The sequence below is a fragment of the Mercurialis annua genome, linkage group LG5 (genome assembly GCF_937616625.2).
Source record: "Mercurialis annua linkage group LG5, ddMerAnnu1.2, whole genome shotgun sequence".
In the NCBI taxonomy this organism is placed as follows: domain Eukaryota; kingdom Viridiplantae; phylum Streptophyta; class Magnoliopsida; order Malpighiales; family Euphorbiaceae; genus Mercurialis; species Mercurialis annua.
Window position 1 is genome coordinate 14,344,670 of NC_065574.1, and position 54,581 is coordinate 14,399,250.

Below are 54,581 nucleotides of genomic sequence, written 5' to 3' on the forward strand. Positions count from 1 at the left end.
GGATGCATGTGTATTGGTTTATTCTGTTTTGTCTTTCAGAATCTGAGTAATTAAAGTTGATCTGTATGTATTGCTTTGACTCACAAAAACCCTTTTGCTATTGTCTCCTTCATAAATTGAACTGTTTTTTTTTTTACACTTTTTCCTAATTTGTTTATTCTGTTCTGTCCTTTTCCTTTTTTTAAAGAAAATTACATAGATTTTACAATTCTCTTTTTTTTTTGTTCTTAAATGCAGAACAAATATATAATAATAACTGTTATAGACTAGGTTGATGGACACGGACACGGACACGGCGAAATAATGTTATTTTAAAGTTTCCAATGTAAAAAATGAAGTTGTCCGAATCGTTCTCGAAATGGGACACGTTGATTGAATGAAGTGTCCGTGCTACCCAGATATAGAAGCGCATTACAAAATGATAATGGTATTAAATTGTTTGAACCAGTAGTTCGAATGATACAAGCACTGTGCAGGTCGTGGGTTCAATTCTTCCAGCAAGCGCTTCCCCCTCCCCATTTATCAAAAAAAAAAAAGTTGTTTGAACTTTCTTATGTCTTATAATTTGCTTTAAATCTGCAGGTTGTTAATTTGGGAAGAATGTCACTATGAAGCCAAGCCAGCTAATCCTGAGTTGTCTTTTGGAGACTGGGAGGGATTCTGGGCTTCTGATGCTCACTCCTCACACCTCAAGCTTCAAACTGGAGATCAGCTCCATTTGCTTGTTACCAAAATGATGTTGGATAATCAGGTTAATTTAGTAGGCCAAGGGTAATGCTTCTTATTCTTTCCTTTTATCTCTTCTCCCTCGAACGAAGAGTATTGTTTCTTCGTTTTCCATTTCAGCATTTTTTCGTTTAAGCGTTTCTGTTTTCGTGCATCATAGCCCTCAAACTTAACTTCTATGTTTTCTAATATGCTTTCACATGTTCGACTTGTAAAGTATAAATTCCTGTATTATTAATTTTTCAGACTAGTTGGACGAGCAGCATTTACCGGTAACCATAACTGGATCCTTGCACACAACTACAATGGAGATGCCCATCCACCAGAGGTAGTCTTCGTTTCTTTTAATACAGATACTCGACTGTTCTACTGCAATTAAGATGGTATAAACATCTTTTAGGGCCTAACACATTTTGACACAGTTAATTGTTCAAATAATGCAGATAACTACAGCTTTATTAGAATGACACAGATACTTTAGTGAAACGCTCATGATCCTTTTTCCCTGCACTTTGTAGCTGAACATGATTTGACTTTAACCTATTTTGGATGCTTTTAGGTATTCAGTGAGATACATCACCAAATTTCAGCTGGCATGCAGGTTTGATAGCTATCCTTTATATCATACATTCTGCTATGATCTTTAACATTCTGTTTTACAAAAGTATTTACTGGTTTTGCAGACAATTGCTGTTATTCCTGTTGTGCCTCATGGTGTAGTTCAACTTGGTTCTTCCTTGACTGTAAGAGTTTTTTGCTTCGGTCCCTTTTTTAGTCATTCCACAATGTTAATACATGAATTGAAGTTATAAAATGTTCCTTATACATATTATATCACAATATTAGGTTCAAACACGAAACAAAAATTATGTAGAGAGAACTGCAATATAGTTCCTCATCTAAATTTCATAAATATACTTTCTTCTATATGAGTTTTTTTATCACTGAAAGTGCCTACCAGAACACAAGTTCTTATTTTGTTGACTAAATGATCCATTTGGTTGCTTTATAGGGAAAACTCCATATTTATTGAGATGTTGTGGAATGGCTTGTTATCTTATTTATGACTGCCATAATTATCTTACTGTTAGGGTCTCGTCTAAGGTCTTGCTGGTTCAAGGACATGTTTAAGTAAGGCATTTTCATCATCTGTACATTACAATTTAGATAATGTTGATAAGGAGTCTCACTAGTGTTCACAGAAGATAGGTCCGGAAACCTTTATGCCATAGCGATCAGTTTTGGTTGTCTTGGAAGTCCTACATTTATTGATATTTTATCTGAGAAAATATTTAAGGCATAAAGACAGATGCAATGCCCATACTAATTTACATCGATCTGTTCATCAGATAAATTTGTGCAGATTGGAATGGTTTTTCAGTTTCGTTTGAATTCCAAATGTTGATTTATTATTTTTGCTTGATACAGATAATGGAGAATATGGGATTTGTGAATAGCGTAAAGAGTTTAATTGTACAATTAGGATGTGTTCCTGGAGTTCTTCTGTCTGACAACATTGTGGAAAAAGAATCTGCAGAAAGAATTGGGTTGCCAGTTTCTTTTGACACGCCTGATTCTATTCCTTTCCATATGGGCGGTGATAAGGTGCTGAACTCCAGTCGTTTATCAGCTGACAGCTACAACCAACAAAGCATCTCATTCCTATCTTCTAAAATTGCTCACCCCCCTGATTCACAAATTAGACAGATTCAAGATACTCTGCAGTCTACTGCTTCAACATTTCATGCCTCAAACCTAACCAACCCTGTACCGAATTCTAATAATTGTCAGAGTGAAATTAAACTGACTGCAGCTATGAAGTCACATGATCCATTAAGAGGCTGGCTAGCGAATGAAGTTGTTGGACCTAAAGTTACCCCTTCAAATCCTGATACTTGGATGAGCCAGCATATGTCATTGAATTCAAGGCCTAATTTCAGTCACCGATCTGGTATTGCTCAATCTGATGCCGGTAGTAGCATTGTGACATTATTGGAACACCGGGTCCTCTCAGAAATAAGCCCACAAAATCTTGTAATTAACAGTAGAAATGAGTGTGATAGATTTAGCCCCCCTCAAATGAAGACAAATGGAGGTCTTATAGTTAATTCTCATGTCGGTTCGTCCATATCCGGGAGAGAGTTGCATAATGGAGTGAGTAGTAATACTGGATCCACTTCAAGTACCTGCGCTAATTTGAATCCATGCAGTTCAGAAGATATTAGCCACAATTCCATACAGCTGGCTAGAGCTGGGCTTCAAAAACTCGATTCATCAAGGGTTGAGGAGGTACCTCTGTCCAGTTTGGCAGCACAAGTATGCAGTAGAGTCATGCTTTTAGGGGGTTCGCAGCTCAATTTAAATGAAGTGAAGCATTCCAAAAATGAACCTTCTGCAAAAAAGGAAAAGATCAGCAGTAACTTGTTTCAGGCGGCTAGCATTCTATCATCTCATCAAAATGAATATCATTCTTTGGATGAGGACATCTCTAATTCGGTTGCTGATTTCCCTAAGCATGAAAGTGGAACTCAGAGTGAAAATATTGCAGATGTCGGGTATGCAGATTCATATGCTCAAGCTCCATCTACTGAAGACTTATACGATGTTCTTGGTGTGGATTTTAAAAATAGATTGCTCAGTAGCAATTTGGATAGTTTACTTACAGATGGTTATGCCAATTCACATATGAGCGTAGATAGTTCAACTTTAATGAATATGCAGGAAGCAAGTTCTAATTTTTTCTCAGCTAGTGAAGGGATATTGGACAGTGGTATTTTTCCTGCCACAGGTACTGATCATCTTTTAGATGCTGTAGTTTCTAGGGCTCACTCTACTGCTAAACAGAGCTCAGATGATGCTGTCTCTTGCAAGACGTCATTGACAAAGATAAGTAGCTCCCTTACTCCTAGTAATTCTCCCATGTATGGCCTGGTTGATAAGTCTAATCACGTTCAAAAGGAGTTTAATGTCCTACCTAAGTCCTTGGAAAAGTCAGCAACCATAGCATCTAGCTCTTTCAGGTCTGGATGTAGCAAGGATGACGTTGCAAGCTGTTCTCAAGCTACGTCTATTTATGGTTCACAACTGAGTTCATGGGTTGACCATAGTATGAGGTGTGATAATAGTGCTTCAACTGCATATTCCAAAAAAAATGATGAAATAAATAAACCAAATCGCAAAAGGCTTAAACCTGGAGAGAACCCCAGACCCAGGCCAAAAGATCGTCAAATGATCCAAGATCGGGTCAAAGAGTTGCGAGAAATTGTACCAAATGGTGCAAAGGTAGGATTGCTCTTTTAGTAGTTAGTTGTTTATGTATGTGTCTGTATTTTCTCCGCAAGATGAGTTTATGATGTTCGATAGTTGACATTTTTCTTTCTTTCATTTATCGGTGTTAATAGTGTAGCATAGACTCTCTGCTTGAACGGACCATCAAACATATGCTTTTCTTGCAAAGTGTGACAAAGCATGCAGACAAGCTGAAACAAACTGGGGAGTGTAAGGTACGAACGAGAGATTATTTTTATTATTACAATATTAATACGGAAAATGCTATTTAACCCACCATTTTGTACCACCTTCATTGTCCCTCCTTATGTGGCAGCATTTAATTCGTCAAATCCACCTCCAAAAGTGTATATCTAATTCCAACTTTTAGTTCATCTACTCTTTTAATGCCACATAAGGTGGGTTAAAGAAGGTGGGTTAAAAAGGAGGGTTATATAGCATTACTCTATTAATACATATGCTGTTTGTCTTTATTTAACTGGTGTACGTTGCAAGTGATGTTGCCAACCCTGGTTTATTTCTCTTAAAAAAATACTGGATCATGGGATATACATGTCAAGTATTGCTTTTTAAATCAATTGCTCTCAATTTCAGTATTTCTCTGCTCTTGCTTAATGTTTTTGCCCATTTGTAGTATTACTTAATAGTTTCAAAGTTGTTTAATGATATTATTCTCTTAATTTGCAGATTATGAACAAGGAAGGTGGGCTTCTTTTAAAGGACAATTTTGATGGAGGGGCAACATGGGCATTTGAAGTTGAATCTCAATCTATGGTTTGTCCTATCATAGTTGAGGATTTGAATCTGCCACGTCAGATGCTTGTGGAGGTAGTGAGACCATTTTTACATAGACATGAGAATGTTTTGGTTTCACTGAATTTCTTTCATCATTTTTATACAATAAAATTCTGCTTGTAACAGATGCTCTGTGAAGAACGGGGTTTCTTTCTAGAAATAGCTGATTTAATTAGAGGATTGGGATTGACAATCTTGAAGGGGGTGATAGAAGCTCGTAATGATAAGATTTGGGCACGATTTGCAGTAGAGGTAACTCTCTTATTTGCACAATTTTATATAATAATAAACAATTACTTTTAGCCTTGGGTATTATGTGTTGCTGCTTATATTAGAATATTATTCCCTGCAGCTGCTATTGTTGCATAGAAAGCAAACATTCAAACTACTGCATGTTAATTAAGTTTCAAATTTCATATTTAAGTAATTAAAGTTTTTGTACGCTAAGTACATAAAAGAATTCTCTTTAGTGTATTCAAAGTACATTCCACTATTCGTCCGGATGTAAATCAAAAATTCTAAATTATAACTTATAAGATTTACCTGTTCTCAAGACTGCTGAATGTTTGATCGGACTCGTACATTGCTAGACTATTGGAAATTACCATGAACTATTGAAAGGTCATGCATGCTTTAGGTTTCTTAAACTTGGTCAATTTATTAGTCTCTTATTCATGAATCATGATGCAAGAATGAAAACTCTCAGATACCGACTCATTTGCTTGATGGGTCTATATCCTTGATTATTTAGTGGATGGAATACTTAAAGCTTTCTTCTTTCATGACTTATACTTGGATAAGTAGGTAACAAATGTTTTCATAATTAGGATAGTAATTTCTATGCTATGCTTTAAAGTTTATTTGATACGAGGAAGAATAACTGGTGAAGAAAATATTGAGTTTTCACAATCTTTTGTGGTGTTTGATTAAGAAATATCTTTATGGAAGGAAAAACTAATTTCCACAAAGTTTGCTAGAATCTTTTTCCTATGAATGCCATTTTTTGTATATGGTAAAATTGCTGGCAGTACGGCAGTAGCAATTAATGATTGAAATAGAAAACTCATGGACCAAAGCATGGGAGCTTAGAACAATAGTCAAACAAACTAGTCTGCACTTATCAATAATATTTGCATTGTGAATGTGATAGCAATGATGAATTGTGAAGTTTGTGAGAATCATTTTTCTTTCTTTTGTTGTATCTAATGTGACTTTTCTTTAAGCTCTTGCCTATTTTTGTTTATATAAGTTGCAAATATAATATTTTCTAGGGAGCTTTCTTGCAGCAGAATGCAGATGCTATGCATCAAACTTTTTCCTGTTGGCTCGACTTTTCAATCATCTAATTAGGGATGTGCAAAAACCTAATTGAACTGTCAAATTCAGTTTGGTTCAGTTTGACATTATAAATAATTTTGGTACAAATTGAACCAAAATACCAATCAAACCGACTGGTTCGGTTCAGTTTGAAATATTTAAAATCTTTTTAAATTAGGTTCATTTGATTTTAAAGAAAAACTAAAATAAATCATGGTATTCTTGCCTATTGTCTGTTCCCCTCATGCTGCAAAAAGGTTAATAGAGAAGTTAAAACGCATTTCCCTTGCTATCTTGTAGTCTAAACTAATTTGTTTATCTTAATTGTTGTAACAGGCGAACAAGGATGTAACAAGGATGGAAGTTTTTATGTCGCTTGTCCGTCTTTTAGAACAAACTGAGAAAGGTGGTACATCGGAAATCAACAATATGATAGCCCGTCACACTTTCCCACAAGCCACCTCCATTGCTGCAACTGGTAGTTTGCAATGAGCTCTTCTCTGGTCTGGGTGTGTTAAGAGCAAGCCTGTTTTGGCTTGCCATGACTAACATGTATTCCAGTCTTAATAAGCTCTTAGCTAGGTGGTTCTTACTCTCGCTAACTTCATCAAGTAGATCATGCCTAACCTCATTTCTTATCAAGATTTAGATAGTCAAAAAGCTTCAATGGAAGTCTCAGCCTGCCGTCGTGGAAGGAAGCCCCGAATGGGTAGATATTAAGGTTTTAGTTTAATTTAAGGGATACGGTCTAATATAGGATGGAGAAGGGTGCATACTAGTAAATGTATAGGGGAGGTGGGATATGAAATGAAGGGGTTCTCTTTATGTATGTTCTTTTTCTTTTTGTGGATTTTCCTATTCTCAACCTATCATGATTCATTGTTTAAGTACAATATGTTTATCTTAAGATGTGTGGTTTGCTTTTAGGATTTGGTTGTGATGGATAATGTTATTATGTTATTTTTATTCAGATACTGTTGGAAACCTATTTGATACACTGATATCTGTGACTGATGCTTTCTCAAACGGGATTACTATACTTTTGGTATTTCAACTTTTTATAAAATGACGATATGGTGTTTGAACCTTTTTTTGTATCAAACTGGTGTTGCAACTTGTTGAATAATTACGAAGTAATGTATTTGTCAGTTTCTGATTTTAACTAGTTTTCAAATTTTTTAGTTATTTCAGTTTTAGTCCTTAAAATTTTATTTTTTCAAAACAGTCCAGAATATCTTATATCATATTCTTTTCTGTTTGGAAAAATACAAATAAATTTTTTATTTTTAAAAACATTCAAATAAACTTTAAATACAAAATTAATTTAATAAAAAATAATTAATTATTTTTTAAATTAATAAATCTTTTTTAAATAGAAAAATTAAAATACGAAGTTACAGATTTCGGACCCACGAAGACCTTCTCATTTCTCAAAACAGGAAGGAGCGAGCAGCTCCTTCTCAGCTCCTTCTCAAAATGAGAAGGAGCTGCTCCTTCTCACCACTGGAGAAGGAGCTCTGTTCAGAGCTCCTTCTCCGGTGGATCTAGTGGGTCCAAATTTTGGACCCATCCGTAATTCGTCTTTTAATATTTTTATTATAAATTTAAAAAATTAATTTTTTATTTATTTTTCGCGGTGTATCCGTAAATCGGATAATGGTGGATCCGTGAAACGGTAGACGATGTTGAGTCATATTGAATATTTTTAATTTTAGTAATTAATATAAATTAAATAAAAAAATATTTATTTGTTTAATTTTGTGATGAAGATGGTTTTTTGTACAACTAATAATATAAATATCTAATTTGTATATAGGATAAAAATAAAGGATTATTTTGAACTTTTTTCCAAATAAAAAAATGTCAATTTAATACATTAGGGTAGAGGTGAAACATGAAAACCCAAACAAGGGTAGTTTTGAGAATTTTTCAACGTCCTGGTGCTAACAAAAATAAAGTTAAAAGTGGGGTTTTTTAAGTAATTAAGTAATTAATTATTTTTCAAACAGTTTACTTCTTATTTGAAAGATGGACTAAATTGAAAATATTTTTTTTTGTACATGTCAGTACTGCTGTCTGAAAATTGTAGGAACCAAACTTGTCTTTTTTTTTTTATAATTAAAATTTTGTTTGGTAATCTGTAATTTGTTGGTGACCTGCTAAAAATACCAATTTGTAATTTTCTAACAAGTTTAAACATTGATTCGTGATAAATTTTTGTTCAAACATGTTATTTTTTAAAAAGTTCATTGTATTAAACCCTTTTCAAACTGATTATTTGAATTGAAGAAGTGAGACTAATTAAGAAATTTTAATTAGTGTTATTGATTGATCATAATAATCACTCCTGTTTGGAAACAGTTGAAAGAGAGAGCCAATGGTAACCCCCTATTTTGCAACTTTTTGACTTCATTTTTTTCCTTCTAAATATTTAATATGTCGTATTTAAAAGGTTTTACTATTCGCCACTTTTAATTACTTGACACCGTCTCTAAAAATACCTTTTTACCCTTCTCCAGAAAAAGAAAAAAAACTCTCAATCACATGCGAATACGTCGATTAAAATGACGGGTAATGATTACAATTCGTCAGGTAACAAATATCGACTTTCCGAAACAAATTTTTCCGTCTTTTCCAAAATAAAATCTTACTTTTGTCGTTTTTTTTTAATTTAACAGTGGACAGACGCCAACTGGGGGTGTCGGCCCACAAGGGAGACGTCCTAGAAGGACGTCTCCCCCAGAACATAGACGTCCCTCTGGGACGTCTCTCCTCTGGGAAAACGTCCTTCTGGGACGTTTTCCTAGTTCGACATCCCGTTTCCGACGGGACATTTTCTGTTGGCTTCAGCCCGGAGGACAAACTCCGTGTGGAGGCGTCCGTCCTCCGGGCTGACGCCAACATGGGACATCCGTCCGTAAAACTTTTTTTAAAAAAATTAAAACGACAAAAATGACTAAACAAATTTAAAATCGGATACTTACGGCGGTTCCTGACCTATGTCTCGCCCGAAATCCGACATTTTAATCGTAAAATATAGTTTTTGTTTGATAGGTTTGAGAGGATTTGTTTTTTTTTTTTAAATAGAGAAAGGGTAAGATAGTAAAATTAGGGGCCGTATCTAGTAAAAAGGGGCGGTATTTAGTAATTCAGTATTTAAATAGTGTTTTCTAAATTACATATGAAACATTAAACAACTTAGTAATTTTCATATAGAAATTATTTAATTCATAGTATAATGACAATGTTTTCATTTGACATTTATAAGTTTTGTTCTTTTATACACATTATTTCAAATATATTTTAAAATTAGTTGGGAGTTTGATAGGATGAATTGCATTATAATTACCATATTTAAATTTTTAATAGACATTAAATTTATTTGCGCCTTTTTAATTATAGGGTTGTGAAAAATAATTTCCATCTTTTGTGTTTTTTTGATTTAAATTATCAATCGTCTCATCTCGCATCTCAACCTTTTCATCCTATAACTTAATGCAATTTTTCGTGTTATTTTTCGTAAAAATAATTTTAGCCGTTTTGAATGTCCAAAACGACATGATGTAAAACATTTGGAATTTTTTTATAAATGACCATCATTTTCAAAGTTTTTACAAAATAACGGTTCCCACTTTTCACTTTTCAAGATACGGCATATTAAAAAAATTATAATTTTATACGGGTTCTATAAATACCCCTCATAATAAACAAATCCTCATAATTTCAGTTATTTTCTCTCTTCGTATATCTCTCTCTTCTCTATCTCAACTTGCCTTTCATGCGACTTCTCATTCTTCTCCATAATTTCAGTTGATTTTAGCATTGGTGAATAAGACAGTGATAATATAGAATTATTATAATATTACAGTTAGACCTGTTTATAGGTTCGGGTACCCGCTCAGCCCCGCCTAAACCCGGTTTGAGCCCGTAAAAACATAATTTTAGGGTCGGGTTTGGGTAGGAAATGTAAAGTCCGAGCCGAGCTGGGACCAGACTTGGACTTGTATAGAAAATTAAAAAGCCTGTCGGGCCCGTCTCGAACTCGGCCCATGAACAAGTCTAATTATAGTGTTGATCTTGTGTTAATATTATGTTAATATTTGGTTAATTTTAGCATTAACGAAGAAGACTATATTGTACGTGAAATAGGATAAAAAAATTAAATTAAATAGAAACAATATTGAAAAAATAAAAATTAATATTAAAACACGTTTAAAAATTTAAATTAATTAGTTAGTTTATTAAATGTTGATGATATTATGTTGATATTGTGTTGATCTTAAAACTGATGAAAAACGTCAACAGTCAGAAAAAATTAAAATCCAAAAAAAGCCAAAAAAATAAAAAATAAAAAATAATTTTTTTTAATTTTAATATATAATAAATATTAAGTGCAGAAATATATTGGTGAAATTTTTTTAAAAAAAATGTCTATAATATGTTTTTAAAAAAAAATATAAAATGAAAAAAAAATGATATGAAGTGTAAATTTTTTTAAAAAAAGTAGTAAAAAAAATGATAAAAGTAGTCAAAGTTTGTGGTTATATAAGAACGAAAGGGAGATCCTTCAATACCGAATAAAGAAGGGTTAATTGCATATAAAATCACCACTTTTATACGAAATTGCAAAAATAACACGACTTTTAAAAAGTGGCAATTCAGGGCACCACTTTTTATTTTTTTTCAAAAACATGAGCACATTTTTAGTGGTGTTTTTGCTGACGTGACATGACATATGGCACTCCCATCAGGTGTTGAAGTCAGCAAAATTTTATCTAAAAATGTGTCCATGTTAATTTTGAAAAAAAATAAAAGATGATGCTTTAAATTGACACGTTTTAAAGGTCGTATTATTTTTGAAATTTCGTATAAAGGTGGTGATTTTATATGGAATTAACTCAATAAAAAATTGTATTTGACGTCTTTTTTTTGATGAATTGTATTTGACGTCCTAATTCCATTAACTTAAAAAATGACATAATTTTGATGTGGACCGCATCAAAGAGATTTTAAATATTTGATCTTTAATTAATTAATGGAAGTCCCTTTATAAGAGATGTTATGATGTTGCGTTCATAAAAGGGAAGGAAAAACAAAATGAAACTCTTCTATTTATGATTAAATATTCATGATAAGCATAATAAGTCAAAGCCTATAAATAATGGATATATTTAGGTGATAAGTAAAATCGAATATTGTAGAGATAAAAGTGATATACAGTCTTACAATTCATACAAAAGTTGTTGGCGAATTCCATCACTTATGACATATAAATTAGAGAACAAACTAGAATTTATTTTTTTTTTTGTAAAGAAAGAAAAAAATTATTATAATCACATAATAAAAACTTTAATGGAAAACAACTCAAATCCCCACTTTTTATGTCTACCATACCACTCTCTTCTATGTTATTTTGTATAGAGGTTGTTTGGATAACATTTATTAGTGTATTATGATTGTGCTACATGATTTAATTCTCTTCGATAAGTTCTATCTATGGTAAAAATAAGTACATTATCATGGTATTAATCATTCAAAAATGTAGGAGACATTTTTTGAATAGTAAAGTTCCTTTAAAATAAGACTTCAGCCGTTTTTAGGTTTTTTAAAAAGTGTAGAACTGATTTAAGTTGAGTTAGGTGCCTTTAAATAGAAAACAACAAACTGAAAAGTGCACGCATTGCGCCCGCTAAACACATATCGCGCCAGCGATACATGTCGCGCCCGCGACACTTCCCTTGTCGCGCCCAGGAAAACCTACTGGAACCTAAAAATAAATAATTTTTGAAAATGAGCTCGGAACCACTCCAAACTCTGAGATCGCACCCAAGACATCTCCAAACATCAAATAAAAGGTTTAGAACCTTCGAACCACGATTCTAAATGGTCGAACCACTCAAACGAACCCCAAGAGATCGATAAATTTAACATAACTAGTCGGAAAAAATACAGGGTGTTACATTACGGCTGCACAAACAAGTTGTGATTGATGCTCTGAAACTGAAAAATCACGACCACATCTTATTACAATGTTCTTTTGCGAGGTCAGTTTGGTATTTGATTTTTTTGAAGTTTGGTTTGATATGTGTATTGTCTCGGTCTATTGAAGATTTTTTTGTTAATGGAAAGCTCTCTTATCCAATTGTTCTTATCGTCGTCTTTGGTACTCCAATTGGGACTTAGTGGTGTGGAATTTATGGAAATGTAGAAATAAAAGGACTTTTCAACATAAGAGGACTACTCTAAAGGACATTGTATTCGAGTATTTTGTAAAGGCGGTTTTCTTTTGCAAGCGTTTTTTTTTTTCATTTTCTTACTCGAATTTAGATTTTTACCAGAATCCGAATTGTATTGTTATAGTGTGACATTATATCTTCCTTCTCAGAGTTGTAGCATGTGTACATGAGTTCTAAGTTTGGGTTTTCGTCACTTTTGTGGTGTTTTGTACAATCTTCTTTTATAAAAAGAAATTGAACTGTTTCAACATCACTCAGTGGCCTGATCTGATCTCAATGAACAGACCCGGCAACCGACAGTGGAGGGTTTTCGGAGAAGATGATTTAAAAAAAGAAATTTAAATTATTAAAAAGGTAACAAACAGTTTGTTTAGGTTCCTAATTTAAAATTTTAAAGGGTTTAATTTGAAAATTATTAAAAATTATGAGGATATTTTTGAACTTTTTTCTTAATAGATCTAACTCTGTTAACTTTCATATCTAACGAAGGATTTATTTGTCCGATTTTAGAACAATAAGAGTGTAATTGTTCAAGTTAAAAACTATGACGGTTTATTTATGCCAAAAATAAGTTAAAGGGCTATCTTATACTTATGGGTAAATTTGGAGGATTTTTTGTACCTTTTGCCTTTTTGAATTTAATTAAAAAGTTGATAATGTTCAGAAAACAACTTCAAACACATGAGAAAGAATAAAATAAAGTTGTATTCCGAAAACATATATAAGAGATAAAGCTGTAACATCAGTCATTTATAGAAGTTTATTTTGAGCCATATATATATCAAGTAATAAGCAAAGAACAAATAAATTGATTACACTGTTCAGGAATTTCCTGTCAATTAGGTCTCTTATCGTACATAAATCAGTACGGACATCATATAATTAAAGTTTAAATCAGCAACAGAAATATGTTTGTATATTGCTACACTAACCTAAATATACTTAAAGATCACCCAAAAAAATTAATCTTCTGCACCGAAGATTAATAATTTATTTTCTCTTTAAATCTTAAAAATTTATTTATTTCTCCTGATATTTTAGTTTAATTAATTGAAACTGCCTTTACAAAAGTTGCAAGGAATTTCAGTTATAAAATACTAAAAGTCACGGAAAAAATTCCAAATTTCTAAAATTAATAGAAAAATTATTTTAATCCAATTTCGAAAAAATGATAATTTTTTTATTTGTAATCACTAATCTTTGGTGCAGAAGAATTATCGTCAACTGAGATAACAAGATGGTGCTTATGATCATCGGCGTGGCGTGGGGACTTAACATTCCGCAATGTTTCCGGTGATACACCGAGACAATCGACCTTCTTAAAGCGCGCTTTAGAAGCAAGTTCACAAACGGATTCAGCAATTTCCTCAGTGCAATTGACCACATCAATTAAAAGTGAAGCTACCGTAACCAGTGGGATTACTTGTAAAAGCTCAATTTTCTCCCATGGGCTAGACTTGAGTAAAGACTTGATATTATTTGCAGCCATTTTTGCATTGTGTATGTGTTTATGAGCTGAGATGGGATAGGTCATGCTTTTTATTGCCATTGAAAGTTCCTTCAGTGCTCTGCCAGATTCGATGCTTACTTTTGTGCATGCTTCCTCAATTTTACTCCTCACATCTACGGATGCCTGCATCAATTAATAATAGCCGATAATTTAGTATTAGCATAATAATAATATTTTTATTTAAGACGACAAGACGTGATAATAGCCATGATAAGTAGTAAGTAGATCGATGATAAGACAACGGGATATAGATTTTTGATGTTCAATTATATGCCAAATTTTATTTTTGTAAACACATTCGGTTAATAACCAACTTGATATTTATGCATTTAGTGATCAAAAACTACTTTTTATTCAATCAATTGAAGTTTAGCCATCAATTAAATTACTATGATCAAATGAAATAACTGAAATTTGAGTTAATCATATGATCAATTACCCGTAAGACAGCGCTGCCGACAAAAGGAGAGAACGGTAAAATTAAAAAATCTAACAAGAACTTAAAATAAATATAAATATATAGATCTAATTATTTTAGAATTTTGAAATAATTTTACCATGATGCATAGGATGATATTATGAGAAGAAATAATTTTCAAAATGTAAAAAAGGGGAAGAGAATGCTACATATAAGCTATACATTGTACTGGGACATATATAAAAGACGTTTAATTAATTAATTAATACCTTAATGTCATCATTTAGGAAGCTATAAAAGAGGTTAAATCAATAATAATAATAATACCTTGATGTCATCATTTAGGTAGCCATATAGTGCCTCAATTCGATAGGCACATTGGCGAGTTAAATTTCCAACTTTTAAATATTGTTTCCAAGGGTGCCCAAATTGGAACCGTCCATGCCCTGGCTCCCATCTTGCAAAATTAGCCTGCCAAGTATAATATAGCATTACAAAATATTTTCAATAATTTTCACAAAAAAATAAACATATTTTTATAAAGACACCCACCAGTGATTCTTCATTACTCTTAGAATTTAGAACACTTTTATAAGCTTGCATAAATGATCCCTGATCTTCGGATTCTTCTTCATCTTCTGGTACTTTAAAATACTCATCTCCAAATCCTATAAAATGTCATAAGGATTAATCTTTAATATATAATTGGGTTTAAATAATAAAATAGTAATAATACTTAAACGGATTAATTATTGATTCTTCTTTTCAATTTTTTATGATCTAAATTTTTAAAATCGTTAATTTTAACCTATTTTTCAAAAAAAAAATCAATTGTAATGATTTGTTTAAATTGGAGTGGAAAAAGGTTCAAATATATCTTCTTAGAATTATTGATGATAAAAAGATAAATTAGGACAATATAAAATAATGTAAAAAGCATATTTGAACATTTTTCATTCTAATTTGAAGATATTGCTACAATTAAAAATTAAAATTAAAAATTAACAATTTTAAAATTTTGAACAATAATAAAAAAAGTTAAAAGAAGTGAAATATTATTGGATGATAACCCTCCTTTAAAAATTTAAAAGAACTCTCATCTGAATATAAGAAATTTAAAATTGTGATTCACTAATACTTATGAATAAAGTTTGAACAAGAAACTTTACTAACCTTCTAAGAAGTTGCCGAGTTTTTCCAAGTTGAAAGCAATGAGATTATGAAGATCTTGGCCAGCCCAAACAGGGTAAACAAAAATGGCAATGATGACACAGGCAGAGCCCCCGATTAAAATGGTTGAGAGTCTCTTGTGTGCAAATTCTATGATTTCATCAACCCGAAAACCCGAGACCGATACCAAGGTGAATGTCAAGATGAAAACTAGAATTCCATAGTCATATCTTGCTTTCACTTTTGGAAAGAACCTTATAAATGTTGCTGTTACCGCTGCACCAATAAAAATTACCCCAAATGTATATGAATTAGTCATCATAAATTTGAGTTATACATAAAGATAGAGAGTGAAACTTTTTTGTATAGCCAAGTCGACTCACCACGCGAACTATTATGAATTGTCTCAATAAAATACTCGAAATTCAGCAAGTTCGAGTTTGAACTACTCGAGTCAATTATCAAATTTGAGTTTAGTGTTATGGTAATGCATTATTAATTACCTTGCAGGAAGACAAAAGTCCCAAGTAATATGGGCTCGCCTATATGACCGGTTAGGTCTGCCAGGTGATGAGCTCCAACTCCTAGAGCACCAGCCAGTAGAGTTGCCATTACCCTATTTAGTCCTTTTCCAAGAGTGGCCCCTAAAAATATGTGTCAACATGAACAAACATGTCATAAAAGAGTAACCAAAACAAAAAACTTTAAACTCATTATATATTTAAAAATCTCATAGTCCAAAAAGAAGTGAGACATACCAACAGAAAATTCGAAGACAACAACGACAGTCATAACAGCCCACATTGCAGACACACCAAAGCTTTGATAAAGTGGTTGATAGTAGTAAAATATGGACACCAACGTTAGTGCAAACCCTACTTTCAGTGAATGTATAACTCTTCTCGGATCATCTTCCCCAACTTTCTTTATACTTCTTCCAAAATCCTCCATTTTAGCTTTCAACGTTACGGGCCACGGTTTCGCAGAACCAACTTCCATGGCTAAATAAGAATAATTTGCATGAACCGATATCTGATAAAAGAATGGTGCGTAGAAGAGATGCTTAAGAATGTGTTCTCTAGGCCTCTAATTTATAGAATGAAAAAGTTGGTTATAAGGAATATAAAATATTAATTTTAAGTTCCAAGTTGTACGAGAGAAGTACAAAAAGTTTTACATAGGAAGAAGATTGGAAACGCAAGTATTGACCGTAGTGGAATTTAGCTGTATGTATGGGTGTTGATGACCATTTATAGGCTTCTCCATTTCATATCAAGTGCTCTATTCATTTCATTTACTCGCAAACTTACCTTTACTTGTAAAATTTATTTGTTTGATATATCTTTTTGAGGTGGTAAGTTGTAACTAGCTAGCTAGCCCAAGTAGAGATGTAAAGCGTGCGCCATGACTTGTATTCTTTTTGCTACAACCTCCGGATTGAGCTTTATTTTTATCGGGCTAAATCCATCTAGAAGTCCCTCTACTCTTCACTTTCTTTCCGGAGATGCCTCTACTTTAATTTGTCATTTACATGTTCCTGTACTATCATTTTCCTCGTTATTATACCCCTAGACGGATGGAATTCGTAGAGTGTGTCACACTCTCCGTTTAATAATAAAATTCCGTAGACGTGTTAAAATTTTAAAAAAATGTGGTTAAAATTCAAGAATCAATTAACGCTTTTTTCCTTTAATCTTCTTCTACATCTCCGGAGTCAAAGTTGTGAGCCAGAAAGCTATATATGGAGACAGGCGACGGGTCTGCCGCTTCTATAGTTCCGTCCAAGGAAGAAAAAAATGGATGTAAAGGGTCATTGTTTTTATTATTTGTTTAAATGGATAAAGAATGTTTCAGGTAAAAAAAACTTCTTAACTGATAAATCACCGAAATGGGATCCGATCTGCTGGACCTGCACAGACCCAAAACAGAGGTCAGAAGGAACTTCCGGTGGGGAGTCACCGGACGTTCACTCCGACGCTCTAGTAAATTTCAGTGAGAGAAAGAACAAGAAGAGAAGGAAGAAAGGAAATAGTGAGAGAAAAATAAAACTACCTAGGGTTTGCACCTTAAAGCCCTTTTATAGTTAGGGTTTTGGTGCAAACCTTGCCTATTACTGGCAGTCTTTCCTTCTTGTGGTCCCAGGTTCAGTTGCGCCTACGTGGCCGAGTCCCCCGCATTGGGCGCAGTTTATTAGGTGCGTCAGGCGTAGGGAATATTCCTTACGCACCTGTCAGGAGATCTCATGTGGTCCCATAATCATCCACACATGAGTGTGGATCATAATGGGACCTCGAATCTCGTCTTACAAATCTCGCTTTGAATCTCGAATGACACTTCATGACCGACGTTTGTTTAGTATTTATTCGAGGTGCAACTTCTTCGTATCTGTTCCGGTGACCCCCAGGTCACGAGATCTACAAAACCGGTTGAGCCAGATCCGACCTATGACGCTGAGCATCATGGGCGGAGGTCATATGTACATGTACTCTCGGATCCGAGTTTTGGGCCATATGCCCCTTGTTCGTCAAAGCCCGGCGTTCCTTATTAGGATCAGGTCGGTGAAAATGCTTGACTTAGTGATATCTGTTTTTGGCGAGGTTGCTTTGCCCCTACTATTTATACTACTATGTTATCACTAGTCTCCCCCAGTACATCGGATATTTAAGTCCGAGTTGGTGGTATTTTCCGAGCTACGAAGTCACATGGGTGTTGGTGCTTTGGATAGGGTTGCCCTCTTGGGATATCTCTGACATCGAGTCGCTTGTCAGGTGAGGGGGTGAGATATTCTAAAGATGGGGTGTTCGAGCTTGAAAGGACGTGACCTTCTGGTTGACCTGACTGACAGCTGTTTGCAGTGATGTTCCTTGTTGCGGTTGCTTCTTGCTAAAGTTTAGCCCACGTGTCATACGGTAACTTCTAGTGCATTTCTCTAGGAGATGTTTTAAGTGGGAGGAGAGAGAAAATTGAAAGCGTGTGTCTTTCCAATTTTTCTCTCTTTTTCAGTTATAAGCCTTCATTTTCAAAACTTACAATTACTTTTCATTTTCTCTCTGTATTTCTTCTTCTAATTCTTCAAACTTCTCCCACATTTCCTGCTCTTAAAAGGTTTTCTGATTGTGCTTACTTGCGGATTCAGTGGATTTCTTCCATTTTCGTCTCAACGTTAAGACAATTTCATCATTTCTCTCAAGGATTTTCTACATTTACCAACAAGTGTTTTAGTATTCTTTGAGTTTTCCTATTTCTTCGTGTTTCGTGGTTCGTTGTTTTGATTTCTATTGATTTGGCATGTTTCGGATGTGATGATGTGAATTCATTAGTGGAATAATGTCTTTGAATGATTCATGTTTACTGCTAGTCTAGAAATCTGAGAATATGATTTGCTCTTGGTAGTTTTATTTATACTGTCATTGTATGGATTTTATTTAGGAATATTATTCGTTTGTGACATGTTCTTGTGTTGATGGGTGAATTTATCCTTGTTTTATGCTTTAAAGTGAACTTTTATCTCTGCTTGTTGTCTGTGTTCTTCGTTTAGAAAGTGAATTTCCAGAAATCTGGAAATTTACTATCATTTTCTTCGTGTTCTGATGGTTCACCCCCTTTAGATTTTCCTTTTTGATCCGTCATTTCAATTTTTGCAAGTTTCTTCCTATTTTTTCAACGGAACCTGTCTCATCCAAGCTCGTTTCAATTTTCCCTTAGGCATGTCAGGTGAACACTCAGAACACGAGGCAGGGAGGGGTTACGATAATGACGACCTTGACATGGGCGAGACGTCGGCCGAGTTATATATCGTGCGTCAACGCCGGGTTACTGCGCTGGAGACAGAGGAAGTCGGAACTTCCATGCCCCAACCCTCTCGGAAAGGGAAAGAGAAGATCACCACCGTGGATGCTGGCGAGAAAACCGATGACTGCGATATAAAGGCCTCTCGGTGTACTCAAGGATTTCTTAACGCGATGAGGGTTGAGTTTAACATTCCGAACGTTTACGAGCTGTCCCTGGTTCCCGAGGGGAAGAGAATAAATGATGCTCCCCCCCCCCCCAGAATACAATAATGCTGACAGCGGAGCACTTGCAGTCGGGGATAAGGTTCCCTATCGCCGAGGAGTTGTCACGACCCAAAACTATTGAGCCGCAACCGGCGCTAGGGAACGGGATTGGTAGCTCCGGAACCCGTAGCAAGCCTAAAATCACAATTAATTTTTCGCAAATAATAAATGAATACATTTAACATTAACCAACGGAAGCAACACATTTGTATATATCACATAATTAAACATATACACTAACTGTTTCAAAACCTCGCGGGCTCTAGTTACCGTACCATGTACGAACTGGCCTCGCGGTACTATATACATCAGTTAGTGTCTCCAAACATCACACAGGCATCTGGGGCCGTGGATCATATACTAAACGCGTAGCCTATCAAAAAGCATTTAAACAATGACAGCAGTTAATATATACAATCAAAAATGAACTGCTATCTAGGCTACTATTCTATTGACGCAGGACCACTACTGCAGCACTTACAGAAGTCATAAACTAACATATACAGATGACTTCTGCACTTCCAAACTGGCTTCTAGCTAGGTCCACAAACTAAGCACCTGTAAGACATCAAAGGTGAGGGGTCAGTATTTGGGAAAATACTGAGTGAGTTGTCATTTACTAACAGTATTAGTATAAAATCATAGCATCGCATTTCAAGAAAGCAATAATATAAAACATATAAACATGTATGTGATCCGTGTGAAACTAATATCCTAGCATGCGACACATTTCTCGAATAATTATTATCATTCTACCCAATCGTAAATATCAATCGCGAGTCCAACTCGCTGGTGGCCCAGCCACTAGATACGGGGACTCCAGACTACACCGTAGCCGAGTGCTCACTCGTATCGAAATCATAAACCCAATTGTAAATTTCATAATCATCATCAGCTCCCAGCTGAGTCACATCATTTCTCAAATGCAAACATACTAGACTGACTCGATAATGGTGATCACACAGCCTATTGACACCCAATAGGTAGCTAGTTTCTTCGGATCGTATACTAGTTCTCATATATATAGAAATTAATAAAGCATATAACATTTCAATCAATTATATAACATGCGATGCGTGAAAACAATATATATATATATATATATATATATATATATATATATATATATATATATATATATATATCAAATAGTTTTAATACATGAAAGTAAAAGTACAACTCACAGTGACCGCAATCCAAGAAATGATATGATCGATCTGATAGTACGCTCTCGCTAGTCCGCCTCTACTGACTCCACTACTCGCTGACACGTCTGATAAATCGTTAATAGTTAGATGTGATTCTCGTATTCTTATACGTATAATACTTTTAGGTTTTAGGAATTTAGTTTTGTTTTACACTTATTTACGTATTCGATATTTCTAGTCGTATAGACGACTTAGCGAATACTATTTCTCATAATTAAGAATCGCTTAACGTCCTTGCCGTTTCTATTATTATTATTCATTTAAAATGTCGAGATAATCTCGAGATTTATGACTTTCCAAGTCCGAGATCTGTCCTTTAGCGTCCAATTACTCTAAACATCGAATACCTAAGTCAAATACCGTTCGCATACACGTGGGGGCAAGTCGGGGTGCACGGGCGTGCCCTTCGGTGGGTACACGATCGTGCAACCAAGTGCACGTTCGTGCACCTCACTGGTGCACGTTCGTGTACCTTTAGTACACGTTCGTGCACCATGAAAAGTGCACGTTCGTGTACTTCAGTACACGATCGTGTACCTTGCTAGGTGCACGCTCGTGTACTTTTGTACACGTTCGTGCACCGTGGTGCACAGTCGCGCACCACGTGCACAGTCCCGGAAATGCGATTTCCGTGGTTTTTCCTCCATTCCGACATGCTTCACACACCCACGCTCAATATCCATAACTCCGTTTTCACCAAAACGCTAATAACGATCCATAAACATCAATTTCAATACTAAAACTCATTTCTTTTAAAACAGCCAGCAAACCCACCATTTTCATGCCAAAAACTGACCTCTTACCTTAATTTAATGGCCGGGAAGGATGGAGCTTTCAATTCCGAAGATATCGCCGCGAGAATCGTCTGAAACGGACGCCGAACGGAGAAACGGCGGCGAAACAAAATCGATTGGAAATTTTCTCTCTTTCTGGAGCCTTCTTCTCCTTTCTTTCTGATTTCTTCATTCAAATGGTTTCCTATTATATTGAATGGCTAAGAGCTCACTTTAATCCTTGTTTTCTTTATTTGTTACAAGTTAACCTTTGAACTTTTTTATCGTACGATTTAGTCCATAGCTAAATCGTTAACTTCTTTTATTATGACTTATACGTATTATTTATCTCTGGTAAATAATACAAAACTCAATATTAATATTTCCCGTCCAAATCCAATATTTCTATTTTCGACACCAAGTGGCTAAATTACCACTTTGGTCCCTATACCTTATTTTGGACTTTTCTCCCCATTTTTCCTTTTAACTCCAATTCTAACTTTAGAATTGAAATAAAACATAAATTTTTTCCGTAACAATCTTTTCTAAAACCGTCCTACTAAAACTTATTTATCGGAAAACTTTCCGATATCGTCACTTCTGCGACTCAAAACTGGACACGTGGCCCAATTAATCAATTAAATATTTTGGGTATTACAGGAGTACAACCAACTGAGCAGTTACTTCGAGGTTCCCTTGTCCCAGATTCACCCCAATGGAGTCTGTCACTACCCCTGCTTCTTAAAGTTGTGCCAGCAGAATGGGGTGGAGGCAAGTATGAGGCTCTTTTGTTGTCTGTATCTGCTGTCTTTGAAAGACCGAAACCATTTTGCTGAAATAGAGTAAAGACTTGATGTTATTTGCAGCCATTTTTGCATTGTGTATGTGTTTATGAGCTGAGATGGGATAGGTCATGCTTTTTATTGCCACTGAAAGTTCCTTTAGTGCTCTACCAGATTCGACACCATCACGTGACATCATCACCATGATCTCCTCTAATCATTAATCATATTAACTTAAATAAAATAAAATTAGATTCCTAGTAATTTATAGTTCTTACAAATAAATATCTAATTTGTACTCGTTTTCCATCTTAGATCAAATTTCGAGATATGCTAGTATTTATTACAAATTGGATCTCTCATAAAACAATTAGTTGTAAACTCTATTGTGTGTGATTAACTAGATTATCATATATATAACAACGAAAGACATAAGAAACACCCTTCTTATATTTAATAATTAAATGTAATACCCCGTAAAAAAATTAAATTTATTTTATGAGTTTTCGATATTAAATTTGGATCGTTTGTGATTTCGTGAGTCGATTTAATGGTTTGAATAAATTTTGGGTTGCTTTGGTTTGGTTCGGGCTGTGGTTCAACAAATTTTTGGTTGAATCAAGCCGTGGTTCAACCTGTGGGTTGAACCAGGTGTCGTTTGAACCAAGTTTCAAACGAGATCCAAAAATCTCGTTCAGTCTCGAACGAGAGCTGATGGTCTCGTTCGAGACCTGCTTTTAATTGCAGGTCTCGTTCGAGACCAACAGGTCTCGAACGGGACTACAATCTGTTTTGCGAACTCATTTCAGTATATCTGACCCCGTTGTTTTCCCAAATTTTCAGGTTTATGATTTGAAAGTTGGTCCACTCCGATCCTTTTAATTCCTTGGAGGTTTTATGTTATTTAAACTAGTTACTGTTTTCAAACTCTTAAACCGCAGTAGAATTCGATAATATATTACATTGATTATTACATTTTGAGATTGTCGGTTTGTCCGATTGATTATTTAAGGCATTTTTACTCTGGATTATTTTATTATTATATTTAAGGCATGATGTTGAACATTTCAGATATTTAAGTTACTTATATTAGAACTGTAATATAAATTGCTAGACTTAGGTTGGAGTCTCGGTTGCCCCCGAGCAGTGTTTCTGCAGGTTTATATGTTTGATTGTTTTCCGCGAGACTTGCTACGGATTTTGGTACGACCATACCCATTACCCATATCCTAGCGCCGGTCACGATTCATGAAATTGGGTCGTGACATTAAATCCCATTAATTATTAATCCTCGTAGATCGTGAGTAACATCTAGCTACATATCACGACCCTCAAATAGAGATGAATGTTTCGATGCATTCTTTATGAACCAATGTTCATGATTATAAATCACTCAAAATTTCTTTCATTTAAGATTTTGATTCGACAAGTGTCACAGTTAAGTCAAGCATTGTTTGTCTTGATCATATGACTCATCTCTCATTCTTGATAAATATGACTTCCACTAGAAAAACTATCTAGTGTTGGAACTCTTTCTAATTAAGTCATATACACATGTGCATGTTTTATCATCCATCAAGAACAATTTGAGATAGCATATGTCTCTTTTCATGTAGAGAGATAAATTCTCTCTAGGTTAAACTTCTATCTCCATATACAATTAACTAAAGCCAACACATCTAGCGACCCTAACTCATGTAAAATCTACGGACAAGGAGTATCAAACTCTACTCACCTATATTTAAGATAGTGTCGCCGCAAGTTAAGGACATATGTACAATCATAAACTATATGACATTAAATTAACTTTATTGAAATATCATGCATAAGTCATTTAGTGCACTTGTTCGACTCACTCAACCCCTTGAGTGTCCTTACTCTGAGACGCACTACTTATTATAATTAGTAACTCTTTACTAATCAGGAGAATAAACAGAGGTGAATATCTTTCTCGGATAATATTATGCCCTTATTCATAAGACCTCATCGATCGTGAACAGTTTTTTAGATCACTCGTATAATAGAATTTGTCTCTCATGTTCTTAACACCTTAAGAATAAATTCTATCGCAACGTGATAAGGAGAATATGTAATAAATGAACACTTAGTTGATGAGACACTTAATTCAAATAAAATATATATATATCATTATCATTGGAATTTGTTTATACAAGTATACAGAAAAAATGTCTTTATGGCAGATACAACTAAAATTCACGTCCTTGTATGTATACAATGATTTATGAGCATGTTCACACTGTTTCTACTTTGAATATATATGTTCATATCCAAATTTAAACAAGTTAATTAGATAATCATATTCATTTAGATCAAAACTAATCAAACATATTGAAACTCTAGGAATGCCATGAAAATTATAACGAGTGTCATCTACTTTAGATTATGTGCATTTAAATAAAATAAAATCAACATTTGTCTGTTATTTGTTAGAAACCCTAAGATTAGATGCTTGTTTAGGAATACATGTTTCTTACTTGTCATGCTAGTCCACATTGAACGCAAGTGTAATGGATATTTACATTATTTTTAGTTATTTCCGGCTCTTTACTTTTCAGTCATTTATTTTCAGTATATTCTAGTTATTCTGATTGAGATAAGCAATCAACTGATCAATCGACTACATTTCTTTGAGATTACTATTGGAATCTTCATCTTTTTGGCATTTGTGTCCAAGAAAATGCGTGTCTACATATATTATTAAGTGTGATGGTAACACTATTAATTTCCAATCCTGATAAAATAATTAAAGAACGAAGGATCATTTTGCCCCCTGAAGTTGGCACAAAGTATCAAAAACGTTCAAATTAGCGAAACAGGATCACTTTTACCCTGAACTTGTCAATTTTGGTACAAAACCCCCCCTCCCCAATCTCAGTTTTGCGCGTGTAACTCAAACAATGGTTTTGACAAAACCACCAATCAAAAAGCTGATTTTCCTAATTAATTGAGGGGGTAATATGATCCATGATCCATGATTCCTAATTAAAATTCCCAAATTAAAAGAAAACCTAATTTCCCTAATTTCCCCAATCTTCAAATTGAATTCGTCAAACTCAGGAACCCTAATTTCCCTTCTTCTTCAAGATGTCGAGTGGATCGAATTCCCAGGGTTCTTCAGCTAGATCTGGGAGACAATATCGCCCTCGACAGAGGCGTGCTAGCAGACCTGATTACAACTATCAGGGAAGAGCTCGTTACTGTAGATGTGGGTTTTCTGTTAAAGCTCCGGTTTGGGTTTCATGGACAAGAGAAAATCCTGGAAGAAGATTTTATGGCTGTAAAAAGGGTGCGTTTGGATGTGGTTTATTTGAGTGGTTTGATGAAGAACCGTTTACCAGTCAATCCAAGGATGTAATTAACGAATTGTTAGATGAGCTTGATGAAATGGGGATGGGTGAAGGGAATATCAGCTACATTGAAGATCGTGAAGGTCAGAGGTATGCTGCTGAATTGGTTAAATTGGTTAGAGAAGAAGGGATGAAATACAAGAAAAGATTCTGGTGTGTTGCTGCTGGATTTGGTTTAGTGATCTGTGTGTTGATGCTTGTAATTTTTTTTATAATTGCAGCTGTTATATGAATATGATGAAAATTGGCTTGTAACTTGTATCGATCTGAACGAAATTTTGCTTCTGGTCTGAATTTTCCTTTGTTCTGAAAATATGAGTGTCTGTGTGTATATGAACTTGAACATGAACATGAACATGAACATGAACATGAATTTGGAAGGATCAAAAACCCCCCTGAACTTTGTTAATTAGGATCAAAACCCCCCCTGAACTTACTTAATTAGGATCAAATACACCCTTCATAAAATTTTGTGATTTTGAACCATAAAAACAGAAGATAATAACTTAAAATAACCTATTTGTAATGGATCTAAACACCATATTGTCACAAACACTTGATTTTAGCAAACAGTTGAATTTGACAAAATGGCACAAAACACTTGTATTTAACAAAATAACCAACTGAGGTTACAAAATATGTCCTTCATTCACACCACATTGTCATATAATGGCAGAATCTGCATACAAACTTTACAAAAACACATAAAAACAGTTCTGAGACACTAAATTATAATATAAAATAAAGAATAATAGTTCATGGCTTCCAATTTGGTTTAGGAGCTGGCTGCTTGAAAGGGGTATTCACTCTCTTCTTTGGTTTTTGCTTCTGTGCTTGTTGTTGAGGTCCCATGTTGGGCATCCTTTGTATTGGAGGCACTTGTGAGCTACTTTGTACCCCTGAGTGGCCATCTTGTGACAGTTGAGATCCCATAGAAGTAGACTGCTGCAAATTGGAGAAAGGATTTGGTGCATTGACTGAGTTTGAATCAGTTTGGGAAAGTGACTGGCCAGATACTGTCCTTGAAAAAGCCTGGGGACCCACACTGCAAAATGTAGGAGGAGTAGGCCTTGAGAAGGCTGGGGTAGGGGCTGACTCAGCAGCTTGCCTTTTCTGCTGCATCTGTCCAATCCTCTTTTGAACCTCAGCTTCCAACTGGTTAGTTGAGACGCTTTCATTTCCATTCCACTGAGGTCCAGTTGCTCTAAATTTCCCATAGAATGGTCTCCCCTCATTCTGGACTGTGGTTGGTTTATGGTGTATTTTCCTTTGTGCCTCACTTGGTACTGGATTCTGTGAGTTTGCCATCCTCTTCCCAAGCTCACCAGGCTGCATGCAAAGAACACCATATTTTTAAAAATGGAGCAACATAATGAAATACAACAACTATTTGCAGTTTTAAAAAACCTTACATTAACTGAGACTTGTCCAGTACTTGTATCGCGACATAGTCCTGCTCCGACAGAATTAGTCGGGTGTTTTTTTGCTTTTCCTTTCTTATTTGCCACAAGTGGTGCTTGCTGCTCAGGGTTTGGTGTAGGAGTTCCAATCTTAATGCCAGCAGCAGACTGCACTTGTTCCTGATAAAAAAACATATTTGGATCAAAAACACCCCTGAACTTACTTAATTAGGATCAACCCCCCCCCCCCCCTTGAAGTAGTTATTTAAGTATCAAAAAACCCCTTGAACTTAGTTTTATAAGAAAAACAATTAGCAATAACATAAGAAGTAGAACTAACCATGTTAACTGATTCTTGTTCATCTTCATCCTCATCTTCAACAGACTTTACCCTTTCCCTTATCCATTGCAGGAACTGGAATGCCATTTTTCTTCTTACTACACCCTCTAGCATTGTGCCCTTTGCTATGGCAGTAGCTGCAAGACATAGCATACCCTGCCTTTGACATTTTGCCTGAGGGTTTGGGTTCCTCTCTGTCCTTTCTTCTAGCTCTTTTGGGTCTGCCAGCTGACTTGTATGCCACAGGTGGAATGAGAGGCTCTTTTCCAGTTCTGGGCCACATTGCCTTACCTTTCACTGGCTGCATCACATATGCATAACTAGCCAAGTATTTTTCCTTAGAGTACCAGGGGTCTATCCCAACCAACAAATCACCATATGGATCACTATGGTATAAGGCACATATGGCATGTGGACATGGGATTCCAGTCAAATTCCATGCCCTACAAGTACAACTCCTAGTTCTCATGTGGACAGTATGCCTATTCTCATTTTCTGACACTTCATAAGCATCATCCCCATTAAACTCTACATGACAGCCACATGCCCTATTCATGTTCTTTTCTAGCAACATCACACTACTAGGACTGACTCCAGTGAACCATTTCACACACTCCATTCTTTTCCTGTGAATCCTACTCATTGCATCTTTTCTAATCCACTCCAAAAGAGACAATACATGCATTTTCCTATCATCTAGCAAATCCCCATTGAATGACTCACACATATTGTTATCCACAGCATCACACTTAGAATGGAATGCAAAATATGCTTTGCACCATGTGTGTGGTGGATATGTAAGGAGGTGTTCTACAGAGCCATTACCTAAAGCATCCATTTTCTCTAGCTGATCATGGAAGTATTCTTCAAAGCTACTCCTGGCACACATCCAAAACTGTTTTCTGAAGTCACCTCCTCTCCATCTTTTCTGCCACCTCATGAATATGTGTTGTGCACACCATCTGTGTTCTGCCTCAGGTAAAGTATCCTTGATAGCTGGAAGCAGGCCCTGTAACAAAAGAAAATAAAATGCAAATAAGGATCAAAAGCCCCCTCAAACTTTTCAAAGAAGGATCAAAACACCCCCCAAACTTTGCAAAAAAGGATCAAAACTCCCCTTAAACTTTACCAATACATATCAAAAGACCCCTTAAGTACAAGACAGAAATAAAAAGCATAACAACAGGACACTAACCTTTTGCATATCAGTTATCAGTGTTAGATTGCTTCCATCTCCAAGATCAAGATCACTGATTTCACTACTGCCCAAGCAATAGGGAATCTTTGATTGTTGCCATCCCTTCCAACTGCAGTAAGCAACTTCCCTTTGTAAACTGTCTTCAAAAAACAGCCATCAAGTCCAATCACAGGCCTGCATCCAGCCTTCCACCCTTTCTTCAAAGCATCAAAGCAAATATAGATAGCTCCAAACTGGTTTGTGTTACCATCAGTCAAGAGGTCAACTATTGTTCCAGGGTTGGTTGCCAGTAGTTCTTCTCTGTAATCCCACAGCAAACTATACTCCTCCAGATAATCACCTTCTAACTCTTCTAGCAGAATTCTCTTCACCCTCTTGCATTTGATGTCAGTCACATCAATCTTCAACTCCCTCATTGCCCTTGCTTTTAACTCCTTGGACTTCAAGTGGCTGAAACTTTTAATCCTGTCTCTGAAATAGTCCACTAAGAAATGTTGAGTTGCTTATCTAATCTTGAACTCTCTGAAGCATTTGTGCTGAGGAACATAAGTCTTCACCACAAAGTCTCCAGTGGCACCAATCTTACTAGCCAGAATGTGCCATTCACACCCCTCCTTCTTGCAGTGGCCCCTAACCCTGGTTGGTTCATTCTTCACCATCTTAACCTCCACACCCTTATTGACAGCATACTTCCTAATAGCTTCCCTAAACTCAGGTGCATTTTTGAACACCATGCCCACAACAAATGCAGGGTTAGGGTTGCTAGGATCATACACCACTGGCTCTGAACTCTGGCTATCAACTTTTTCCTGCACATCCTCACCCACAGGGACTGGTTCACCTCCCATATCACCCAGCACTGCAGCTCTTTGGGCTCTTTCCATCCTTTCTTTTTTGGCTTTGTAGTTTTCCCTAAGCTTGTTTCTTGCTTGGATCAGTTCTTCATCCCCCACATCTGAGAAATAATCCATCTCATTTGTATAGTCAAAATCCTCCTCACCACTGCTCAGCCGTTCCTCATCATCCACATTATGAGTGATTTCTCTTCTTTCACATAGATGTGCCCACTTTGAAACCTTCCTCTTCCCCTTGTCAGTAATTACAGTCTTGCTCCTAGCTGCAGTCTTCTGCTTTTTCTTCCTCTTATTATTTTTTGGGGCTTCTGCAGGTTTCTGCATACCCTCATTTGGTGCTCCACTGCCTGTTGCAGCTCTCTGCAATCCTTCTTCACTCACCACCTCATTTGTAAAGTTCTCAAGCCACTCCATATCAAACATGTGGGCAGCTTCCCCAGCCATGTTATCTTCCCACGCAGCCCAATCTTCTACTAAACCTTCAACTTGCTCCTCAGGTACTGGGTCATTTAACCCTTCCTCAGCTACTGGGTCATTTAACACCCCCTCATCTACTGGATCATCTAACCCCCCCTCAGCTGCAGGTTCATTTAACCCCTCCTCCTCAAATTGATCATCTACTGGATCATTTAACCCCCCCCCCCCCCTCAGCTGCAGGTTCATTTAACCCCTCCTCAAATTGATCATTTAACCCCTCATTTTCCCCCTCTACAACAGGATCATTTAACCCCTCCTTAACTGGATCATTTCCCCCCTCCAAAACAGGATCAGTTCCACCCTCCAAAACAGGATCAGTTGCCCCCTCTATATCCAATCCCTAATCCCCTCTATCTGAACTGCCCTCATCCTTTCTCCATTCTAACAGCAACACCTTAGATTCAGTCTCAGATAGAAACTTTGGTTGATCTATACTATGATCTAAAAACACAGCCAATGTTGCAGACCCCATCTCCTCACCCTGTCCTATCAAAGTCTTCACACATCTATCAAAATTTTCATCCAAAAGTGCTCTAACATCCTCATGCATTACACCTCCAGCTGGTAGCCAAAACATTTTAGGGATATGCCCATACCCTAAACTCCTAACTATGCCACACAACACACCATAAGTTATTTCTTGAGCATCTTTAAAAGTCTGCCTATAATACTTTCCCCCACTATATCTTAATTCAGGATCACATATAAATATCCCTCCATGCTTAATTTTCAGAAAAACCTCTATATTGCAATCAAACATTTCCATCATTCTGCCATCAAAGAAATCATACCAAAACATTAAACCAAACAAAACTAACATACACACAGACAGCAACAACCCAACATTCAACCTTTTCTTAAAGTGGAAAACACACAGCATTTCAAAACCAGACAAAAAATCAAAAAAAAAAAACCTAAACATACAACAACATACAAACAGCAAACATGTCAAAATCCAATAATCACATATCAGATAACATATTAAACACCAAAAACAGACAACTGATCAAACAACCCCCATTACAACAAAAAATCATGGAAAAAAACCACCCATTAATAACAATGCAAGAGGGTATTCAAGTTCAGAAACTACATACCTACGAAATTCATCCGACACCATTTTTGCCGGTTCCACCAGAATGACGTGTGCTCAAAAAAATCCAATGCCTCCACGCTACTGACGATATCAAGACAGGATCAAGCAAATTACACTTCAAAATGGTCGAAGTTAGAAGAGTAAGGCTTTAATCTGAAGGAATTGAAAACCCTAAATTTTTCTCACAACAGTTGAACGTTGGAGAAGACGAAGACGAAGGAAAATCAGAAGAAAAGAAAGAAAAGAAAATAACGGGAAAATAATTAATTGTGTCTTAATTTTGGCGGTTGGAAGATTAATTAGATTTAATCTTGCATGTTTTCAGCCACGTGGCATCACCAGGGGCCCCAGAAATAATTCACTCTCTTTTATCAGCGAGTGCATCACAAACGAGCGAGGGGGGGTGTTTTGAACCGGTTTGGACAAGTTCAGGGTAAAAGTGATCATGTTTCGCTAATTTGGACGTTTTTGATACTTTGTGCCAACTTCAGGGGGCAAAATGATCCTTCGTTCAATAATTAAAAATAGAATAGATATGTTGTTTTTGCTAATTAAGTATTATTATTCCTTATAGAAAACCAAACTATATAAGCTAGAAAAGCTCAATGTACATATGTAATTTATAAGCATCCCATTGAAATTTATTTAATATAACCGCTCCAATATGCTACTATTGTAAAGTTCTTTAAAATTACAAACCTTCTATACTTTATAAGAGAAGAAGTCCCATAATTATATAAAATAAAAACATAGCTCTCATGATAATATATAGTTTATTACACTTTATTCCCCAGTAGAAATAACGTGAGATTTACCATCAACACTGTTTGACATAGGCTGCACTGCTCCTCGATGAAGCAAACATGGTTGCTCTGGCGATACAGTAGGATCCATGATCTTGAAACGAGCCATAGCTGCCAACTCAGTAATTGACTCAATAATGTCTTCAATATTTCCCACAATATCCAACAAAAGCATTGAAACTGCAACTATTGATGCAATTTCCATCAGATTTGCCCCATTAAATTGACTTGTTTTGAGAAGTGATTTGATATTATCCGTAGCCGCCTTTGAATTTAACATATGGTGAGCTGCTGCGTTTGATCTTCTCATTTTCTTTGTCACACATGCTATTTCCTTCAATGCTTTCCCACATTCCATGCAAACTTTTGTGCATGACTCCGCAAATATGTCTCGAATCTCTGCGTCGGACTTTAAACATATCGCAGAAATAGTTAACTTAAAATGAGAGTAGTAGCATGTAGGAGGATGTGCATTCAGTTTCCGTAGAATCGAATGGAGTCGAAATTTGATATTTTAAACAAAATTGAACTCGTTAGTTCGGTTGGGTTATTATGTTAGGTTCAGTTTTTTTCGCTTTGCTTCGTATTAAAAGTGAGCCGAATTTATCACTTTTAAAATTCAAAATATTGTTCCGTTGTTCGATTTGGTTTGATTCTTGATCACCCTAACATATTTATACTTAACTTTACTAACTATAGTCCAGGGGCAGAACTAGGAATTCTACTATGGGGTGGTTAATTTATAAAAAATAAAATTTGAGAGAGTTAATTGTATAAAATTTAAAATTAAATAACCATATTTAAAAAAAAATTAAAATTTGAAGGAGTAATTTTACAAAAAAGACAATTTGCGGGGGCAGTCGCTACCTCAGCCATAAGGCTGGTTCCGCCCCTGTTGTGAACTACTAATATTTTTTTATTTAAATATATATTCTTTATTTTTGTAAAAAGTCTAATGATGTAAAAGATCTAAAATTTCTTGACTTTTTGAAAATTTAATCAAATTTTTTAAAAATTATAATATGTCTATATTTGACAAATTCGCAAATAATTTGTTTAATTCTCCAAAATCAATTCCGCCCATAGCACTATTAATCGTAGATCTACTCTTTTTATTTCAATAAGTCTTTCTCTAAGGTGTTTGTTTGAAGTTTATTTTGATTGAATAAACTTTTGAAGTCTTTTATCTTATCTTTGATTTGTTCGAGTTTTAGATCTATATTTTTGTAGATTTAAAAATTGGGAGATCACTTATGGACCTATATTGAAAATGAGATTTGAAAAGTTTGAAACTTCAAGGTTTCAAGATCGTATTTTCAATTTGAACCATTATGTTTTGGGTAACCTTTTAATGGTTGAAAAAGCCCTAATCGATGACTGTATTAACAACTCTCATCATTAATTTAGAATAGTTCTTTTAATTTGTTGAAAAACCATTCATCTATGTAATTTTCATTCTCATAAATGAAAGTTTTAGCCTTTGTTAAAAAAAAAGGCATAAATAGATTTTTAAAAAGTTAAAAAATTGGCTTTAATACAAAATATATGCATTTTAATAAAGAAAACAAAATGCAAACAGAATAGATACTATACTTGGATATGAGAGTGAAGTATGTTGTTAAGAGCTTCAATTTTGTAGGCGCATTCTCTGGTTAAACTCCCAATTTTCAAATATTGTTTCCAAGGATGAAAAAATTTAAAATGACCATGAGCCGGTTCCCACATGGCTAGATTGGCCTGCAAATATTTCATTATTTTTCGCATCAGATTAAATTTTTTAAAGAAATTTTAAAAAAATAAACAGAAGATTATTAACTTACCATAGTTTCTTCATTGCTCTTCGAGAAAAGAACACTTTTATAGCTTTGAAGGACTGAGCTTTCATTTTTAGCATGTCCATCATCTTTAACTGCTTTAAAGTACTCTCTCCCAAATTCTATAAATAAACTATGTGAATATTTATGAAATATATAAACAAACTAAAAAGAAGTATAGAAACTACACTACAAATTAAATCTAAGTTGAGATTTTCCACATTAATAATTTGGTTAATAGCAGTTACGGAGACAGGATTTCAACATAGGGAGGGCCAAATTGCAATATGTAATATATGAAGTAGGCAATCTTAAAAATTAGGGGGGTTAAATTGTATAAAATAAAAAAAATTAGTGCTAATTTTAATAATTTTAAAATTTTAGAGGGGGTCATGACACTCCCGTGCCTCCCCCTATCTCCGTCACTGGTTAATAGTAAATCGGGTAAATAAAGGTTCTACTTCTTTTTTCTTTTTATTCGTTAAAGGGTATTGTTGTTTCTTGATTCATGTACTTTCGAAAACAGTTTTATAAAATTCTTCTTTTTTACTTAGTTCATATACTTTCGAAAACAAGTTTGTTTAGTCCATGTACTAATGGAGAATGTCTCACACTTCCGCACTTATATATAGAACTTCATAAAACTATTTTCGATAGTATAGTTATAATAAAAACATAAAAACGCATAGAAACCAAATAAAGAAAAAATAAAAAGTACATAAGTTTTAGGATAGCTTTTGCATCGTAATAATAAGTTGTAAGTATTAATTTTATTATGGGTTAATTCCTAAAAAAATCACGAACTTTACATGAAGTTTCATTTTAATCATGACCTTTAAAAGTTGTCATTTAAAGGCACGAACTTTCATTTTGTTTCAAATCTATCATTTCAGTGTATTTTTGTTGACTAAATTCTTCAATAAACCATTAATGAAAGACCCAAATTATAAATCGACATTAAATCTTATTATCTTTTAGTTAGAGTATATAGGATTAGGAATTTTTGGTTCGATAAAATACACCGGATTTTACTTTGACGATAGATTTGAAACAAAATGAAAGTTCGTGCCTTTAAATGACAACTTTTAAAGTTCATGATTAAAATGAAACTTCGTGTAAAGTTCGTGATTTTTTTAGGAATTAACCCTTTTATTATTGAGTGTCAATTTGTTTCTCCAACTTACACACCATGAATTATAAATTAGACTTTTTTTTATCAATTAAATAACATATATCAACTTTTAGAAATAGATGTATAGGGCTAATCGATCCTAAATTTAATATAAATAATTGAAAAGTTAAAATAATTGATCAAAATTAAATCGATTAAAATTAATAAAATCGATAAACTATATAATAAAAAGGGTTAATGTCATAAAAACTCACCAATTTTACACATTTTTTCAATTGAATCACGCATCTTAAAATTTGTCAAAAAAATACACAAGCTTTTTTTTTCCAAATCCATACACGGTATTGACGTGACATTCATTCATTGGTTAAAATTGACCTCCACCTCAGCAAATTACACCAATGAATAAATGACACCTCAACACCGTGTATGAATTTGAAAAAAAAAATGAAAGTTATGATATTCTTATAACAAGTTTTAAAAGACATGCTTAAATTAAAAAAATATGTAAAGTTGGTGAATTTTTATGACATTACCTCAAAAAAAATTATTTTAATATTAATTTTCCATCTTAATATGAGTCGAATCGAGTCAAAGCACTATTAAGGTCAAACTCAACTACAGTCGACCCTCTAATAGTTAATATTCTATAAATTAATAATTCTAATAATTAATAGAAAATTGAGAGAACCAACTTCGTTCCACGTCGGATAATTAATAATTCTATTATTTAATAATTAATAAAATATTAAATATATTTTACATGAATATTAATTATTAGAGAGATTCTTTTTAAGAAAATATATAATAATTGATGATTTATTTGAGGCAATACTAACCTTAATTCATAAAGTGGAAGTTAAAATACCATCAGATTATGACTTTTTTATTCTTTTAAGAAATTTTAAAAGAAGTTATTAGATAAACAAATTAAAGTAAGTAAAGTATCTCTATTATAAAAAATATTAAAAATTATTTTACTTTATTCATATAACTTTTTAATAATTATTTTTTATTTTGATATCAATTGATATTTTTTAAATTAAATATAAAATTATTTCTTTTAAATTGAGTGATTGTAAAGTGTGTTTAGTTAGTTTTTTTTTATAATATAATATTACTATTAGGTCTATTAATATAGATGCTTTAAAATATCTTTTATAATTTTTTTTATACAAATTCTATAAATTAATAATTCTAATAATTAATAAATTTTTGATCCACCATGTGTATTAATTATCAGAGGGTCGACTGTATACTCTAAAATTCAAAACTCAAAACTTGATTGAGTTTCATCATTATAGTTTGAGTAACAACTCGGTAGAATAATTGAGATTTGGACCGACCCAATTGTATATATTTAAAAGCTAAATTTTAATATAACATCTAAATTAAATTTGATAGAAAATATATAACTATAAAGGATAAAATATAAATTAACAAAAGCTCGATTAGACTCGTGAGTTTATCGAGTATAGTATTTTAATGTACAAATTCGACTTAATAATTAACTCGATTAGCTTGGATCCGAACTCAAATTGACTTAATGAATCGATTTTGAATATTTTTCGAGTCAAACTCGAGTAGCTAGCTCGTGAGTCGGCTTAATTTGGTTATCAAGAATAACTTGATAATAAGTTTTGAAGTTGAAAGAAAGAAATTGAAAACATACCTTCCAAAAACAATCCAAGCTTTTCAATATTGGCAAAAATGAGATTGTGAAGATCCCCTCCAATCCAAACAGGGTAAATAAGAATGGAAATAATAATAGAAGTACAACTACCAATAATGATTGTTGAAACCCTCATGTGAGCCATTTTTAGAACTTGATTGTCTCTATAACCCGAAACCGATACCAAACAAAATGTTAATATGAATATTGTTAGCCCATAGTCGTACCGAGCCTTTAATGTTGGTATAAACCTTGTATACGTCATTATGGCAGCTGCACATATAATATACTATGTCAAATGTTAATCAACAAATGTTAATAATAATAATAATTTTAATTGTAATTGTAATTGTAATTACTAGTATAATTTTAGTATGTAATAAGAACAACTATACCTGCTATAAAGACAAATGTAGCAATCAAAATGGGTTCTCCTGTACGACCAGAAAAGGTTGCGATGCGATGAGCTCCAATTCCAAGAGTGCTGCCTATAAATGTTGCTACCATTCTATTTATACATTTTCCCAGAGTTGCACCTATTCTCAAATCCACATTTATTATTCAAAATATTTAAATTGACATATTAAAATAAAATATATATTATCAAATTTAAAAAATATCATAACTTTTTCTGTGAAAAATAGCATGAAATACATAATATAAAAAGAGCATAAAATATATTTAAAAAAAAATTTTAAGGTTATTTGAAAAGAACGTGTGAGTATTTTAAATTTTTTCTTGAACCATTTGGACCCTTAATATTTTAAAATAGTATGAATGAACACCACGTACGCCTGAAAAAAACCATAAAAATATTTAGAAATGTAAGGGTTTGAGTGTCGAAAAAAAACTAAAAGACTACAAATGATTTTTCCAAAAAGTTCAAATGATTTTTTTGCAACATTTTAAAATATTGATGGTTCAAATGGCCCAAAAAAAACTAAAATATATAATTTTTTTAAAATAATCTTTTAAAAAAAGCTAAGCTTACCAACGGAAAATTCAAAGACGACGACGACAGTAAGAACAGCCCACATTGCATTAACACCGAAACCATCATAAAGTGGATTAAAATAGTAGAACATTGAGACTAATGTGAGAGCTAATCCTACTTTTAGAGAGTGAGCAATTTTTCTAGGATCATCTTCTCCAATTCTCTTTACTTCTTTTCCAATTTCTATTATCTTATTCCTCCCCTTCTTCACATAACTTCTCCATTTCCCATCACTCCTTTCTTCACTATTTGGAGATGCCATTTCTATTTTCTTTTTTAACTTCAATTTTAATATTTATATCAAATTATATCACTAAATTTAGTCCTATATTTATAAGTGACATATATTTGTTTAATGTTTTTTTGTAGTACAAGGTTTATGAGGTTTGCTGAACAGATTTCAATTATGAGACGACACTTTTAAACTTTTCACATTCAGACTAATTCTCACGCGAGCTGTGTAGGTCTCTTGCGAGAAGTAAACTCTGGCCCCAAATTTTAAACGGCTGTATTTATGAATACCGTTTGAACTTACAACCTCACTTAAATTTTTAACAAAGTTAAAGTATTGAGCGATTTTTGGTTCTTTAATTTTTAGTTCGGAGTTAAATAGCTAACTCACATCCATTTTAATCAAGGCTTAATTACTTAAAAACCACCCACCTTGAGCTTTTTTTTCGTTTATACCCTGACCTAGAAAAAAATTCATTTATACCCTGACATATGTGTTTATGTTTCACCTCTACCCCAAATTTCAAAAAAAAAGATGATTTATTGAAAACAACTAAATATAAGGATTATTTTATATTTTTTCTATTAAAAAAAATACAAAGAAATATTTCATCTTTAAAAATGTTCAAAAATAAAGATTATTTAAAAAAAATTCTAAATGAAAAGAGGTTAATTTAGTGCCTTGGGGTAGAGGTGAAACATAAACACATACGTCAGGGTATAAATAAATTTTTTCCTAGGTCAGGGTATAAACGAAAAAAAAGTTCAAGGTGGGTGGTTTTTAAATAATTAAGCTTTTAATCAATTAAAAATAATACTTTTTTTGCTCAATTACGGAAATGTTTTTTCTATTTTTAGATCAATTAATGATAATTTTTTTATTTTTAATTCAATTAAGGACAAAATTGGTCATTCAAATTAATCATATTGTATTATTTTATTTTAAATTTATATAAAATTAAATAGTATTATAATTAATCAAAATAACGTATAATAAATTATTTGAATTTGAATTATAAAATTAGGACCGGATTATCCTTGCTCTTTTAACAAGTGTCCTTCCATTTGTAAAATAATGTGACAAGCCAAAGTCAACTAGGGTGACTTGTTGACACCTTACTGCAATAGCTATCAAGAGTTTGGATTTCAGAATCTGAAATTGGATTTCATAGTAATTAATTCATATCTACAATATTAAATTCACTTTTTCCTAATTTGTTTGGTTTCCCAAATGAAATTAGCCTTTAGATCAATAAAAAAAATATATGAAATAAGCTAATAATTAAATAATACTATGAATTACTCATACATGGATTAATATTGATCTAATAGCCTAACGCAAAATTGGGAAATTGTAGAAACACATCCATTTTTCTAAACACTAAATTATGCGTCCTATATTTAATTTCCTTCCTATTTACTTATGTACGATGATATATGATCATCATTATTAAATTACTTAAATAAATATTAAAATAACAATAAAACAATATGCAATTCAGCAATTATAGATCAACTAAATTTATTTCCCAATGCGTAATGAGAAAATTACCATTTTATGATAAGATATATCATTTTTTTTGTTCATTTTTAAAATATTAAATTAATTTATATATTTTCCCTAGCTCATCCTTATTAACGTTGGATTTTCTTTATGCCGACTATGGAAACTACTCTAATTTATTTCTAAGCTATCACTGTTTTAAAATTTAATAGGTGTATTATTGTACTAAAAATTCTGATTTTTTTTCATCTAGCAAACTCCATACTTTATGAAATTTTGACAAGAAAAAATAAACTCTACGGATGAGTATATATAATTCAATTATAGGGTTGAGTTAGAATTGTATGGATCAGCGTAGATAATTAAAATTATGTAAGTTAGAGTACTCACAAATAAAAAATACCTAATTGGTAGAGAATTTGAAAGGAAGAAATAATAAAAAAATCGATCCTTCATCTGAGTTAATTCAAAAGATCTCGTCGAACCTGCTTGAATGTTAGTTCACTTGGACGCTAAAACGAGATGAAAATATATTCTTACTTAAACAGAATGATTTTCAATAGAAACGTAAGAAAAGATCGAACCTTCAAATGAATTTTAAAAGATTTTGCGGTTTCTACTTGTATGCTGGTTCATTTTGACGCTTAAAACATATGGAAAGAAAATTCCAATTTAAATAGAATGAGTTTCAACAGAAACAAAGCTGAGATATCCTAATTGGTGACGTCACGACTTCTAAAATTGGTAGCTGTCGGAAAACATTGGAAAAATTAAAAGTTTAATTAGATTGCATTTGGATGTATGTATTTTGAATTTTGAATTTCAAATTTAAAATTTAAAATTATGAATTTTAAATCACTTTTCCGGATATAAAATAAAATCTCAAAATTTTAAATATAGTATTGGTGCAATAATTAATTACAAATTAAAATAAAATATTTGTATTACCTCATACATTAGTGACGTATGATTTTGACATATGACATATGTTCCGTCGAGTTTCTGACGTGTTTGTTGTATTTGATATTTGTCGGATTGTGAATGATGCTTTGATATATTTAGGTATGTTATATATAGATGTTTAATATGTGTTTCTTGATTTTTTGGAGTTTGAGTTTAGTTTGGGATTGAATCTCATGTATTCGGGAATGAATCTCATGTGTTCTCGTCAAGAAAAGGACCAGTTTTCAAGATTTTGGAAAGTAAATGATTGTTCACTTCAATTGAATGATCGCTCAAAATAAGTCGTCGTTTGGAAAATTGTTCATGGAAGTGAACGATCATTCACAGGGGAGTTATTGATTATTCATAGCATAAATGATCGTTTACGCTATATTTTCTATAAATACGTGCTCGACGAGATAAAAATGTAAACGTTGATAATTTCGCGAATTTTCTCACTCAAAATCCTCTCCTCTCTCTCTCTCGAATTTTTCTTTCCAAAAGTAGGGGGAGGTAATCAGCCTTTTTTTTAATCTTCACACTCAGAGGAAGAGGAGGCACCGGCCCAGAAGGTTTAGAACCTGTAATCATATGGGCATCAAAATCTTTGCATGCAAGAGACAGATCATCCAAATAATCATCGCCCACCCACTCGAACCCAGAGCTAGCTGATTCTCCCCGAAATGCGTTGAGGCGCAGCAGTTGACTGGACATTTAGGGGTAAAGCACTGTTTCGGTGCGGGCCGCGAGAGCGGTACCAAATCGAGGCAAACTCTGAATACTAGATATGACCTCCAAATAACAGGGGTCAAGGTCGGCCTCGGGGCAAGCAGATCATTTATAATGAAGAGGATGAGATTCAAGAGAATGATTCGGAGTTCTTGCAGAGTGGAGCCATGCAGTACCAGATACGAGATAGATCTTCCAAAAAATAAGGGTTTTTTCGAATAATTCTAATAAAAAAAAGAATCGTTGAAGGAATGACACATGTAAAATGCCCAGCCCACACAAAAACCAAAATGGTGTTAGTCAACGATGAACTGAGAGCCAATCAAACGGTGCTGAGGTACCAGAATTAACTGTAATAGCAGAATTTTGTAAAAGAAAAAACAGAGGTCCAACCACAAAATCAGACGTCGAACAAAAGTAAATGCTTGAAGATGCTAGTTTGGTGGGAAGGGATTGATGATGGATATGTGTTAGTAATATCAGAAATAACCAAAAGCCAGACCAGATCTATAAAAATATAGGATGTCGAACTGTATCAGAAGTACTTAAAGTCAAGAAGAATCCTACTTAAATATGGATGGTCACGCCAAACCAGATGTAACAGATCATACCAAATCTCATAAACATAGAGATAAAGATACAATTACAATCATCTCTACTAAAAAAAATAAAATCTAATTGATTGAATTCGAGTACAACACTAAGAAAAAATACCTATTAAAAAACATTAGTTAAATAAACCTAATTCATTCCTTTGATACTAAAATCACTGCTATTCATATACCAAAAAATTGACTTTAGCATCGGATTGTGTTCGGACCAAATAAAATCTGAATCATTCTAACCTATTTTGTTTTACAGGTTGAACAAAAAGAGTTACCATGGATCCATGGCCACGGCAAGACCATCAATAACTAATCAATGTTTTTTTTCAAACCTAACCAAATTAGTTTTTTTAATATATATATATAATTGGGATAGGGGGGAGAGAGTAATTGAACCCACGATCTTGACAGTTTGTTGTCCAACGTTTATATCATTTGAGCTAATATTCGTTGGTTAACCGTATTAGAGTATTTTGTGGATTTGTTTGATTCAATTTAAAACAAAATTCAACTAAATTTTTTCAAAATCAAATAAAACTAAATTAAAAATTTGATTTTATTTACAATATCAAATCATCATTGAACCGATTTTTCCAGTCCGGTTTGGTTGACTAATCTGTTTAGTTCGGTTTGGTTGATTATTTTGTTTGGTTCGGTTTTTTCATAGTCATCCATCTAAAGAACGTTATTGTGCGTCGAACCAAACATATCTTTGCCCATAAACCCTCCCAACTGAACAACTTCTTTTCTCTATATTCTGGAACTAGGGTTTTCATTTTTGATTCCTCTAAACCCAATTATCTCTACTTCACTTCAGTAATTAGGGTTAGGGTTTTGTCCTTCCACTCTCAATGGCGGCACCGGCAGTCTCTCTCCCCAGATCCTCCAAGACGGAATCCTACGTCGACAACAAGCGGAAAGAAGACATCCGTCACGCCAACATTGTAGCCGCTAGAGCGGTGGCCGACGCAGTCCGCACCAGCCTCGGTCCCAAAGGAATGGACAAGATGATCTCTACTTCGAGCGGCGAAGTTATTATTACAAACGACGGCGCCACCATTCTCAATAAAATGGAGGTCCTTCAACCCGCTGCGAAGATGCTTGTTGAGCTCTCCAAATCTCAGGATTCCGCCGCAGGTGACGGTACTACTACGGTTGTTGTCATCGCCGGAGCCCTTTTGAAACAGTGTTTGTCACTTCTATCAAGTGGCATCCACCCCACGGTAATCTCTGATTCTCTTCATAAAGCTTCTATTAAAGCTGTTGATGTTTTGACTGCTATGGCTGTTCCTGTTGAGTTGTCGGATCGCGATTCGTTGATTAAGTCTGCTAGTACTTCGTTGAATAGTAAGGTGGTGAGTCAGTATTCTACGCTGCTTGCTCCGATGGCGGTTGATGCTGTTCTTTCTGTAGTTGATCCTGCTAAGCCTGATTTGGTTGACCTTAGGGATATTAAGATTGTGAAGAAGCTAGGTGGAACTGTGGATGACACTGAGATGGTTAAAGGTCTGGTTTTTGATAAGAAAGTTAGTCATGCTGCAGGTGGGCCTACTCGAGTTGAGAACGCTAAGATTGCTGTGATTCAGTTTCAGATTTCACCTCCTAAGACTGATATAGAGCAGAGCATTGTTGTTTCTGATTATACCCAGATGGATAGGATTTTGAAGGAAGAGAGGAATTATATTTTGGGTATGATTAAGAAGATTAAGGCGACTGGCTGCAATGTGTTGTTGATTCAAAAGAGTATTCTGAGAGATGCTGTCACTGATTTGTCCCTTCATTATTTGGCTAAAGCTAAGATTTTGGTTGTTAAGGATGTTGAGAGAGACGAGATTGAGTTCATTACTAAGACTATGGATTGCTTGCCTATTGCTAATATTGAGCATTTCAAAGAAGAAAAGTTGGGACATGCTGATCTTGTTGAAGAGCTTTCACTTGGAGATGGCAAGATTGTTAAGATCACCGGCATTAAGAAAATGGGAAGAACCACTACGGTGCTCGTGCGTGGGTCAAATCAGTTAGTTCTTGATGAGGCAGAGAGAAGCTTGCATGACGCGTTGTGTGTGGTTAGGTGCTTGGTCAACAAGCGATTTTTAATCGCTGGAGGTGGGGCTCCAGAGATTGAGCTTTCAAGACAGCTTGGGGCATGGGCAAAGGTGCTACATGGGATGGAAGGGTACTGTGTTAGGTCTTTTGCTGAGGCACTGGAAGTGATTCCGTATACTTTGGCTGAGAATGCAGGGTTGAATCCAATTGCTATTGTCACTGAGCTGAGGAACAGGCATGCGCAGGGGGAGATCAATGCTGGCATCAATGTCAGGAAGGGACAAATTACCAACATCTTGGAGGAGAATGTGGTACAGCCATTGCTTGTGAGCACAAGTGCAATAACATTGGCTACTGAGTGTGTGCGCATGATTCTCAAGATTGATGACATTGTTACTGTCAGGTAATTTTGGTTTGGTTGGAATTTAGAGTTCTTGCTTCTTTATTGTTGGATTATGGCTTAAGAATTTTAGAAACGTGATATCTTTTTGCTAAATGTTCGGTTGTATTTGGATTTTCATGCTATCTCTCTTCTCTTTGAGGTATTTTAGGTTTCTCTTTTGTATTTGGCTCAACTGAATATTTTTTCCTTCCCGTTTCCTTGTGTGTCTAATAGAATATTGGAACTATTTAGTATTTTTTAATCCAGTAAAGATAGTACTTTGAGTGGTTATGTGGATTTATACCAGTAAAAGTCATGTTTGAAATGAGGGATTGTCAAGGTGTTCTATTTTATGATTTTAAACAGAGAGTGAGCATTTTAGACAGATTTATGTTTAAGCATGTAGGCAAAGCTCTTAGAATTTCTAGGCTGTGGTGATTGATATTTCCATTGGACAACAATCTTTTTCTTTCTATTGATTTATATATGCTGGAACTTCAATCTCTGTGATAAAAAGTTAGTTGCAGTGCACGTGTTTGAATTAAGCCAACTCCAATTGTTTATCTGTTGGAAATTTAATTGAAACTATCCTCTTTTGATGTATTAAGTTTTGCAAAGCCTCATGATGGCTTTGACATTCAAGGGTTTAAGTTTGCCTCAACTCTGAAACCCATTATTGTTGAGCTTTATAATGTTTATGCCTATTGAGGCATTCAATTCTTGATCTTCTCTGTGCATAAGTATTTAGGTCTGATATGTTCTGAGAGTTATTTTTAATCAATCTAACTTTGTACCAGCATCTCTAAGTATGGGCCAAATATTATTGAGAGGTCTGTGCTACTTAACTTTTAGTAAAATTTGGCGAGAGAAAAACTATAGTAATCAGATTTTTAGGTGTCAAAATTAAGAGGAAATCAAGAGAATCCAAAGAAAGATTAGATACTCATACTTGTTATCACATCTAAGAAAAAGAATATAGAAAATTGAATCAACACAATTCTAGTTGTAGGAATTTTTTATTAAACTTAATTGTAAAGGTGGCAATTGGAGCGGGTTGGGTCATTTTGGGTTCGGGACATAAGGTCATAATGGAGCAACTAAACTTTTTTTTAGCTCTGCTCACTCATTAGATCTTGGATCTGGTCGAGTCGAAGCCATTTTATGAAATTTAAAAAATGCTAATACATGTATTATAAATGTTTAAAAATTAAATTTTAGTAGAAATGTAACTAGATTTATAACAATTTTTTATTTCAAGTTATTCAGATTAGAGCTATTATTCACTTGTTTTTTTCATTAAAAAACATTACAAGAAGTTATTTATAAGGCTATAACTATTACAGATCTTAATCAATTCATACTGAAATTTACAATTCGTGAAAAATTATATGGCCATTGGGTCACACATAACTCGACCCAACTCGCAACAATAATTTTCAGGCTATTTTGGTCGGATGTTTGTTTGGGTCAAGTTAGTTTATGGGAAGGTTTGGGTGGTGTTTTTTTCTGTTCGGATCAAACTTTGCCATTTCTGCTTTCTGTTCGGATCAAACTTTGCCATTTCTGCTCAAAGGGTCAAATCTGACAATAAATGTGATACAAATCTAAGTATATATAGAGAAATAATCCTGCAAACCTAATAGCAATTTTTCAATAATAGATTATTCCAAGAATTGTATGAGCTGATTATTATCAGTTATCTTCATATCTGCTCATCTGCTAAATCTATGGGGTTTGAGTGATCTTCTTTTTCAGTGTCCTTCTCATCTATATGCTATGCATAAAGACTAAAGTATATTTTTTTGAAGAAATTGATGTGGGAGCGTTCTTATACAAGATATTTGTTTGGTGGTGGAGATTAGCATTTTCACTAGATGGTAGTTGTTTCAAGGGTATATCCAATCTATTAGTTGTTTGCAGTATACTCCATTTTGTGACAGATAATTTGGAAGTTCCTAGTGCTTGGTTAGAATGGTAATGGTATGGCTTGAATATATCACCCTTTGAGTATCATGAATATGTAGGTTTTCATTTAGTCTAAATTTTGTTTGTCATTTGATCATTTTGTGTAGTTGAATGAATCCTGAAGAATTTGGTTTGAAGTTTAGCATCTTGTTGATTTCCATTATATCTTAGATGTGGTTCAGTTTTTGAATTTCCTACACCAATCCTACTTGAACTGATTCAAAACTAAAGCCTCTTCTTTGTGGTGCTTTTGTAGCAAGTCATTTTTCTTGTACTTGTCCAACTTATTATTAGTGGAGTTTTACTCATAACTGCACACAGATTAGGACCTGTTAAATGATGACAAGTTCAGCTGCTTTGTTTTTGCTTATTTCCTTACTGTAACGAATATGTTGCGCCCGGTAAGGAGTTGATTTGCTGATCACAAGTGAATAGATATGTTAGCCGTTTTTAATGCAGTTTATACTTTGCCACTGATAGCCTATAGGTTGAGGTTGTAAAAGCAGCAAGTGTTAATTTGGTGATTTTCTCTATTGGCAAACAACCAAATGTTGCATGGAAACGTTACTGATATATTGAAACCTCAAATATCGATATGATATATTTTTACAAGAATAGGCTATAAATAAAGTTTTGGAATTTCAGAAGCATTTCCAGGAATGGAATTAAAACGCTGAAACCTAGGACTCATGTAAGTTTTTATGCAACATAGTGATTCATTAATGAGGTGTAATATATATTTATAGTTTTGATTGAAAAGGGGAGTTGTGTACAATATCTGAAGCCTCACTTCTATCAGTTTTTCATTGGAATGGGCTTCTCCTTCCTATTTAGCTTAGCTTGTGATTTAAGAAAGTGGACAACCGTAACGAGTAGCATATGTGATACTCAGACGGTTTGTTCAGCTTTATTTGGAGCTTCAAGAAGTGTTGTTGTCAAAGTTTCTGGCTTCTCCCCTGTTGCTATTTTTTTCTCTTCACTTTTACCCCACAATACAACATAGAGTCCCAGCATAATCAAAACTGCACCGATTATCCTGCAGTTTTAGGTTAGAATTTCTATCAGTTCAATTTCCATTTGATTCTGCCTATCCAAATGTTCCTTCATTTTATGTTTAGTTAACTTTTATCATACCTTCCGGAGTATAGCTGATCACCTAGAATGACAAATGCCATAATAGCAACTAAAAGAGTTTGCAGAGGCTGAAAGACGGCAACAAACACAGGCCCCCCTTTTTGGATGCACCATGTTTGAAGAGAAATGACAATACCCGAGGCCACGATTCCCTTAAATAAGAAAACAAAAATAGGATAAGCGCGCTTGAAAGCTTAATCTTCAATTCTATGCCTGGGAGATGCAACAAAAAGTTAAACTTACAGCATAGAGGATGGTGAAAAGCTCTTCTCCTGATTGGATTTTCCAATTATTAAGGTCAGTTTCTACAAATGCTGCTATGACCAAAAACTGGATCAATCCGAAGAAGCATGTGAAAGAAGTGACTGTGAGTTTAGCTGGATACTTTTTCAGAACTGGAGCCTGCACATGTTTAACATTTTTACTGTAAGCAATGGGATAATGCTCTACATAACATGACTACTCCACCAGTCTTATTTTAGTTCAAAACAACCAATAAACCATAACAAGTGATTATTAATATAAACCATAACTAGTGATTATTGAATTTCAAGCGCATGCATTGAAGTAAATACAGTTTTGAACCTTTTCTTTAAAAGTGTTCCACCCAAATCTGTTCATAGTCCGGGATTAGGCAGACCATTTTTAAAATGCAAGTCCGAACCTGTATGAAGCCTTGTTCGGATTTTAAGTATACTATCCAAGTCCGGTCTAAATATATTATTTTTAACAGATTTGGTTGGGCCTATATAAGACTTTTACAATTTTAAAAGTCCAAGCCCACCCATAAAATACTAGAATTTTCTCGGACTTGTTTTGAGATATAAAATCATAATCCAATCCCTATTTAAGGTGAATTGGCTTCGACGGGTCAAACGAATACCCAGATTCATGAATATGTCTTGCATTAAATGAAATTCAACACAGATGGGTGTGGTGTGTATACCTGAAGGACCATCCAAGCAGCCCATGAGAAGCAGTGGCCAAGAAGGTAAATACAACCCCATGTCCAATTCATTGGAGAAATTTCTTCCTGGATTTGATTGGTTAGTAGAAGAGGAGGGCCTTTGTAGAGTGTAATTACAGTTGCACCTCCTATACTTCCTATAGTCCCAACTATTTTGGCCAACCCATCTCTCCTTCCAATATTAACTTCTTCTAGCCTGACATAAAATTTGGAGACATCATAAATAATTAAAGTGTGTCGTTCACGTTACATAAAATATTCAGCCAGAGCTGCTCGAGTCACATCGATTCGTAAAAAGTCTCGTTGTCTCAAGAAAATCGAACATTTTGTAAAGATAAAATACCCTAGAAGAGACGCCATGACAAATGTAATTGCAGGAACCGAGTTTTGCATTGCTGAAGCAAATGTTGGAGATGCATAATATAATCCCAGCAGATAAAATCCTTGATTTGCTGTGATTCTGATTTCATATCACAATATATAATTAGGTGCATTACACATGAAGCTTATGTTTTGTATGATTCAAATAAATTGTTACTTACCCTAGTAATGCTAGCACAAAGAATTGCACCAGAAAACCAATAGTAAGAGGTGGCCTTTCCTTCCTGAAATGTACACAACACTAGAAATGTCATTAAATCTTTTTGTTGCACAAAAATACAAATGCCGAAATGAAATAACGGTGTAAAATGATACGAGAATGAAGCAGAGATTCAAATATCATGTTTTGAAAAACATATTCCATTCTTTTACTCTAATTTGAAGAAATGACGACGATTCAAATTGGAAATTGGAAAATGAATTAAAATTAACGATTTTGAAAGTTTGAGCCATTAACGAAAGGGAGTTACTTTTCAAAGAAATAAGCAAGAGGAGCCAAGAATAGAAGTGCAATGATGTTCCTGTAAACTGGGTACACAACTTTGCTGACACCAATGTTGAGTGCAACTCTTGAAACTATGTGAAACCCTGCAAAACATAACTGCAACCCAAACAATGCTACAATAAGTTTCATTCTCTCAGACAATAATACTCTTCTGTTAATACTCATTTTGCTTAATTAATTAGTGCTTTTTTGCTTTACTATTCCACACTACCACTGCCCTCTTTAAATCCTGCTTTCTACTCACTTATATTAATCTAGAAAATTCATGCCCCATTGATCAAGTCAACCCATCTCTCATTCATTTCATTTGTTTATATTAAATATCAATACTCTCTCCGAATACAATCAATGAGTTATACCTCAAATGATATAAGCGCTGAATAGTATTCTGTTAAGTCGTGAGTTCAATTCCTTCTACAAGCACCCCCCCTTTTCCAAAAAAAAAAAAAAGATACTCTCCCTAAGTGCAATTTGGTCTCGACCGGCTATTAATGAATAATTTTTTGATTCTTAATTTATTTTCTGAGATTTACATCCAATTTTAGATGATCATCCGTCATTCATCAATTTCGACGAGTGATGAGTCAAGCGGTAAATAATAACATTAAAATTCATAATTCACGAAATCAATTTACTTGTATTAAATATTTCACTTCGAATGATTTTTTTGAATAATTGAATGTCAATTCATTGACATCTCCAATAATTAATGTGTTTATAATTTTATAAAGAGTGCATTAAAAATATTACTACTTGAGAATCATATATAAATGTGTTTGGTGAGGCAAGAAGGTGGCAATTTTTGGTGATAGACAATTGGGATCTATTGAATAATTGGGTATGTACATGTACCATGTCCTGCATGTCTTTGTTAATTGAATTCATTTTGTTTTTATAATTTTAATCAATAATTAGGAGACAATACTCAAGTAGAGATCATGTTGTCCAGGTAGTTTCATAGTGGACAAGCCAGACTTTTCAAATCAATGGCTCATCACTACCTTTTCATTTGGGTAGACCAAACCATTTCAGTATATTTTTGAAGGAAAGTGTGTCTTCCGTAAGCATAGGAAATAATCATATTGACTTTGATAATATTTGAGATATTCATAATTCAATTATTTAGATATATTGAGATAATTGAGTCCGATCGAGTAAAAATATTGATGAATTCAAAATTCAATCGAATTATATTTGAAAATTAGACTTGGTTAGGTTTGATGCGATTCAATTATTTAGATCGAATTTAATAATTATTTTTAATATAAAATTAATTATGAATATTAGTTTAAATATGTATTATTATAAAAAAAGTAAAATAAATAAAATTTAATTAGAAGAATTGAGTATTTTGATATTCGAATTCTATTTGATTGTTTGATCTAGCAGCTCCGGATAATAGCACCGGGGATACAAAATTATCGATTTATTTCATTCTGATAACCGAAATTTGATTTTTTTTTTTTTTTTATTTTAGTTATTAAAATTTAAAAGTATTCAACATAGATTTTTAGGTAAAAAAATGACGACGTGACAGTCGAATTTTATAACCAAATTGAAAAAAAAATTGGTAGTCAAATTAAAAAAAAATTGAGTTTGTTAACTAAATTATAACGAAATTAAAATTTAATAATTAAAATAAAAAAGTTGAAATTCAGTCACTAAAATAAAATATAGTGATAGTTTAAATACTCCTAGACTAGTATCTATTACCCACAGCTCCATTTCGAGTTTGACTCAATTGATATTGAAATGAATTTTATATATATTCGTATTAATTAATCTTGAGTAAATGGTGAATTGACTCAAATCCATGCACTCCTAATGATACTGATGATGAATGATTATTGGTTAGCACATGTATAAGAATTTGAAGAACTTGAGCTTATTGAAGCTTATTGCAGAAATTAAGAACAAGAACAGAGATTGATTTGAGAAGAAGAAGAATTGCTTTGTATATTGATTAAGAGAAATAAATTCTTTTATTAAAATACAAAAGAATGATTACATGCCTTTTTATATTAATTGACAACTGTCAATATTATAGGCAATTGTGCTTAACGGCTATATTCCTACAAAGCTAATTCTGTTACTAACAGAATTTACAACAGAATTAAAACTAACTAACTCTAACTAATCTATTCTAAAACTGAACCTTTATTACCCCCCCTCAAGATGGAGCATATATGTCATGTATACCCATCTTGTGAAGAAGAGTTTGAAACTGGGATGGAGGTAAGGGCTTAGTAAATATGTCTGCTAGCTGCTGATCAGTAGAGATAGGAAAAAGATGAACTAAGCCTTCTTGAATTTTCTGTCTCACAATATGACAGTCAATTTCAATATGCTTAGTACGTTCATGAAATACTGGGTTATGAGCAATGTGACATGCAGACTGATTATCACAATAAACCTTTGCTGGATCAGCTTGTTGAACTTTTAGATCCTTGAGTAGATAGCTAATCCATTGAAGTTCACATGTAGTATTTGCCAAAGACCTATATTCTGCTTCTGCACTAGACTTTGAAACAGTCACCTGCTTCTTTGTTTTCCAAGAAATGAGGGCATCTCCAAGAAATATACAAAAACCAGACACTGATCTTCTTGAGTCAGAGCATGTAGCCCAATCTGAATCTGTGAATGCTTTTAAAACTAGTGTATTTTTGGTTGGAAAGAAAATACCTTGGCCTGGACATTTCTTTAAGTATCTCAGAACTCTAGAGATTGCAGCATAATGTGTTATTGTTGGACAGTCTAAAAACTGTGATAGCTGCTGAATAGGAAATGATATGTCTGGCCTAGTGCTACATAAATAGATTAACTTTCCCACCAACTTTCTGTAATTTGTAATATCTGTATAAGAAGCAGATCCATCTTCCTTAACTAGTCTGGTCATAGTTGTCATAGGAGTTGAAGCTGGCTTTGAGCCTGTAAAGCCAGTTTCCTCTAGAAGATCCATTGTATACTTCCTCTGTGATAAGTTTATGCCTGAGTGAGATCTTGCAACTTCAAGGCCTAGAAAAAACTTCAAAGGACCTAAATCTTTGATTTTGAAGACTTTATCAAGATAAGCCTTAATACTGATGATCTGATCTTTGTCATTTCCTGCTAGTATAACATCATCCACATATACTAGCAAGGCTGTGAATGAGCTGTCATGTTGTTTTGTGAATAAAGAAGAATCTGAATGTGCTTGTATAAAACCTTGTGAAGTCAATGCATCAGTTAACTTCTTATTCCACTGCCTACTAGCCTGTTTCAGTCCATATAAAGATTTTGTTAGTCTACATACTTGATTAGGTTTAGAACAGTGCAAACCTTGTGGAATATCCATGTAGACCTCCTCATGTAAATCCCCATGTAAGAAAGCATTGTTGATGTCCAACTGCTCTAAGAACCATCCATGTGCTGCTGCTGTTGCTAAAAGAATTCTGATTGTAGTCATCTTTGCAACTGGTGAAAAAGTATCAGTGTAGTCTATTCCATTTTGCTGAGTGTAACCCTTAGCTACTAACCTAGCCTTATGTCTTTCTATAGAACCATCACTGTTATATTTCACTTTAAAAACCCACTTACATCCAATAGGAGTTTTATTTTTAGGTAGATCGGTTAAAAACCAAGTCTTATTTAGCTCTAAGGCATCAAGCTCCTTCTGCATTGCTTCTTGCCAACAAACATGTTTGATGGCCTGATTATAAGTTTTTGGTTCTTTAGTTATGTCAGTATTAACAGCAAAAACTTTGTGAGCATTACCTAAATTCTCATAACTCAATACCTTAGATATTGTGTGAGGTGTAGTCCTAACAGAATTACAAACATAGTCTTTTAAATGAGCTGGACCTACTATTCTCCTAGATGATCTTCTAACAGGATTAACTATAGACTGATCATCAGTCATTATCTCAGAATTTCTCACTATCTGATTTTCTACTGGATTTTGAACCTGTGAACACTCAGTATTAGGAACATTATGATTATGCAGATTAATAGGTATAACAGAATCAAGATAAGAAGTATCAATTTGAGCAGGCAAGACAATAGAAGATTCAGATTATGTCAACACAGATACATTCTGAAAAGGAAACAGATATTCATAGAATCTAACATCCCTAGATATAAATATCTGTTTAGTTTGAAGATTGTATAGCCTGAAACCTTTAGTATTCTCAGGATATCCTAGAAAAACACATTCAACAGCCCTTGGTGTGAATTTGTGTCTAGTATGAACTAAAGTAGAAGCATAAGCTAAACATCCAAAGACTTTGAGATTATCAAACACAGGAAAAAGACCAAATAATATTTCATATGGTGTTTTATCATTAATTACAGGAGATGGAACTCTATTAATAATATAAACAGCATGAGAAACACAATCTGACCAAAAAGACAATGAAATAGAAGACTGAAATTTTAATGCCCTTGCAACATTAAGAATATGTTGGTGTTTCCTTTCAACAATTGAATTTTGTTCAGGAGTATAAACACATGTTGTTTGATGTTTAATACCTCTTGAACTATAAAATTCATGCATATTAAATTCTTGACCATTATCAGACCTTATGCACTTTATTTTTGAAGAAAACTGAGTATCAACATAAACACAGAAATTTTGAATCAAAGTTCTAGCTTCTGATTTGGTTTTTAGCAAATATAACCAAGTGTATCTACTTTTGTCATCAACAATAGTTAGAAAATATCTATGTGTCACGACCCGATTCTCGGCATCGAGACCGGCGCTAGGGAATGGGAGTGGTTGCTCCGAAACCCGTAGCAAGCCTTAAAAATACATTAAAATCACTTAAAAATTTTCGCGGAATTCAAATCATTTTCGAACATTTTAAAATCGCAGTTTAAAACGTTCTATTAAAAATTACCATTTAAAACATGCACATAATTTTTCTCTTTAATTATTGCATTTTAGTTTCAAAACCATTTCTCTATGGTTTATAATGCATCTCATTATGCATACCATCTTACTATGGTAATTACTGCATTTCACTATGCATGCCATTTCTCTAATGGACTTAACTGCATTTCACTATGCAGATGCGTTCGCCGCATTTTATTCAAGTGCAGTCGCCCGGACTTTCGCACAGCATTCACATATTACACATTATCAGAGTTTAGCGTTATAAAATATAAAGCATAAATAAGTCCAACGACTACTAAGGTATCACCGTTCATTATTCTAGCTACTGCAACTCTAGACACATAAAGGAAAGTCATTCTCACTTATTCAATCCAGGGATTTCCGGAACAAGAAATTGGAAATCCACACGTCAAACTACTCGCCTGTAAAAATATTAAATTCAACGGGGTCAGTTATAAAAACTGGTGAATGCGTACAACATGTACTAATAAACATTAATATGAAAGCAATGCATTCCAGATTACCGATTCATATGAAACCCTAAACCATGATTCATGTTCCTATATGCTTTCAAAACAGGAAACATAAATATTCCACATCATTTCATCATATTCGGGTTAACCTTTTCATGGCCGTATTTATTCATTTCTTTTTGTACTCTAGCCTGTCAAATCTGATCATTCATCTTTTACGTATGTGAAGGTCTTTAGACTCTTTCACCATACAACAGATTTCGGCAGTACATATATACCGTCGCCATTTCACTTTTTTAAAGGTTCAACCTCTCAGATCTCGGCAGTTTCTCTTTACTGCCTTTGGTCGTCTATATTCCGTTGCCTCTGAAGATCTGTTCACACAGAGTCTAGGCCGTCGCCTGACTTTCCAGGCCGTCGC

The 54,581-nt window shown here is 34.0% G+C and overlaps 5 protein-coding genes and 1 long non-coding RNA gene across 6 annotated transcripts in view; 2 read left to right on the forward strand and 4 right to left on the reverse strand.

The window, feature by feature from the left end:
- LOC126680915 (transcription factor LHW) overlaps window positions 1-7,052 on the forward strand; it is a 7,719-nt gene extending 667 nt beyond the window's left edge. The window contains exons 2-10 of the mRNA XM_050376208.2: window positions 583-771; window positions 973-1,054; window positions 1,286-1,327; window positions 1,410-1,469; window positions 2,155-4,008; window positions 4,128-4,229; window positions 4,702-4,842; window positions 4,936-5,061; window positions 6,463-7,052. Of these exons, the coding sequence (XP_050232165.1) occupies window positions 583-771; window positions 973-1,054; window positions 1,286-1,327; window positions 1,410-1,469; window positions 2,155-4,008; window positions 4,128-4,229; window positions 4,702-4,842; window positions 4,936-5,061; window positions 6,463-6,618 (2,752 nt within the window). The 3' untranslated portion in view covers window positions 6,619-7,052. The remainder of the gene's footprint in view (window positions 1-582; window positions 772-972; window positions 1,055-1,285; window positions 1,328-1,409; window positions 1,470-2,154; window positions 4,009-4,127; window positions 4,230-4,701; window positions 4,843-4,935; window positions 5,062-6,462) is intronic.
- Window positions 7,053-13,091: 6,039 nt separating this feature from the next.
- On the reverse strand, window positions 13,092-16,506 carry LOC126680389 (aluminum-activated malate transporter 2-like). The gene is made up of 6 exons (XM_050375515.2): window positions 16,219-16,506; window positions 15,964-16,104; window positions 15,464-15,736; window positions 14,843-14,958; window positions 14,618-14,761; window positions 13,092-13,995 (listed from the first exon to the last, which is right to left on the reverse strand). Exons 1-6 carry the CDS (start codon window positions 16,457-16,459, stop codon window positions 13,543-13,545), a joined length of 1,368 nt encoding a protein of 455 aa, XP_050231472.1. The 5' UTR covers window positions 16,460-16,506; the 3' UTR covers window positions 13,092-13,542.
- A 15,288-nt stretch (window positions 16,507-31,794) lies between these two features.
- Window positions 31,795-37,688, reverse strand: LOC126681510 (aluminum-activated malate transporter 2-like). The gene is made up of 6 exons (XM_050377052.1): window positions 37,424-37,688; window positions 36,828-36,968; window positions 36,433-36,705; window positions 33,635-33,750; window positions 33,408-33,551; window positions 31,795-32,223 (listed from the first exon to the last, which is right to left on the reverse strand). The coding sequence occupies exons 1-6, from the start codon at window positions 37,686-37,688 to the stop codon at window positions 31,795-31,797; spliced, it is 1,368 nt and encodes a 455-aa protein (XP_050233009.1).
- Window positions 37,689-42,141: 4,453 nt separating this feature from the next.
- On the forward strand, window positions 42,142-44,119 carry LOC126681023 (T-complex protein 1 subunit delta). Its single transcript, XM_050376388.2, has one exon. The coding sequence runs from the start codon at window positions 42,289-42,291 to the stop codon at window positions 43,888-43,890; it is 1,602 nt and encodes a 533-aa protein (XP_050232345.1). The 5' UTR covers window positions 42,142-42,288; the 3' UTR covers window positions 43,891-44,119.
- Window positions 44,120-46,545: 2,426 nt separating this feature from the next.
- LOC126681024 (WAT1-related protein At3g18200) lies at window positions 46,546-49,104 on the reverse strand. The gene is made up of 7 exons (XM_050376389.2): window positions 48,783-49,104; window positions 48,474-48,536; window positions 48,275-48,391; window positions 47,911-48,127; window positions 47,208-47,366; window positions 46,965-47,116; window positions 46,546-46,866 (listed from the first exon to the last, which is right to left on the reverse strand). Exons 1-7 carry the CDS (start codon window positions 48,980-48,982, stop codon window positions 46,719-46,721), a joined length of 1,056 nt encoding a protein of 351 aa, XP_050232346.1. The 5' UTR covers window positions 48,983-49,104; the 3' UTR covers window positions 46,546-46,718.
- A 4,731-nt stretch (window positions 49,105-53,835) lies between these two features.
- Window positions 53,836-54,581, reverse strand: part of LOC126679960 (uncharacterized) — a 2,474-nt gene continuing 1,728 nt past the window's right edge. The window contains exon 3 of the long non-coding RNA XR_007641013.2: window positions 53,836-54,109. This is a non-coding gene — a long non-coding RNA (uncharacterized LOC126679960). The remainder of the gene's footprint in view (window positions 54,110-54,581) is intronic.

Bases quoted from the DNA above. Each gene is read 5' to 3' on its own strand.
- LOC126680389 (XM_050375515.2), bottom strand. From the start codon at position 16,459: ATGGAAGTTGGTTCTGCGAAACCGTGGCCCGTAACGTTGAAAGCTAAA. The intron at 15,737-15,963 runs GTAATTAATAAT...TTATTGGTGCAG, and splicing joins GACTTTTGTCTTCCTGCAAG to CGGTAACAGCAACATTTATA. The intron at 13,996-14,617 runs GTATTATTATTA...TAATTGATGCAG, and splicing joins ACCTAAATGATGACATCAAG to GCATCCGTAGATGTGAGGAG.
- LOC126681510 (XM_050377052.1), bottom strand. From the start codon at position 37,688: ATGGCATCTCCAAATAGTGAAGAAAGGAGTGATGGGAAATGGAGAAGT. The intron at 36,706-36,827 runs GTATAGTTGTTC...TTATATGTGCAG, and splicing joins TACATTTGTCTTTATAGCAG to CTGCCATAATGACGTATACA. The intron at 33,751-36,432 runs GTATGTTTTCAA...GTTTATTTATAG, and splicing joins GCTTGGATTGTTTTTGGAAG to AATTTGGGAGAGAGTACTTT.
- LOC126681024 (XM_050376389.2), bottom strand. From the start codon at position 48,982: ATGAGTATTAACAGAAGAGTATTATTGTCTGAGAGAATGAAACTTATT. The intron at 47,117-47,207 runs GTAAGTTTAACT...TTCTTATTTAAG, and splicing joins TTTTCACCATCCTCTATGCT to GGAATCGTGGCCTCGGGTAT. The intron at 46,867-46,964 runs GTATGATAAAAG...CTAAAACTGCAG, and splicing joins GATCAGCTATACTCCGGAAG to GATAATCGGTGCAGTTTTGA.
- LOC126681023 (XM_050376388.2), top strand. From the start codon at position 42,289: ATGGCGGCACCGGCAGTCTCTCTCCCCAGATCCTCCAAGACGGAATCC.